The sequence below is a fragment of the Ciconia boyciana genome, chromosome 7, assembly GCF_034638445.1.
Source record: "Ciconia boyciana chromosome 7, ASM3463844v1, whole genome shotgun sequence".
Classification (NCBI taxonomy): domain Eukaryota; kingdom Metazoa; phylum Chordata; class Aves; order Ciconiiformes; family Ciconiidae; genus Ciconia; species Ciconia boyciana.
In genome coordinates this window covers 30,237,082-30,308,329 of record NC_132940.1, presented here as the reverse complement: position 1 = coordinate 30,308,329, position 71,248 = coordinate 30,237,082, and the positions used below count along the sequence as shown (strand labels likewise).

Genomic DNA, 71,248 nt, shown 5'->3' with positions numbered 1-71,248 from the left:
GACTTCAGTCTAGTATACTGATAGTCAGGAGTGGCTACTGAAACTTGGTGTTTAACTGAAAGAACTGTAGTGTCCATCACCTCCCTGCTACACAGATGGGTGTTAGCTGGCTGAGAGCAGTTCCTTGACACCTGCGAGAATGGCTTTGGACATCTCTGCTTTTAAGGTTTTTCTCCTTCCTCAGGCTGGGCTGAGCTGAGCTGACTAATGTCCTGTGCTGTGCCTGAGGTAAGAGGTTGCATGAACTGTTCCCCATCAAATCTGGGCCATGTGGGAGATAAGGACCTCCAGGGATGCACCATCCTTCCTCCTTCCTTGCACTGAACATGTCTTTTCCCAGAGAAAACAAGGGAGATGGTCACATCCGATCTCTTTGTTCTGCTGCTCAGCATTAGCAGGGACTGGGTGCAGATGACTTGTCAAAGAAGCATATGATAGGGAGCTCATGGCCCTGCTTTCTGCTCTCCGAGGCCCAGTAAGGTCTGTAACATCCCTAGGCTGTCCGTCGCCTGTAGCTTCTCTCTTGCAGAAGCAGTACTTAGCAAAACTCCTCTAATAGCTTTTATCGTCTTAACCCAATTTCCTTCAAAACTGCCATATGCTGTGAGCTTTGGGAGGGATTAAGAACATGAGAAGGCTGCTCTTTTAAATCCCATGGAAAGGAGATGATGTGGCATTTTGAGTGCCTCCAGGCAAGGAATAGAGGAATCTCATCACTTCTGTTTTGGGGCAGGAAAAAACTTATGCCCTTACCAAACTTAAGACTGCCTCCTTCCACAAGCATTTTTCCTAATCAGAGGAAATGTGAGGGAAGCCTCACTTGCTGTTTTGTTGTCATATTGGGTGATGCTCTGAGATACTTCTAAAACTTGTGAAGAAATGAATGAGACCACATAGAGGATGATGAACTCCAAAGAACCAGATGCTGCAGAGATGGAGTTGAGCCTCCTGCTGAGTAACCACTTCCCTCCATATCATCGAGATCTATCCCAGCTGTTAGGGAGACTTTTGCAGGGTAGTGAGCCAGCCAGGTGCTGTCTTCTGAATCTCTGTTGTGGCATGTGATGGGAGGTAATACTTAATTTGGGACTTAAAACACCTGATACCAGGGATGGCTCTTCAGATTGGACAAGATAAGACAGATTTCAGATGTGGGGTCAGAGACAACCTCCTGGCAGCCACACTGGGAAGTTGGTGATCCTGGAGTTAGGCCTGGAGGGTCTACATGCGATAGGCTCAACCTTTTCAGGATTTGTAGAGTAGTGCTGAAATCCTCTCAGGGAGTGGGGCACCCTTTCCAGATGGCTCAGTGCTAATGTGTGCTGGTCCTCAGTCCAGATCAGCTCGTGCGGCTCTGGTGCCTGCCACCTGGAGTTAAGTCCTGGCTGGATCAGGATAGGGAGCAGTGCCCTGTGGCCAGAATGCCTCCATCGAGGTGAGAAAGAAGAGTCTGTCTCTAGCTATGGGTAGACTTCACACAATGAGGCTGAAATACCCAAAAGTGGGCATTTCTTACGTATGTGTAGAGGGTCTGTGCACACTGCATAAACAGATGAAAACTGGAAGTCTGTTTTCATCTGGAACACCTGATCTTTGGTCCTGTGGGGTTTTTTTTGTAGCCCTGTGCAGGGGGTGTTGCATCACAGCACTAGGGTAATGAATGAGATGGACCCTTTCTCCTGCTTTGGAGGGCTACAATATGAGTTTATTCTGCATTAGAGAGTGCCTGAGATGCTTTGTCGCAAACTGTGGTTGAAGGACAAAGTGCAGTGATGGAAACAGTTCTGAGAAGCAGGATCCAGAGGTCAATTAGTGAATGAGCAGGGATAAGAAAATGGAGGTTGAAAAAGAGTCAAAGATATTTACAGCTTGCATGGCCTTCCCTCTCCTGGTACTTTATTTTTAATGGCTTACTGCTTTTACCTCTCTGTTTAATGAATATGTTGCTGAGTTATTGGAAGCGCAAACTGCATCCAAAAGCAGGACACTCAGGGTTTATTATATTCATATAACTCAAAAACAGCCAAATTGATTTTTTTTTTCTCCTTCTCCACCTCATCTTTAAATCTTGCAGCGGGTTTAGTGGTAGTGACAGGTGTGAGACTGACAGCACTGGAGATGGAGAAGCTGTGTTTAGGTAATGACTCTAGCTGTGGGTGGGGAGAGCACCCTTTCCTCCTTGCCTGATGCTTGCTTTGCCTCTGATCCACCTCTCCTTGTGGCTTGGGGCAGATGTAATCCTTGGCTGCCTGCTTGATATTCTGGTCTCCGCTGCTGCTGGCATGACTTTGAGAAGCTGGGCCTGTCTCTTTCCATCCAGTTACCAACATGGCTTCATGCCAGTGTGATCACCTGCTCTTGTATGACTGGAGAGTGGAAGTAGTAGACATCCTCAGTCATCATGGCACAGAGTGTGAACATGCAGCTCTGCAAAGGCTGTTGGACCTGTAGTCAATCAGGAGCTTACATAAAGTTGATAAGGGGGATTCAGACTGAAATGTGGAATGTCTAATCACAAATTACCGTCCTTGGGAGTAAAGCACATCCTGAAGAAACATGTAAGCTAATTAAGATGTTTTGGGAACAATCTGAAACTACTAGTAGAAGTGTGATAAGCACCCTCATGGGAACTATCCTCATTATAATACTAAAAGTCACACCCCTTGAGCTGGAGACCCTGGCCCAAGCAGAGACCCCTCACCTTTGAGCATGTGCAGAATATTAAAGTAGCACTGTAGCTTTAAGTTGAAATAAGAGGAATGTAGACCAATAGAGAACTGCTTTGTGTAATTTCTTATGCATATGCATAACTAGACTGTATAAATACTGTACGTGCATCACTGAACTTTGTGATAGCTTTGTGGAGCTACTACCTAGCACCCATCTCTGCGCAGACATGATATACCCTGTGTGTATATTGGTGTCTTGCAGACTGGGTAAACCACCTCACACTTTTGGGATAACAGACCTAGAGCCCCTAGGGTGGCTTCAGCTCCCCTTGCTGTGGGAGAGGAGTAGCTTGTGGGAAGAAACATATGATACAGTTGCTCTGGGTGGTCTTTCTATCTAAGCATCTCTGGGCGTCTCCACTGATTGTCAGGCTCGGTCCAGGTAGTACTTTCTGTGAAGTGGCAGAGGGGATATATTTGGTGGCTTCTGCCCTCTTTAAGGCAGCTTGCATAGACTTGTAGTCTACCTGCCCTCTCTTGGGGGTATTCCCCTTGCTAGCACAGAAGTAGACACGGCAGCAAAGTGTAGGGCAGTTCTTGGAGCCATGCTAGCTGCCAGACCCTGGGACTTTGTCCTGCAGCTACCCCACCTGTCTGATGGGAGTGTAACACCAGTGGGCTTCAGAAGCACCCCTGCCCTGTCCTCCCAGGATGGAGAAGGGGCAGAGGAGAAAACTGGGGGGGGTAGGGAGATCTCTGTTTCCGGAGAGAAACAGAGGACCCCACCCTCAGTACGAAACAGCAAGAGGTTTTCATCTCAGCCCTGGTTAATGTGGGCATTTTGATCTACAATTGTTGACTGCAGAAAGAGCCTCCCTGATAAAGGGGGAAGGGATGTCCTGGGGGAGAGGGTCGCTGAATATGCATGGCCCCGGGTCTCTTTGTTTAGCTGATATCTGACTATATTTATTCTTCCAGATTACACATTCTGACTGCGGAACAAAGGGCTGGCAGGAGCTGCTCTCTTGTGCTTAATAATTTGAGTGAATTTACATTTCAATGCAGCCCTGTGCTACTTCCCACCCCCCATGGAAAGAGCAGAATTTCCCTGTTGCGGGGAGGGGTAAAAGAAACTCCCACCCCAGTGGCCAGGCTGGGAGATTTATTGATATTCCTCTCTGAATTTATTCCTCGCGAATCCTGTATGTGTGTGCCCACCCGCCCGATGCGGAGATGTTTTCTTCCCTGCCACCCTATTCCATGACTTGCTCAGATAACACTGTTTGCCCCACCTCCCTGCTGAGCAGTGTGATTCATTGTCAAGTAATTAACCATCAGCTGTACAGAAAGTGCCTGGCTAGGCAGAGGTGTGAAAACACATCTACACCTAATGGGAACGGGACAGAAGATTTCTAGTTTGAGTGACACACAGGGAGCTGCAAAGTGACAAAAAGGCAGAGTTAGCCGTTGCCAAAACTCCCCAAACATGCTCTGGTTTCTATGTCATGTCCTTTTCACTCTACTTTGGGGCCTGAAAGTGCAAAAAATAATTTGCTGAGTCAGAGTCACAGGGGGTCTAGAGGTGGCAGTTTCTCACCTGTCTGTCTGACCAGGCTTGGATCCCTGCCTGTAGCGAATGGTTTGAGCATGGGGCTTGTCTCTTGTTTGAGATTAATTTTCACTGTTCTGCATCCCCAAGCTTATCTACTAGTACGGTTTTGTGTCCCTGCATAGGATCCTGGGCCTTGTGTGCACAAGTGTCCTCCTGTGTTAGCTGCCACCCAGCTGTTACTGAGCCACAGTCCTGCAGTTTAATGTTAGGACAGCTGCATACTTTGTCTCTTGCCCATCTGATGATAACCTCACAAGGACAGGGACTTTGTATGCTGATAACACCAGCATGCTACACTGCATTTGAGGGTCTACTACTGCTCTGCACTTAGTCCATTACAACAAACATTTGATTATAGGAACAGATCCTTATTGCTATTTCAGAGGACATCTCTGCTTATCTTGAGCCCCTTAGGAGACAGGTTGTTGAGCCCTGAGCACAGGACTTTGCTGGGTGGTGGGGTCTGTGTGTTTGAGGTGTGGATCAAGTAATGCCTTTCTCCTATTTGCTCCTCTCTAGTCCTACACTGTCTCACACGGTGCAAAATGAGACGGACCCTCACTGCTCTTGAGACTGAAAAAGCAGAACACGATGGAAGGAGCAGCTTCAGACACACCTGAGTCCAGCAGCAGCGTCTTCCAGAAGATTGTTAATCTGCACTGGCTCTTTGGGCAGCCAGAGGACAGCTACTTTTGTCTTGACTGCTTTTCTTGCCATCTTTTTCCTTCTTTTTGAGTCTGTATGAAGACCTGTGCGTGGGAGATGCAAGTTCTTGAGCTGAACTGCAGAGTGTTTCCATGTGCAAGGGAAGCCTACTTCTAGCTAGCTCCAAATGTGTGACCAGTGGCCTTTAACACATTCAGTTCAGGCCTTCATTCCACCCTGAACTGCAGAAGAACTTGGAAATGGGTTTTATAGCCAGGTTTCACTATTTTGCTGTATGTTGGTATGTGTCAAGCTCTGTGGATGTGCTTCCCTATGCTGCTCAGAGCAACAGAGCTGAATTCTTGGCTCTGCAGAAAGCAGTGCAATGATCCTAACTTAACCAGTGCTTACAAAGTAAGAGCCTGTGCATGTGTGATGCTGCTGCTCTTACTACTACCCTTTCTAGATGTAGTTGTTCTACATTACAGAATGCAGGATATAATGCCCAAGGAACATGGGCAAAACCAGGACCTTGTGCTGTGTCCCGCTCAAGCACAACAGAGGGAATTTCCTGCCCTTGCAGAGCTTCAGTCTAAAGGGTAAAACAGTGGGTGGCTGTCAGAAATTCTGTCTGAAATACCTGCTGGAACAGGTAACTTTATACATTTATGCATTAAAATAAATTAAAATACATTCATTTTTTTCATTTGTTTTGCATTGTATACACGCATAAATGTGGAAACATACATATGTATGTTCTGTATCACACACATATATGCAACCTGTAATATACATGAACACAATGCAGCATTAAATCAGGGGTTTTCACTTCTCTTAATTACCTAATTATATTGATTTTTATATTCTGTACATCTTGGTTTTATCTGAACTTTACAGAAGGTGTAAGCAATACACATCTTGTCACATCCCATTTTCACACTAGCGCTGTTGCTGTATGAACCATTGCTAGAAATAAAACACGACTAGAATAGTCAGCCATCTGTCTGGAAAGCACATGCGGTCCCAGATGGCAGTTTCTCTCCTGCTTGCTGGTGGCAAAGTCCTCTGTCTAAGGAACACAGCAGAACCATGTAACAATTCAGCAGGGATATGTATAATGTGCAGCCCTCCCCCAGGCTGGGGCCAAGGGCCCTCCACCAACGGAAGAGGAGGGAAACTTTGAGCAGCAAGTCCATCCCTAAGGGGGGCAGGTGTTCACCTGCTGAGCAGCGCGATCAGCATCCAGAGCTAGCTAGCTCCAGAGCTAGCTAGCTCCACAGCAAGCCCTTCTGCCGCCCAGCTTTGTATGAATGAGGTTCCCCATCCTGTCTGTCTCTAAGAGTGACTATTCCTTTCAAGGGTGCGGTGGGGAGCAGACAGAAGAGAGTCAGCAGGACCTTGGCAGGTGAAGCTGGAGTGAGATGAAAGCCTATGAGGTGTCCTCTCTGGCACTGCAGGACTGTTCATAGGAGAAACAAGTCTGTATCTGCGGGAGAGCTGGGTGCTTGGTTTGCAGACAGCTTGGCCACCAAGAACTGACACTTGCCCACCTCAAAGGCCCCCAAACCACCGTCACAACCTCTCTCCCTCAACCAAGGAGTTGCTCGGTATTGTTCAGAGCAATTGCAGTGTGGCATCACTGCCCACCCTTAGTTGGTGCTGCTTGTGAAAAGACAGCATGGGAATGTCTTTCCTGCCAGCAGAGGTGAATGGGTGATGAAGGACCTTTAGTTAGTAAATCATAGTCATTTCTGCTGGACTCAGCCTCCAAGGGTTGCTTTCAGTGATGAAAATGAGCAGAAAAAGCCCAAGAATGTGAAAATCACCAAAGTTTGGGAGTGACTCAGTGAGAATGCATCTTCACCATCCTTTGAACTCTTTGCCCCTTCATGCAGTTTCGAATCTGGCCTGCGGGAGGGATAAAGGATAATAGAACAGGTTTGTACAGAACTGAGGAATATGGAAGAAATCATCACAAAAAGAATGACAGCACTCCATGCCTTTGGGAAAGGCACCCAAAGCCATCAGCCTCTTGGCTGTGGCTTTCACTCCTGCCTTCAAAGAGCTGAATAGTGATCCTGTGAAACAATGCTGAATTTCCTTATCTCCTGATCATTTTGCCTTGCAAAAACCTCTCCTTTATGGGTTCCAGTTTTCTGGAATGTCCTTCAAGCCTGTCTCCATTCCTAGAAAAGTATTTTCACCATCTACTGACTTTTTAACTTCATGACACCTGTCTCCATCTGCTGCTTTTCCGCTGGGAGACTCATGGATGCGGTGTTGTACTGCAGAGGTCGGCACGAGTCCCTTTGTACAGGGGAAGGTTGCTGTGTGGGCTCTGTGAAACCTTCAGGAGATGGCAAAGTTTTGCTTCAAAACCTGTCCTATGCTGGAGCGTTCTCTGTCTGGAGGTCAACCAGCTGTTTGCTCTCAGTGCTGAGCAAGGGCTGGTAAGGAGTCCTGCCACCGCAGCGGTACAGCAATGATGGTGTGTGCGGGGGGTGTAACGAGCGGTCCTCTAACGAGTGGTGTGGTCCTCCGTTGCAGTGCTTCCCTCCGCAGGGCCTTTGTGGGAGCACCAGAGATGCCCCCCTCTTGCAGCCACAGAAGACTGCAGCCGGAGCTGCCAGTTCCCAGCCATCCTCTTTGTACTCACACGGCCAGGAGGGAAGGCAGAGCATGTCAGGAAAAGGTCCTGCTGAGACTGGGCAAAGGGTCAGATTGTTTTGGAGGCAGGAGAAAAACAACTGCTCCTTCCTTGCTCTCGGAAACGATTTTGCCCAGCTTTTGCAAAACGGAATTAGAAAGCCTTGCTGAGCATTGGGAGCTGGCAGAAGACATCACCCAGCCAATTCATCATAACGGGAGCCTGGTATCTTATAAGTAGGTAATAAATGCGCTAAGTGTCCACCTTTAACTTGCCTGCGTGCCTCCCCACAGAGGCAGACCCTGGGCTGCAGCTGCTGACGAGGAGACGTCACCCTGCCTGATAAGCAGATGATGTCGGGCCTGCTGGAGTGATAGCTGTCTGGATTTTCTCTCCCGGCCACGGGCATGGCAGGGGAGAGCACAAGCTCTGCAGGGCAAGGTGTGGGGTGGGGGAAGCAGGTTAGGGCATGAAAGCCTCATCTTCTGTAAATCAGTCCTCGAGGCAGTGGGGCCTGTCTGATTTCTATAAGTCACGGAGCAGGTTGTGATAGGGAACGCGTAGGGTTTCACTTTGTTGTAAAAAAACTTCGCATCTTTGGTTAAGGTGCTAAAATTGTGATCTTTCCAGTTTTGTTTTAAGCGCATGAGGTGATGGACAAAGGACAACTAGAGAGGGGGATGCTTAGGAAGTACAAGATGTTGAGTAGAGAAGCATAGGGTGATGCTCCCCCTGCTCTGAGAAGACAGCTGTGGGGCACATTATGGTACCAGGAGGACTTGGGCCTAGGTGTGGGGCCAGAGAAGCTCAAGGGAAGAGTCTTCGTCCCAAGGAATTGCCCACCCCACCTCCCCTGCTGTGCCTCAGTGGGTGGCTGTTCTTGCTGGGGATGTGGGTGGAGGGAAGTGATCCTGGAGGTGACAAGTCCAGAGGAACAGGTCCTCCTCTAACTTCAGGGAAACCCAGGTCCCAGGTGGCAATCAATGGGCACGCATGGACCCCCAAGGGCCTTTATTGGCATTAGGCAGCAGGGACTGGGCCACCAAAGCAGTCTCTCCAGTGGGACTGGGACCACCCCTGGCTGGAAGAGAATGTAGGAAGGGCAGGAAACAAGGACCCCTTTCCATCCTCAAAGTGGGAAGGACCTGCCAGGACATAAGCTCTGGGACCACCACCTGTGGTTAACAGCTTCCTGCGCTGTCAATCTTGTGTCCTTGCTGGGGCTCTTCCCAGGGCACCCACCGGCACGTGGGGGATGCTGCTCTCCCTGGTCTCTGCTGGCTCCCGCCTGTCCAGGCTCCAGGCAGCCACTGGCAAGGAGGTCGTTATCGCAGGGCCGCGCTCAGCAAAGCAGGAAAGCCCGTCCCTATTTGTCACCGAGCGTCGGGGCCTTGGAGGTGAATCAGATGCACTGTATTAATAGATCTAATCATCGCAAGCCTTGGTCGTGCCGTATGTAGCAATCTGTTTCCTGGATGACAGCGTGCTCGCTGCTAGCAGGAGGGAGAGACGGAGGAAGAAGCATCGCCTGTCCGCAGCTCTGTGGGGCAGGACCTTGAAGGTGGCTGAATGGAGTTTCTTTTCACATGTTGGGTGGGTGACATCCTGGTCTCGTCCTCGTTGATGGCAAATCTGCCGACAGGAGCAGATCACAGCCAGGGAGACGGTTTTTGGAGAACTTCCCATGCTTTCAGGACAGGGGTTTCTCTTTTTCTTGGGGATCCTTGAAAAAGAGGTCTGCTTCTCCTTTTAGCTTGCTGGCAGCCCCTTATTTTGCATTTGTCTTCCTTGCTAGCACTGGTGGTTGGTGCCACTGCTGGCTGGTGTTTCAGACCAGGCTGAGATCAATAGGGGAGCACTTGCTAGCATCATATTAATTGAGTCTTATGCTGAGAGCCCTTGCGCTATTGATTGTAACAGTAACTTCAGCTGGTATTTGGGAAGCACTTACTTGAAGTCTAAAAAATGAGAAGAAAGCAGAACGCTGGGTGATTGGATTGACTTCATTTCCAGCGGATTACACTGTAATAATTGCGTATGTCCAGTCTGCTTTCATTACTTGTCCCTCTAATAAAAGTACCAGGAATGCTTTCAAATTTCAATATGCAGGATTACAGAGCTTGCTTGGAGCAAGCACCAGAGTACACTGGACAGGAGCAATATGAGAGACTTTATCTTAATAACCGGCAGAAGATACCCGCTCACCCTGCTGTCTGCCCCATTCACATCCTTTTCTTTGCTTTCCTTCCTCTAAAAAAAGGAAACAAAAATGCCAATTACTGACTGAGAACATGAATTTTTCATTGACCTCCTGTAATTCCCCACAAAGCTGAGGAGCCTGTAAGGTAATGAAATGAGATTTCTTCAAAGAACAAATGAATGAGATGACTGCCTGAACTGAAAGCCTGGTGAGATGAGGGCATCATCAAGGGACTGTCTTTGGGGTGAGGGAAGGACAGAGATGCTCTGGGGCCAGCAGAGATAAGAAGGGGGTGGCTGGAGGCTCATCACACATCTTTGCACATCTTTGCTTTTCCTCTGAGCCCAGGGGTAGCCCTCTCTCTAAGCAACTGCTGAGACTATGGGATGGTGTGGGATTCGCTGAGGGGTTGGGGCAACCTTAGCATGAGTGTGCAGGGCTGTTGGTTTGTTTGAGGTTTGGTGGGGTTTTTTTGGTTGGTTGGTTGTTTTTTTTTTTCCCCTGACACACAGCCTTCCACTATCGCTCTTGTCGTGGGGCAAAGTATCCCGAGTGCACCCAGACTGAGGGTGCTTTGGCTGTCAAATGTCTTTGCTTGTTTTGCAGAGCTCTTTGCAGAGGGGCCCTGCTTGCTCGTGGCTGCAAGCTTGCTGGGGTCTTGCCACCATGCTGGGGCTTTCTAGGACTTTTGTTGCTTTTAATATGCTGCTTTGAAATAACTGAGCAAAACTGGCTCTCAAACTAATTTATTATTTTTTATAAAGGCTCCCCCCCACTTATTTTTAAAGATGCTGTCAAATTGCACTTCTTAAGATTCATGGTGGATCTCCTCTGCCTGACTCTATTACCCAATTTAAATACACAACAGCAAGAGGGGTTGAATGCCACTATGTTAACACAGTGCCAGAGACCTCTGTGAGGTTGTTTGTTAAAAGCAAATTGTACCTGTTAAGGGGCTGGGAAGGGGAGCACAGCTGCTGTTAACTGCTTTACCAAATTGACTCTGACTCATTCGTTTCAAATGAAAATTGAAATGCTCTTGACTTCTTCTTTTTCTTCTTTTTTTCATCCTTCCAGTGGCAAATTTGCTTTACTTAACGCTAAGTGGGGATCATTTCTTGTGATTACTGAAAAATGCATCATAACTTTTGATTACGGTGCTATTAAGGATGCAGAATGGCAATTGCTGCTGCTTGCAGAGAGGGAGAGAGAGGAAACGCTGCTGGAAGAGCTGGTGTAACCCTTTGCTATGCTGAGCACTGTGGAGAAGGTGTAACTGCTGTCGGTCTGGGGCCGCAGGCTGGTGGGGCAGGACCTACAGGTCAAATTCAGGCTGGGTGGAAGCGAGCATGAACGCTGCTGACCCCAGAGGGGTGAAGTGAAGGCTGGAGCCTCACTGAACTGCCATGGCTTCCCAGAAGTTGGCCTTTTGCAGGGGCTGATGATGGAAACACCTTGGGAAGTCGGGCTGTTGTTTGGAGGAAGGGAACATTTTGGGGGATGGAGAGGGAATGTCCCTAGCAGCAGGACAAAGGACACACATTCCAGGATTGTAGAGACCCCTCAGTGGGATGGAGGTTTCTGGCAGGGGGATCCTGTTTTTTACAGTGGGGGAATGGGAAGAATGGTGCAGACAGCCTGGGCGATGCAGCAGGGGAGGGACTGCGGAGTGCCCAAGGACATTTCCTCCCATGCTGGGGAAACTGAGGCAGGGAAAAGAAGGTGGGGGCATGAACTGCTTTACATTGCATTGTGTTTTTCATGCAGGGATGTCTTCTGTTTAGGGAGCACCTGCTGTGCCATAGGGAACCTTTGCCCTCCCATCTATGTGAAGATCCCCAGGGTCTGAGTGGAGCACAGGGAGATGATGGAGTATCTGAAATGCTGTGTGTTGGAACTGGTCAGCCCTGCTTCTGGGGTGGCTGGGCTGCAGAGCAGCAGCAAAGGCTTGACCTCAAGATAAGTGCCAGAGAAGCTGATGAGCATACTGGAGGTAATACACTTGGATGGGGAAAACACTCCGGGCCACTGCGAAGAGCCCTTTCCTGGCTTAGGAAAGCTGTAAGCAATGTTTTACTCCTGCTGCTCAGCATGGAGGGCTATAAACAGAGCATGCATGGACTGGTGTAAACCTGTGTTTGTCCAATGTTGCACAGGATTTGGGCAGTTATCTGACTTGGGAGTTGAAGAAAGGAGGGGAGGTACTGATTTTGCACTGTCAGCCTACAGACACCTCATCAGAGGGGCCACTAGCAGTGAGGCAGGGAGTTTTGGTGGCCTATTGCTTAGATACTTGTTCTTTTGTGGCCCCTTCCCAAGGGGTCTTGCTTATTATTTTTACTGCCCCTTTTGTAGCTCTCCCAGGGCACCACCTTCCCTCTGTGACTGCTTTAGCCCTGTTTTTGCATTGGGAACTACGTTTCCCAGAGTTCCTACTCTTAAAGGACTGAAGCGCTGTCACAGGCAGTGCTGAGCTGCCTCTGAGACATAACAAGAAATGTTGGAAGTGAGGCTGCACTTAATTAAATAATAAGAGCAGAAGAGCAGCCAGAGCAGACACTTGCAACAGGTTTGGAAGATGAGGCTCTCCTAAGAATAAGGGAAGGAACCCTTTCTTTCTCCTGCAGTCGTTGTTGCTCCAGGGAACACTGTGGCCAGCTGCAAACAGCTGGTTCTGCCTCATGCCTTGGAACAGCAGAGTTGTTAGTGGGAGTGAAAGCACAGGCTGAGTTACCGAGGCTGTGTTTGTAAGTGAGCACCGTGAGGCTCTAGGTATACTCAGGAAGAGGTTTCTGCCGTACTTGCCTGTAAGCCTCCTAAAAGCAGCAGTGCTTTGCTAATACTGCAAGGCTGGAAAAGTTAAAGATGTATCAAGGACAGGAATGTGTGGAATGATCAGATGCAGAGATCAATCTGCAGAGCTACAAAGGAAGAAATGTAACAGCTCCTAGTATTGATGAGACAGCCCATGCCCTCCATGGAGAATTGCGATTTCTGCTTTGTTTTCTTCCTCTCTGTGCACCAAACTGAGATAGATAGCAGAACAGACTTGGCTGGTCTATCCAGTGAAATCTGGTTACAGGAAGGGGCTTGCTTAGAAAGTATTGGCAGCTGTGTTAATTGGATTTCTTGGCTATAAAGCTCTTGGGAGATCACACCTTTACTAGCTCACCACCGAGCCCCCAGTTGGAGGGGACCTAAAGCAGTTCTTGCAGCCCACCCACCTGCCATCTCGAACACAGATAAGTAGGGGTTGGCTTTGTCCTGGGAGAATGGGGACCCTCATGCCAGAGCTGTGGCTTGGCAATACATTGCAGGTCAGCTAGTCTCAGCATTCCCCAAAGTATATACATGCATACATACTTACCGATATGCATATATATGTATATATGTGTGTGTATATAAAATACATATATATATTTTTTTGCTGGCAGCTGAGATAAAAGGGATATAATGAAAATGTAAACGAAAAACTTTACACCAGGCATGGCCTGACAGAGGGAAGATTGATATCCCATGATGCTTTGTCTTGATGAGACAATGAAAAATAACCACCACGGCAGCTGTGTCAATATCAGACTTGGTAATGCACCACTAGCTGTGGGTTTTTATTTAATCCGCTTTGCTTTAAGATGATAACGGTTGTTACTTTTCAATGTCTGTCTGTCAGCACCCTGGCATTGCAATATTCCTCCGCAGCTTTGCGAGCGGGTTTCATTTATTTTAAAATACCATTTCACACACTGCTGACTTTTAACAGTGTTCCATGTGAGTTTGGGAGATTGAATAGTGACAGAAACAACACTTTTTATGAGAATACAGAATATTAAAAATGGGGCACAATATACAGATGGCAGTTTTCACTACAGCTTGTTTTTTTTTCCCCCCAACCTGCTTCTGCTACTCAGCTTCCCACTGAATGCATTTGTAGTAACACCATAAATGTCACTTTCGCTGACTGCCTTTTGGCATTTTATTTAAATGGGAATTCGGCTCTTGCTGCTGCCACCACTGCACTGAGCTCGTGTTTTGTAGGAGTGCCACTGTGCATGGTCCTCTTGCATCCAGGGCATTTTCAATCAGCTCGGATCTGGGGGCTGCCAAAACAGCAACCTCAGCTGTGGCAGTGTGATGGTGTGTGGATCCGTGTGTACACACCTGTGTATCTCTGGGAGGACTGGGAAGGTCACTGAAAGCCATCCAAGAGTGGTTTCTACTTGGTGAAATACTTTTCTTTCTGCTTGGCTTCTCTAAGACTCTCATCTTGCCAGCAAAATGCAAAATAATTTGCTGCTGTGATGGCACCAAGAGGCAGATCATAGCTGAAGTTAGTAACTCTTGGTTTTAACTCCTGGGGCTCTTTTGGCTGCTTTCTGCCTAAAATCTGGCTGTTTGCTGTAGCTCAGTTGCTGTGGTGTTGAAGAAGCCCTGTCCCCTCTAGGTTTCCTGGGGCAAATAGCAGTAAAGGCTTGCTAGAAGGTGAGACAGTCACATGACAAATCCCTCTGTGGTCCTGGCTGGTGCTCCTGTAACCATGTAGATCTCAAAGGCTTGGTGTATGAACTGTGACTGGTGACAGTCCTTGGCAGTCCTGATCTGTCTCCTCTCACAGGGCTGGAGCCAGCTGCTGGTCTGCACGTGCTTTCCTGGGGGACCATATAGATTGGAAAGCAACAGGGAAGGGGGTAAACTGAGGACTTGTCTTGATTTTGTCCTCCAAAACATTTGTGTCTCAGGGTGGCTGGAGATGACCAGTGACCTCCTGAAGCATCCCTCCTCAGTGGGAACAGACAAGTGTTTTTGTGGTTTTTACCCCATCGTGGCCACTGAGGGAAGAGAGTGTGAGCCACTGCTGGTGTCCTGGACACTGGCTCACCTTGCTGACCTGAGACAGCTCTGCTCCCTTCCTTTCCTGCACGCTAGCTTTTTGGGCTGTGATTCCGTAAACGCAGGAGGACTCTACACCCAGCACTGTACATATCCTCTATCGGGGCACAGTTCCTTCAGCGTGGGGAGGAAAAGCTGGTGCAAGCCTTATCCTTGTATTTCTTGTCCTTGTTCCCGCTGCCAACAGCCTTATTGATACTCTCTGTGATAACTCACTGTCCTCTCTAAACACAGCTGCGGGAGGAATGGGTTGCACTCCTGTTTTCATCTTCTAATTCTACAAGACACCAAAGTGTTTTTGAAGTCATGTAGTTGCCTGGTTCCCCCTGTTCTTTGCATACCTTTGGAAATGTCTAAGCCTCTGGTCTGGAACGGTTTGGCTGAGTTGTAGGGGATGATTGTGGCAGAGCCAGGAATCCTGCAGCCTGATGGACAGAAAAATGTTTTTGTTTGAAAATTGAAATATTTATTTTGCTTAATATGGGAAAGAAGTTTATGTAAAAAAAATGTTTTGGGTCTTTATTTGTCATTTTAAGGAGATGGCTGGTTGCAGGGAAGTATTTCTTTGTTTCCTACCCATGTACCCTGTAGAGGTCCTTGACGTCACCAAATGCTTCATAAAGTTGTTTTAGTATTTTGGAAAATGATAGATGTAGGATTATTACTTTCATGTCTGTAAAATGCTTTTATTTTAATCTTTGAGCTGAAGGTTCATTGTACAGGTATACAAGGACATTATATAAAATATAATGACCTGAAACAATATTGTTCCATCCTCCCTGTAATATTTTTGCTGTTACAGATTCTGTTACTGCAGGACTAAGTGCACCTGCATACCTTGAGAACTTCTGGGAGGCTGGAAATTTGTCCTTTTCTATTCCACTGGGACAAAGCTGCTATTTCTGGCTTTGTAGGTTGCAATGGCATCAGACTCACAAGTGGTGATATTTTAATGTACATAAAGCTGTTTTCCAGTGCAGGCTGAATCTTCTCCCCTCTCAGCCCCAAGGGAGTGCGTAGCAGGGGGTGGGAGGAGCAGGATGAGCCATTACTGAACAGGTTGACTTTTTAAAGAAAATGTGAGCTGTTTGAAAATGCTCCTACATGTGCAATGTTCCAGGCAATCCTGGGAGATGGATGAGCAGTGAGAGTGCAGGTGAGGCAGGCAGAGGCACAGGAGAAAATGTTGCTTTCGTGTCTCTGTCCCAACAGGAATAATTTCCACATAAATAGCACCTATCTGTTATTTAACACTTAAATCATCAAAGTGTCCATCAGCACGGGGCTCTTTTGTGCTGGGTGCTCCACAAATATAAAAGTATGCGCATGGGGAAGCATGGAGATGGTTTATGGCTCCTGTTTTAGGGCAAGGAGATGGTGCAGGTGACCTCTTCAGAGCACTTACACCCCATTACCTATTCATCATCTATTATAACTCTTCCTTGTTGCACAAAGTTTATCCTATATTTCATCAGGTAGGAGCCTGGTATGCACAAATATCTGATTTGTATGGTTTGGCTTCCTAGAGTTAACGTAGAGAAGCTAAACTTTCCTCCTGGTGACTAGGTAAAAATCACTCAACTACACTTGTGTACGTGTTGGCATTGTGTAAGTCAATAGTAATGCTCTATTTGCATGATCCATCAGAAGAAAAAGTGTACCTTTAGCCTGATCCTTTCTGGGTTCTTGGACATGAGGCAAGATGGATAATAGGGAAAACAGTCTTCATTATAAGACTGATGCCAGCTCTGCATGTTTTCGCCCTACTCTAGCATTCCCTAAACATGTCGCTTTCCTGTTTCCCAGAGCCACAGTGTTTGCATAGTGCAAATGGTTGCCAGTGCTAATTTAGTGGTTCCCCAGCCTTACCTGGCATGGCTGTGCCTGGGGATATCGCTGAACTCCAGCATGCCATGCGGAGTGTATGACTTGCTCCTCAGAGCTCAGCAAAGCAGCTCCTTGAACAAGCAGGATGGATTAATTAATCTGAGATAAAGAAAGGAGGTTCCTTAACACCCCCCTCCCTCTAAACATTTGTTTTCTGTGGGGCTGGGCAGTGACACTTAGTGTGAAACAAATGGGGAATTGCGCTGGGTAAGGGCATGTTGTTAGGGCTGGGTGAATTATAGTGATGAGGGAATCATGGGTCACATCTGTGTCTCAACTGTGCACCTAAGGAATGCGTCTTTCTAGTGACGGATGGCATGCCTCATATGCCCTGAAAACCTGTCTCAGCTCCCAGTGTGGCATTTTTTGAGCATTGGGGAAGCAGGAGGAGCACCGGACAACGGGATTTTCTAGGACCAAGTGGAAGGGATGCTAAGGCGTCTCCCAGTTTGAGTTCTCTCCATTGGTAGGTGCAGCTTACCTGTGTGAGGTGGTTATAAGGGCTTCCCTGTATCTTGCAGATGAACACGGTTTTGCTGTGTTTTGCTTGTCATGCAAAGTCCTATTTCATCTCTGAGGATGCTCGTTCTCCTTGGAGGAGCCAGGGCAAGTAGCAGAGGAGGTGTCCCTTTGCATTATTTCTTCAACAGCAGGCAGGTTTTTTAGCACAGAACTACTGGTGTTAGGGTGGAAAGTTGGGATTTCTGAAACTCAGGCTCAGCATGCCTTTCTGCATGAACTGCTGGGTTTGTGGGTACAGGATAACCCTGACAGGCTTCGTTAGGCACTTCTGGCACCTATCTGACAAACATCATGCCTCACGCAGCGTTCTGGCTGCCTGGATACTTCTGCTTATCCATTCCAGCCCCTTTGGCATATAGAGTCCCATGAGTTCTTATTTTCCACAAATATAGTCCAAGACCATTTAGAGGTCCCAACCCATGTAGTGACAGTGTCTGCCTGGGCGGCAGCAGCAGGTATAGCTAGCAAGCTCTGCACAGAAGAGCCAGCTGCCTTCCTGTCATGCAGGTATGCAGCTGCACTGATGGACTCCAGCTTTTGGGGGGCAATCAGGGGGCATTTCAACTTTCTGTGGTGTTTCTCTTCTCTTTCCAGCAGAATCTGTTCAGGTGCACACACTGAGTCAATTCACCGTTGCTTCCAAGGATTTAGGTTTGTGTCTCCACTAGGTGGGAGGAAGGACTCACTTTCAAACTTAGGGTTCATAACGTTAGCATAATACTCTTGTGTTGCTGGTGGCTGGCTCTCTGTGTGCCTGTGTTCATTGTGTCCAAGGCAGATGGGCATTGTGGCTTCTCTATTGCACCACCTAACCAAGTGGACTCATTTTGTTCTTTTTCCACGGTTGGAAATAGCTAATGCCTGCTGCTGATCTGCTGTGTGCTACATGGCATGGCACAGCTGGCTGGTCTGCAAGTCTATCCATATGCCCTGTTGAGACATGTTCTTGCTGTCTCTTGGAGAAGAAGACTTTATCCAAGTACCAGCAGCATTGGAGTATGGAGAACATCAGAAGGAAGTGAGTAGGTCCCAATTGTGTTTGTGTTGATACCATGGTCTGCTGTATTGGCCTTGGTCTCTACTGTGTGACACGGATGCTGAGTCTTCTCAGAGTGATAGTAATCTCTGCTTTTTTTTTTTGAAGATGATGATGAAACTCCTGCTGGCTGAGGTGGATGCAGAGTTAGGCTCTCAGGGCAGTAGACTTGGATGTAAGTGGCCTCCACTAAGTTGGGTGGTGAGGTAGTCTGGGGAGGCAGAGTGGTATGTGGAAGAATGTCCTGTGTGATTACTCAGAGCTGCAGGGGCTAGGAGGTCAGTTCAGTATGCACATAGGATTGGATCTAGGATGGGATGTGATTCTTCCCAGACCACAAGCTGGGACCTGTTCTGGAATTTCTGGGGCAGGAGGTGGCAATTTCATTCCAGGTCTGGTGCTGCAATTGCTGATTTTCCATCTCTCCTTCACTTATGCCCCCTAATTTTACTTGGGCTATGTAGACTATAGGTGCCAAGCCTTGTACAAGGGTGGGAGAGTTGTGAGGAGAGCACTGAGTGAATTGTGGGTGGTCAGTGGGTTGGACAGGTGGGATTAACCCTACTCCTGCAGTTTCCATGCATTGTGTTTGCCAGGTGAAAGAACAGTAGGTAACTGTGCAACAGATCCCCAGCCCTGAAGGGCTGGCAGATCACCTGCACTGTGGTCCCTCCACCACATCCCATCCCTCCAACATCCCATAGCAAACTTCACATTGACTGTCACGACTATAATGTGTGAACAAAGACAACCTGCAAGGGTCCTGAGCTGTATGCAGGGCTTACTAGCTCTCTGTGCAGAGCATTGAAGACCATTGGGAGCTTCCAGCACTTCTATCTTCTGTTGCAATACCGTTGTTGTTATGGGTAGCAATATCGGTACCTGGTAACTCTTTAGTGGCAGTTGCTGTTTCAGAGGCTGTTAAGCTTGCAGATGAACAGTTCTTTGTCTAAGTTAGCGCCTAATCTTTCACATGACAATATCTTTACAGCTATACCCATCTGGAGTCTGAGTCAAAATCAGGTTCACTTTCTGTTAAAACTGCAGATTTGGAGAATTACACTATGTCAGCAGGGGATGGGGGAGAGATTTTTGGTAAGATGATGAAGGAGATGTGGATACAAAATGGCAGCATTAAATCTTTGTGAGGGGATCTTGGGAAGGATAATGTCTTGCTACATAAAAAAAAAAAACCAACCAAAACCAACAAAACAGAGATAATGGACATTTATGTGAAAGCAAATGATATATGATTTTTGAGCATGCTGGAATTTTCCCTGGGTAATGGACTACTTGTTCAGATGTCATCTTTTAAGTTCATTAGCTTTGTTCCACCCTCCACTTGGTATTTTAATATATATTCTAAACCACTACTTGCATTATATTTCTATCCCTGTGTTTCAAAATATTGCCTAGGACAGCTTTAGTTACCCTTGTATTATCTCTTGCTTGAGATCTGAGTATTAATATGATTTGGAGGATGAAATGCAGGTTCACATATTTTCCATGCTGCTCACTGTAGAGCTAGGAAATTACTAACTTGACACCTTCCGTTTGTCTCTAAGTTTTCAGTTGTGTGATGCTCCCTGCCAAACGGGGGTGAGTTATAGACAGGAACTGTTGGGGTTTTAATCTTTGATGCTGCATGCTGTAGGCAGAGTTTTCAAAGGGCTCCAATCCTGTATTTCTGATGAGAGTTTTACTGTTCAAGTAGGGTTGTGCTGGAGAAATATACCTCCCCCCGGCTGTCCTTAGACCTCTAAGTCTCTCTTTCTTTTCAAATATTCTTTTTTCCTCTTTCTTTCTCTCTCTCATGCCCCATGATCCTCCAATTGCACCCCCTCCCACTCCCCAAAACAGCCTGCTGGAAACCACAGCAATGCTCCTGGAAGGAAATGTCTGTGTGCAAGGAAATGCTCCGTGCACAAAACTGTGGGGATGCATTGATGGGATGGCACGGGAAGGGCATTAAAGCAGTGGAAGATTGCAAACAGTTCCTGAGTGTGAATAATTCCTCCTCCCCTTTGTGGTTTCTTTTTCTAGCTTGATTATGTTCAGATTACTTAAAAAAAAAAAAAGGTATATCTCCCAAAATACTAGGTTTTATACTCCACTTGATCTCTTCATCACTCATGAATCCTGTTTTTTCCTCATTGTGTTTTTTGTTGTCTATTTTAATTTCTATTAACATGAAGAATTTCTGAATGGTATAGCAAGGTCTGTTCTTTTTTTCTTACATGCCTCTATTTGTATTGGAAGACAACTTGTAAAATGTGGTGCAAAAATACCCTCATATTTTCCAGTTACACTATATCTGTCTTTCGCTGTGGTGACCCTCTGACCAAATAATATCCTCAGCCACTTAGATATCCTCATTATAACCATTAGGTTAAGTGCTGAGGACAAAATGTATATACTGTACCTTAACTTTCTAATCACAATGGAGAGTTTAGATTGGTACTCTCTTTTTTTTTTTTAACGACAAGCAATTCAGTTTCTTGGATGAGGTAGTTAATTGGTTCTTTATTGTCTATTGCCTTGGCAAAGCTTTTTTTTACTTTTAGTTTGTGAAAACCTCTTATCCTCTACGTTTAGTGCTGTACTTTTTTTTGTAGAGAAAATGTGAAAAAAGTCTACAAAATGCATGCTTTTTTGTGGGGATTTTGATCTAAAAATCATTTTTTCAGTGCAATGAAAAATCCCAATGAAGCAAGCATGTGTAAACTAATCAAACTCCAGCTGAGCTCTGAGTCATGACTCTAAGTCCTAAGGTGAGGAGAGGGGCCATTGGGGGTTATGTGGGGGAGTGAAATTTAAGGAAAAATCCATTTGAGACTTCCTATTTGTTTGCCTGCTGGTTTCAAGGACTTCACAGCCACAGAGGTTAGAAACTTATAATTATCCTTTAGCACAATTATTATGATTCTCATGTGATGGCTTGCCACCAGCAGCTGAAACTTGGAAAAAAGCTCCTAAAATATTATATGACAAGGAAATAATGAGGATTTGGGAATATTGCTTTAGATACCTGAACCTTTATCTCTTTGCAAGTACTGGGGAACTGCTGTTTCACGGATTTGACCTGGGGTGCCAGGTGAGTAAGAGGGCTGAGATGTTTGTATGCATGGAATAACTGCAAAGCAAGCTGTTTCATACTAAAATATGAACTAGAGTCACACTGTGTACTTAGATGTGGGGTATGGTGTGTTGGTTGTCTAAGAAAAATCTTGTAAGCAGGGGAACCCACAGTCAGATCGGCTGAACATGATCTAATATTCCTGCAGAGCTGGGGAACTGAAGGCAGGCATGGACATACCAGTTAGTGAGCGTGATCCCAGTTTAATGCCTGAACGTCAACCTTGTAACTGGAGGTCGCCAAAAATCCCTCTGATTTTCTTTGGGTGGAGGAGGAGGGTTTCAAGTGTTGAAGTGCTCGTTTGATTGAGAAGGTGACGCTGGGGACACTGGTTTGTTATGGACCGCCAAGGGCAGGAAATGCTGGGGCTGCACTTTCACCTTTCAGAGTCGAGGTTGTTTTCATTTCTAATCAAATTGAGGCCGTCCTGGTCTACTCCAGGCTGTGGGCTCCAGCCTTGAGAAACTTATTCCTTGTGGGTCACTAATTTCAGGGAGGAGGGAGGCCTGGCATCTCTCTCCTGGGAGATATGGTGGAAAGGTCATGCACAAAACAGGGAGAAATATATTTGTTTCTCCTGCCATGTAGTCATTTGGTGTGTAAGCACTCCTGTGCTCATTTAGCATGAGTGTTTAGTGATGGTGAATCTAGCCCTTGGAAGTCTGTTCCTGTATTAACTTTTTGGAAAAAGTTGCATATGGGTTTGGGTTCCTGCAAACACAGAAGCCATGGTGAAAATATGGTGAGTTCTCAAAGAAATTAATTCAAGCCCTGAAAGGACTTAGTTTAAGAGTCTTAGCTAAGAGTCTTAGTATTGATGATACTTAGTATTTAAGATACTTAGCTAAGAGTCTAAATATTGATGCTGGGGATGTAATGAGTCCTCGTAACTCAATGAGTTTGCCTTAGGACTTGTTGATAAAGTTGCATTAGAATAAAGTGATGACAGAATTGGTGTAAGATGGGGAAGATCACTGCATGGTGTTATTTTACAGAGAAATAGTGTAGGATGAAGTGTATTGTAAAGCATCAGCATCCTGGGGCAGGTTTCAAGGAGGACAGCATGTTGAGGGGAGCAGGCAGGGGAAGAAACCTGGGAGGGGGCCGAAAGCGTTAGCAGAAGGAGCCTGCCTGGGTGGGCTGCCTGCGGGAGTGGAGCTGCCTGATCATCCTTGTGCCCTGGGCTGGCCCTAACATGCAGGGGAGCCTGATGTCCTCCCATACTGCTGGAGAGGTGTCCCCATAGCTGTGGGCAGGTCTGAGCCTCACAAGGGAGCAGCTATGATATGCAGCCTTCCAGCCTGACTGCTTGCTATGTGGTCTCTGCAGGAACTTCTCTTTGCATATGTAAGCCCGGTTTGGAGAAGCTGGTTTGCAGTCATTCTTAGCCCCCCAGGGAGCGATGAACACTTATGTTAGCTGTGCTTACAGCATGTTATTCCTTAGCTCTGCACTTACACAGCACCGCTAAGCACCTGCTAATGCTCTGGAGGATTTCTAACCATGCATAGCTTGATTAAATACAAACTGAGCCAGATATGCAAGGAAAATCCACATGCCTGTAGCTAGATGTGGGTGACCGTAAGTGGGTGTTTTGTATCCAAGCAAGCTCCTGGTGATAATGTCACATTTGGTACCTGTGATTGTCATTGTTGGAAGTGGGTAGGGCAAATGCTCCCTCCAGGCATTAAAAATTTCCTTGCTGCTTTACAGAGATTAAACAAAAGCAAGGGATGTGTTTCCTGATCACAGGCAAGTCCCTCTGATTTACAGCCATGTGGGCAAGAGAAGAGCCACTTACACTTGGAGAGCAATTTATAGAAGGAGCACAACAGCAATGAAACAGCTTTGGACTCTGCAAGGTGCTGACAAAATGCCTTCCTTGCACTCTGTTCCCACTGGGATCTGCTCCCATAGCTACTGTGTAAGTTGTTTGAAAATCCTACTGGCTTTGTTGAGGCTTAGGATGAAGTATATGCAAAAGGCTGGTGGCCCAAGGCTGATAGGGAAAGGGGATGTTTCACTGGAAATGCCCAGATGCTGGGTTCAGCCAGGCCCTGGGCTCTGCTGAGATGGCAGGTACTGGTGAGACTGGGCTGGGGATGTTCCTCCCTGGGAAGAGGCCATCTGAACTGCATGCGAGGACCAAGGTGAGAGAAGAGCGTCGTTCTAAGTAAATTGTCAGCCGCCTTTCTGTGTGTCCTCCCCTCGCTCCCGCTTTCTCCTCACCGACATATCAGCGATGTTTATTAAGAGATGACAAGTCTATCAGGCCTCATAAGCAGCCTTTCACAAGGAGGAGATCTTATATCCAGAGAGCATCATCAATCTTGTCTCTGCTCTGCTCTTCTGAGCAGCTGATAGCAAACAAGGCTCCATCCTCTTCCCCCCTCCTTCCCACCCCTTCCCCTCTCCTCCCCTCCACCAACCCTCTGCAGCACAGCGGGAGCCAGAAAAAGAGATTTGATTTGCATAAAGTGTTTGTGGTAAAGAGAGGGAAGAAGCGGAGAGAAACCCAGCTTCTCTTGAAATGCAGTGCTGCTCTGGGAAGGCATCCCCCACTGCCTGGATTGGGGGTGGTCCAGGGATGCACAGTGAAATGTACCCTGATCTGCTGCGCAGGCAGCATGCAGCTGAAGGCTGGTTAATTCTGGGGGGATCAGCACTGAGCAGGGTCAGTGGATAGGTAGAAACTAGAAAATCCCCCTCCCTAGATGGAAAATCCCCTGATGCTGTACCAAGTGGGGGCAAGCTGTAGGAACAAGGCTGTGATCCAGCTGTGCCCTCATGAGCACATATCACTGCTGCCCAAGGAAGGGCCATGCAGACCTGCTGTGGCACACCTCTACAGCTCAGCAATCTCTGCTGAGAGCTGTGGCTGTTAACTGGGGGCATGGGCTGGTGGAAAAGGTATCCTGTGCAGGGCAAATGGGTAGAGCAGATGCGCTGGCCTTTAGTATGCAAGAGGAAGGGCCAAATCCAGGAAATAACATGCAAGCGGCCAGAAATCCCATCTCAGAGCAGGAATCATCACTTTTGTTTCTATTTTACAAAATTCATCCTGTCTCATAAATAACTTTTTTACATGTTCTCCACATTTGACACTTGTGGTGAGCTGATGTGTTGGAAAACCAAGATTACTTTTTCCTCCCTGACCAAATTAAGTTTCTAGTTCTTTTTTTCACCCTCCCTGTTTTTCACTTGGTTCTTTTTTTTTTTTTCTTTTTTAAATTCCCTTCCTCCCCTCCACCTTTAAAGACCCTGACTGTTTAGGACTAGATTTTGTGTGCAGATCCCGTCCTGAAAAGTAATGATATATTAAGAAAAGCGACCCAGTGCCTCTTTGCAATCCTCCTTCCATGGATCTGCTCATGCTGGAAATGCTTAAGTCTCTGGGGAGAAGACATGGATTTACTTTTGGGAGCTTGTTAGGTAGCATATCAGTGAGCTTATTCAACAAAAATTTTTATTCCCTGGTGCTTCCAAGAGTTTTGCAGTGGTGTTTATGGCAGAGAGAGGGAGCTGAGTGATCTGTTGGGGAGTGGGCTTTAGCCCGTGGCAGCTCTGAGCTGAGCCCTGTATGTCCTCAGCTCCTTGCTTCCCGTTCCAGGAGACAGCTACAAAATCATCTTTATCAAATACATATAATCCCACAACCAAGGATTTAGGCTATCAGGCTTGCAAGTGTGGGACAAATGTTGACACATTGTGGTTAAAAATGTTCCTAAAACTTGCATATCTGATGTGCTTTCTTTTTTAAACTAAAAACTGTAGACAGTGCCCCAGATATAATCAGGATGCACCTCACCAAGTTTTGCATAGACAGTTTCTGTCTGAAGATGTATCAGAAAAGCTGGCAATTTCAAAGAATTCCCATTAAAACTTTATGATGAGAAATTGAACACAAACCTCACAGAATATTCAAAGCATTAAAACTAACCCTGTGTGAAATTTCCCACCGATCCCTCTAGGAGGACATGTACTTCCAGAGGAGGAGGAGGCAGGAGTTTATGCTCCATTTTAAGACTCGTCAAGCACAGCCCTGACCAGGATGGCAGCAGAAGCTGCCTGTGTTAGCAGGTCCTCATGGGACATGCGGTGGAGAGAAATACGAGGCTTTCTCGGAGGCATGTGAAGTCTGATCTCGCTCCCTTGAGCTTGGTGGGAAATCTGTTAGTGCGCACAGCGCAGACTTGAGCGTGATGAGAGCTGGAGGGTGTGGGAGGACTGTGTGGCTTGGCGTTATGTACCTGTGCATTGGCACTTGGACCCCAAACTGCCAAGCTGATTTGGCTTGTATTGAAAAAATGGCCGAGATAAAGAATTGGGAAGAGGAGAGGAGACGGCAGAAAGTGGGTCTCAACTGAAAAAAGGCCTGTTAGACAGGAAATTATTTGCCAACTTACTTATTTAGGCATGAAGGGACAGCAGGAGTTGCACCAAGATCCATTTGACTCAGTCTGGTGTTCATGATGCACTCTGTGTTTTAGTGGAAGGTGGAGGAAATTGTAGAGCAGGTGGCTCTGGGGGTGACTTATTCCCATTCTTCTCTGTCTTTCAAAGGTCATTTGAAGCCCAAGGGTTTATGGCCCTTACAAAATTCTGCAGCATTATGATTAGGTGTCATTAAACTTGCTGCCTATAATATACCCTTTTGATGCATACACATTCCCCTCCTCTCCTCTTCCTCAGGAGCAGGGAGCTGAACAGCCCGACACATCTTTCCTCTGTCTCGCTCTGCCCTGTGCTCCCTGGATCTAAGGGCAGGCAGTGCCCACGCTGTGAGTCAAGGTTTGCTTGCTGTGCTAGGGAGACAACAACTGATGCTGCAGGTTTTTCTTTTTGTGAGGTCTGTATTTTCCCGAAGGAAGCTGCTAGTTAATAGTGGACCTTTTGGAGGTGAAGACGCTCATTTCTGGCTTCGTGGGAAGAGCTAGACTTGCTGCTGCCTTGTAGCATCATTTCACTGAGAGGTATGCTGTGTTCCCCGGCCAGTCGCTCCATTGTGGCTCAGCCTGGACCACCAGCCAGAAGGGCAGGTAGCACTGAGGGAAATTATGTATTGCAAGTTCTCCATTACAATTGCACCTCTGTTTTGGTATTCAAGTGGCTTCACGTGCTTCATTTCTCTTCCCCTGAAGTAAATGGGCACAGGGCTTTTCTTACACCAGTGCAGGACTTGGCCATTTATGTGTCTCTCCCTGCTCCTTTGCTATTCAGGACATTTATTTCCCTGGGCCAGGCCCTTGCTAGGAAGGGCTGGAACAGATCACCTTTTGCTGTCTGGGTCTGTAGTTCATGTCCAGCTGGCAGTTTCTCTGTCAAATGGGCTTGGTGGCTCAGCCCCCCTTCACGATCCATCACGAGGGTTTCACAACCTCCCTGTGCAGGCACGGCTGGGGAGATGGGCAGCAGCAGCTTGGGAAAATGGAGCTGGAATTACCTCCCTGTCCCCTGGGATTGGCAGGGTGGCAAAGGTTGCTGCCAGGAGAGGCTGTTAGAGAAGCACATGGAGGAGACCCCAGCTGGGGCTGATGGGTGGATAGAGACAGAGCTCAAATCACTGACCCTGCAAGTCCTTCGGCTGCAGACAGCTGGGGGGCTGCTGTGCGCTCGTGTTTCTGTTGCTACAATTGGAGGCCTGAGCTGCATGAGGGTCGTCACTGGAGACATGTTGAAGACACCCTGTGCAAAACTGGGAAAGGGCAAGGCTGGGCTGTGAGCGTGGTGGTGGGAAGTGGAGGGTGGGAGGGAAAGAGGTGCAATACGCTTTTTTTGATGTGTAGGCTGTGCGCAGGACACAAACAGGAATGCTGGTACAATGCTGAGGCCAGCACTGCAGGGCTTGGTCGTGCAAGTTGATCCAGCATCTGTCCTTACGGCAACAGAGGGCTCTGGCCAAGGGCTGAGCTGGGGACCTGCATGGGCAAGGAGGGCAGTTCCTCGAGCTGAAGCGATAACAGGTCAGTGTGGGCCAGATCCTGCCCCGAGGCTGGCGTATAATACACATGTCCTTGGGCAGAGGTTTGTCTCCCGGTTAAAAACCGTGCTTTATTAGTCCCAAGGCACAGGAGGGGCTGTGCCACGCCAGCCAAGTTGTCTTACCCTGCGGACCTTTCCATCTCCATGCTGCTGCAAGTTGCTTTTCTTGGCAGCTGCATGGCAAGAGGCTGTCCTGCGCTGTGGGAGGAGGCTCTCCAGGCTGCAGGGAGACCCTGCCCCACGTAGGCAAGGTCTGAGGAGCATGTGCAGCCACAGGGAGACCCTGAATTTTGTGGAGTGGCGGCTCTCTTGGGGCAAAATGTCTTTTTCCCTGGGAAGTACCACTGCTGCAGAAGTTGGTATGGCTTCTAAAGCTGTTCCCCAGCTACTATGTAGAATCTTACAGTTTTTGTCTTGCTGCCGTTAATGAGGAAGGGGTGAGTTTGCTCCATCACTTTGTTAGCTCTAAAACACACATTGACTCGGGAGAAAGCCCCTTCCTGTATTAGAAATGCCACAGCCATGAGCAAGCCAACTTCATGGCTGGCTTTTGCTCAGTCTTTGAAGTTTGAGCACAACGTTGGGGCTCCAGCTTCAAACACCAGCGTGGCTGCGGTTCTGCTATGGCTGATGGACCCCGCAGCCATTAATGAGCTTGCGGGAGCTCTCCTCTATCCTCCGAAATGCTGTGACTCACATCTGACCACGGAGAGGAGCAGCTGCAGCCTCCAGGAGAGCCCATAATGAGGCCAGGATCTCCAGCACGGGGCCTGCTTTCTGTCAGCCCTTGGAGGAGACTGTGGGTAATTACCTCTCCTGTCTGCTCTTCTCGGCTGCCGGCTTCGCTTCAGGTTCAAATGCTCGCTGACAGGGAGAAGGGTTTTCAGATACATAATTTAAAATTCTGATGGCATGTTGTCAGGTCAACATGCTGCAACATGAGAAGAGATTTTACATCATAAGGACTCCAGTGTCACTCTTGGCTACGCTGCTCGCCTGGCACATTTCTACCTGTTTGAAGGGTACATGGTGGGTGGATTTCTGGCTGCCTTTGGGTTTCCCTGCGGTGGGGTTATAGCTGTGCATTGTCTCTTCTCACCAGACCTTTTGGTCTGTGGTTGCCTCCTCATTCTGGTCTCATGTTGGGGATCATGCAGAATGCTTGAGTGTATTGTTCTGTATTGGGCTGGATGAGCTGAAAATGGCAGGGGCATCTTGGAAGGAAGAAGGTTGAGAGGAAAGAAATCCAAGCTAGAGATCACTATAAATTGCTGTAACCTTTCCTTTACCTGATGTTGCGGGGAAAACCTTTTATAAGGGTTCAATACGATGTTTTATCAGGGTTGGGTTTCTTTGTGCACAACCTTGGCTTAGAGTTAAATCTGTGCTTTAATTGGCCTCTGTCTACAGCCTGTGCTTCCAGAGTTGGGTAATGTACCCTTCGTTGTGCAAAGTAGCATCAAGCGTGAAGGGCATTACCTGGTCATCAGAGAGAAGGATCCTGGTGGTAATCTCTTCACCTGCATTTGGTAGGACTGGGGAAGGACACTTTGCCTTGTAAACTGCGTCTTGCTCTCCTCAAGGCAGCTCGATTGCCTGGATGTTTTGCACTGCCTTGCTGGAAAACAAGCCTAATTAAATAGCAAGGTCTGGCCTTGTTGTGAACTGAGAAGTTTTTCCTGTTCTGTATTGATGGACCAGGGACCTTTCTTTGGGATAGCTGTGTCTCCTGTCCTTTCTTCTGGCCTGGAAGGGAGCAGTTCCTGGCTGTCCCAGTGTGACATGAGCTAAGCAGACCTTGGTAAAGGAATGGCACAGATCTTCTGCAGAAAAGGAAGAGCCCTGGTGTAAACAGATGCAGAAGTGGCTGAAACAGATGAATATTTTAAGCTGGGGGAGTAGGGTGGGTCTCTGCTGCCCATGAGCCAAGTGCAAGTGGGAGACAAAGGGAGGATGTGGTGGGGAAAGGAGAGTGCCAGCCTTTGCATGCCTGAGTGCAAAGGTTCAGCTTCTGTCTCGGTGTTTTACCTTGCCTGGTGCCAGTCACCCTCCCTGCCTCTGCATGGCGTGCTGGGCATGCACTGCAGCGTCTGTGTTCAGCTGCCTGTCTGTGACTCGGGGCATCTGGATGAAAGTCGGGGTGAACACACGTACGCCAGACATGCCTGCACTGGAGCCAGGGTGGCAAGGCAGGCAGTGCTGCAGGCAGAACTGTCTCCAACAGTAAGATCGCTGCACTGTCCTGGATTTGGGGCCATGGTTAGGAATGGGAGCAGGGTAGTGTCTCTGGAGTGAAGTGATGCTGAAACCTGATATGGAGGGGCATCACAGCTATAAATTAAACGACTGGGATTTGGGGGCTGGCGTTTGGGTTTGTTAGGATTTTTTTTTTTCCCCCTTCTCACTTTTCTCTAGGACTGCTATCCTTTCAGCCAGGAGGTGGCTCTGGAGCACGCTGTGGAGCTGGGCACAGCTCAGCGTGCAGTAGCCAAAGCGACAGGGAGAATCTGCGGCCGTCACCAGTTCGCAATGAAAGGCAGATGGCCTTTCTTCTAGCTTCCAGACAGGATGCATGCGTGTCCTCTGACACACATATGAAGAGGCAGCTTCAATGTATTTCCAAATGCTTCTGACACTGTGCTCTGATGCAATGTTTAGGAAGTGGGGAACATGCTTCTGGTGCTGGTAACATAAGCTTGGCTCAGACTGTCCTTTGGGAGTGGAGATGACTGCAAACACAGCATCATACCAGATGTAGGCTGTTCTCAAGAGCTTCAGACCTGCAGAGAAAGTTGTTGTGAGAGGCAACCATTCTGAGCTATGGAAAAGAGGAGCCGTCTTTGTGCTTGCCACAGACCCCAGGGAAGATGTAGGACATGAGGGGCAAAGCAGGGAAAGCCTTGACAGAAGAAACACAGAGGAGCATAACCACTATCTAGGAAGATAGCATCCCAGGCTTTGGAGTCTGTGCGAAAACTTATACCTGGGACAGACAGGGCTGCCAAGTCTAAATGACTTGCTCTCTGTCATCCTTGGGCAGCACTATGCAGAGGAACACCTGACAAATGGAAAACTCCGTGTCTTAGTCCTCCTGTGTGAGGAGAACAAAATCACAGTAGCCCAGGGCTCTCCTCATGGTTGAAGCTTCGGGATGCCCTGGAAGCAGGGAGTCCCTGCTCTTCTGTTAGTACTGTGGTATGGCTCCTAGTGGTCTCCTCTATGCTGAAGACTGTTGCCTGGGGAGAAAGTGGCAAAACAAATCCACAAAACCCACCAGACACACACCTCGATACATGCCTCCAGATGTGCCACCCTTGGGTGTGCTTCTGCAAGAAATTTAGAGGAGTTAGCCCTGGAATTCTAATTTACTCTGCACTTCGATCCTCCGTAGGAGCTCAGAGAGGAGCTGGAGTGACCTTTGACTGAGAAAATTGGAATTCACATTTTGAGGAGCAAGAGGGATTGTGAAAGTCAAGCAGGCCAGAGCTCCTCAAAGGACATTTGAGGTGGCTTTAGAGAAGAAACAGGCCTGGAGCTCACCTGGGCCAGAGCAGAGATGTGTTCACTTCAGTTTGTTTCATGGAAGCACCACCTGAGCTCTGTTTGGAAGAAGAACCAGAGAACCTGGTGCTGGTGCAACCAGTTTCCCTCATCCCATGGGGAGAGAGGGCTATTAGGTGAGAAGCTCTGTCCCATGACAAATAGGATGAAGGATGTTGTGGGGGACATGGAAAGGCCAGAAGGAAGCATGGCAGCTTGAGACGGAGGTGTGCTGGCAAGAGCTGAGCTTTCAAGGATTTTGAAGTCTCCCCTTCTGAAGCCTTTTGATTCCAGTGACCTACAAATGTCAAGGCAAATCTTGGTACTTCCTTACACAGGAAGCAAAATCTCCCAACCTTGTGATCAGGAGATGGGAGGCTTTAAGGACATGTCCCTGACACTCACTTGGCATGGTTGGCTGTCCCATCGCCCCAGGGTCTGGCCATCCATGTTTCCCTAAGTGTGGCAGTTCATGGCTCCCAGCATGCTGCGGCCTCGGCTTACGTGTGAGATGCTGTTGGTGCTTTGTGTGTGTGCTCTGAAGACCTTGTCTCCTCTGACAACAGTGCCTGGTCAGGACAGTGCCTTGGGGGAGCCGCCTTTGCTGGCAGAACAGTTGCCTGTTCAGATGGGGACAAGTTGCGCTCAGCATAGCTGTCAGCTGGTGTGGGGAACCCCGTGGTGTGGCATCAGTGTCCTTATTCCCAGCTGCAATGTTAGGCTGCTGCAATTAGTGGCTGATTTGTGTGTGTGCCCTGGTCATGGGAATGGCCAGAAGTCATTGGGTCTGTGTTAGGTGGCTGTGTCATCAACAAAGCACAATGTGATCCCTCAGGCAAGATGTACTCAAACAAGAGTTTGCCTGGACTTCTGCAGGCTGAAGAGACAACGTGTAGCAAGCAGAGGAGCGCAGAGCACACTCGCTTAAACCACACTCTTATGGAAATGCATAAATGTAGTGCTGTTACTGAAGGGGACCCTTGCACGCTGGGTCAGGGCTTGTCATACTGCATGCAGAGAGCATCCTGCCCAGGAGAAAGTCTGACAAAACTTTGTCTCTTTATCTCCAGTGGCCCAGCTGTGCTGTTGGCGGTGCAGGCCAGACATTTGGTCCCCTTTCCAATGTCTGGGATTAATGGGGAGCCTTGCACTGACTTTGTGGGCTTCGAGATAAGTTCAAAATGATTTGCCTGTTGACCTGCAGAAGTCTGTGGCAGGACCAAGCACTGCAGCTGAACCTCAGCTTTCTCTGCTGATTGCCCATCTGCAGCCAGTCTAGTTTGGCTGGGGGCCAGGGCCTGCAAATGGGCCCTGCTGTGAGATACTGATTGTTTGCTCTTCCTATCCTATTTACAGAGGCAAAAGTTGAAGGAAGAGTAAGGGCTTTAATTCAGCTCTAGAGTCTCTGCTGTCTACTGGCGTGTGCTGCCAGTGCTGTGTAGAGTGGAGAAGGAAGATTGTTTCAGCACCACTGGTCCTAGTCTTCAGTCTAGGAGAAGACTTCGGAGGACAGACCCCAACCCCAGGCCCTCACTTGCTAAATGAGTTGAATCTAGAATTATAGCTGTTTTGTTTTATATTGAGGTCTATTACGTGAGACTTACCTCTGCGGTCTGAGATAAGTTGCAGGGATTGAACTGAAAAATCCAAACTTGTTGCCATATTTCAAAATGTGCAGTGAAGCCTGCCTGATTTCTCCTTGTCTATGACTTCTTTCAGAGCTAGAGAGAGAGAGAAGAGATTCCCCAGGCTCCATGTGAGGTGCAACTGTAATTCAGTCTGGGTTGCTGGACACAGAGTCCGTTGTGGGCTGTTGGAGGAATATGTGCTCTGCTAGGGTTAAATGCTTACATGAAATCAATAGAAGTTTTATTGCCACCACGTGATTTCAGCTGGAACTCTGCCACCCGTAATAGAAGCTGTGTTAGGTCTCCGTCCTCCAACTACAGGGCAGATATATTAGTCTAGACAACTGAAAAATAGTGGTATATTGGGAGGCTGCATTTTCATTATGTAAATGGAGCTCTACAGGAGGATTAATTGATTATTTAGTTACTGTGGATCTGTCTTGGATGTCCTGGCAAGATGAGAGAAACTGATGGAAGCTCTCCAGTGATGCTATATGGTAGTACAAAGGAGTCCTTGAGAATCCCCTGCTCCCCTCCAGACAATGCACAGCATGGACATGTTGCACATCACTCTCCCTACAAGGGGACTTGCCTCCCAGAATGGTGTAGGTGTCTTCATGCTTTATGACTGGTGACTACACCCTGGTACAGGCAACAAAGACTTGCAAGGGATAGCCAGAAACAACCTATTTCAGCCTACAGACGTGCTGTTTGGAGGGACTCACCTGTTGACTAGGTCTTGCTGATGGCAGCTGGAGACCATCCAGAGAGCTCATGAGGAAATGCATTGCTGCAAGTGCTGGGAGTTATGTGAGATAAATCTACTTCTGGAGATTCGCTCCTACCTGAAAAGCAAGTGTAAATGTATTGTCTTCGCCTCAGCCCAGCAGGTGAACGATACAGAAACAGAGGGGCAATAATTTGGAAAGATCAGCTGGGGGAAGGAGGGCACCATGATGTGGACAGGCCTGAAGATGTATTTCATGGGCAGCCTGAGAGCTCTTAAGAGGAGTTCTAGTGGACAATGTGACAGTCCAGGTGAATGTAGTACCATTTAGGCATCAAGGTCAGTGTCCACAGCTGATTATTTTGGACCAGGAATCAGCTGCTAATAGGAACAGCTACTGAGTGAATGGTGGTGCTGTTCTGCTCCTCTTTCTACGTTGTACGCATCTGTACATGTACGCATCTGTACATGGTATTTTGAGGCAAAGAAAAGGGTAACTTTCCTGTATGCATGCTGAGGTCTCCACTGCTGTCTGCATCAGGCAGGGTATCCAGGTGTGGGGACAGCTCTGGAGCAGCTCTGCTCTCTCTCTGTAACCCTGGAGGGTACAGTCTTTTTGTAGGTAAGCAAGCAGGGCTACCACATCTTTATAACTAGATATGTCCCTTCTGGGCAGGATAACACATTATAGCATAGAGAGTATTTTCTGAATCGGAAATACCTGTAGTGCCCTCCACAGTGGTGGGAAACAGATCTGCACAGTCTGTTGGACTTGGGTTGCTGGAGGAAGAAAGGACAGCTGTGGTGAGATGGATGCACTCACTTTCTGCTGTCCTGCTGCATGGGATATAATTGCTTTATCATTCTCTGTTCTTCCAAAACCATTTAGATACTGCCGCCCAGATCAAATTTTGTGAAGAACATTTTAAAACAAATCTTAGCCTTTGGCCTGAAATTCATCACCTGTGGAAAGTTTTACAAACCGTCCTGACATTTGGAGACTGGGTGTGGAGAAACTGTGATATTGGACAAATGGGAATTTAGGTCCTGTTTCTTATGGGTAAGTGCAGATACTGGAACTGAGGGCAATGTATCCCCAGATTTGGGTGGGAAACAACTCTTTGGGAGTTGAAAAGGTTCTAGTGTTGAAAGTACAGTGTTTTCAGGAAGAGGCCTGCTTATGCTGATGAAAGAGGAAAACTTGCCTCTATTTCCATGCCTGTAAAATGAGAAAAAAAATCAGCTATCTCATTAAATGTAACACACTCTTCCAGAAAGTTTGTAGAGCGTCTTGCAGTCCTGCTGTGAACAGGGCAAGAAACTTTCTGGAGACCAAAGTAAGGACCACAAGTGATGAGATTCTCATTTTTCTATGAGAATAAACTATGGTCAACTACTCCCTTCTCATGGGCGACAGAATTGCACTAGACTACTATCATAATAGATGTAAGATGGCTTTTTACAAGCATGTCCTGATGTTGTGAAGCTAGCAGAGGAGACTAATTGTTAGAGTAGCAGGTCTTTAGGTCAAGGCTTCCACTGAAGTCAGAATTTATATAATTTATTTAATTTCTATTTGCTAATGCTTTGTTCAGCATTGGCTATGTAACGGCAGTTTAGCAGATGCCCTGTGTTGCTGGCATGTCTTGTGCATCACTAGGTGTCTTTGCTTTGGTTTTTTTTTTTTTTGAAGTCACCAAGCACTGGCAATTTAAGTGCAGTGCAAAACTTTGCAGACATGAGTCTTGTTTGCAAGACAGAGATGCATTTCCACATCCTGTCTCATGGATTCCCGAACAAAGATGTTTACAGGAAAAAAAAAGCTCTAATGCTATACTAGGAGGGGGGAAGCGTAATGTATTCTTCAAATGTTTGTATGTCAGCAAAATGCCTGCAAACCATTCAATAGATTAATCCTGTAGCTGGCCTAAAAGGAATGGATTTCTAGCCATAACTGAGATTGGGAAAAATTGATTTCCATGTTCTTGTTGACTGAGTAAGATAAAAACAACTGCCTTGGCACTCATTACCAGGCCAGGAATTCAGATCTCTGCCACCGAACTTTAGAGTCAGGTTAAATACTAGAACCAGCCCAGCCCAAGGACTGATGAAAAGGGACTTTTCAGGAAACAAATCTTAAACCTTTCCTGTGGTGGAAATGGGACTTGCAGCAGAGCACAGCTAATAAAATACCTGGTGGCTTTGTATAGATGTATGGCTCGATGCTTTGGTCTTTCAGCCAGAACTGTGAAGGCACTTCTGGTAATCAAAAATGTGAGAATGGGGAGAGGACCTTGGCTAATCTTTCTACATCAGAGAGCTGCTGCTAGAGGTGATGCATGCCTTGCCACCTGGAGCCTGGCTATTAATTTGAGCTCTTGAACAATGTCTTAAACTCTTTGGGATAACTACTGCTCTTTGGCACTCAATGGTCCATCACGTCTGGATTTGGAAGTGGCTGGTCTGTGTTACTGGTGAAAGTGCTAGAGTGCATACCATCCAGTGGGCTTCTCTGAAGTTGTTTCCTCTAGCTCTTGATACACAAATTTCATTTCAAAAGGCAGTTCAAAAGAAGAAATTGAAAATGTGTTCAGGTTTCAGGGAGGATGTTTGCTAGTTTTACTGTTAGCAGCTCTTGTCAAGGGGAATAATAAGCTTATGCCATGACTGGGTTAGAAATGCTCATAGTTTTCCCTGCCTCTGACAAAAGGCAGTGGAAAAGATGGGAGAAAATACTGTCTAGGACAGGAGCTGACATCTGCAGGTGGGACAGCTGTGACACTCTCTCTCCAGACCCATCCATGTTCCCCATGCATGAGGAGTTGCTAGCTGTGTTCGCCTGGTCTTTCCCAAGTTCTTCCAGGCTGGATGGGCTGCATCTTCATGCTGGGGTGGGATGTGGGCAGCCATGGTGCTTGGATGGCTCTGGCTCAGCAGGATGCAGCTGGTATCATCACATGAAAGAACTCCTGTACTCAGGAGAAGTGCAAACCCTGCAGTGTAAGAGATGCCACCTGAGAAACACTTTGCATCTTCTCTTTTGTTCACCACAAATGAGCAATGAACGGGATCTTTTCAGTTAAGCCTAGTATTCAGTGCATCAATTTTAATTAATCAGTCTCCAAACATGACCAGGGAGTAGGACAACATGTTTAGCTTGGCCTGATTCTTTTCCCCACTTCTGTCCTGTATTTAGCACAGTTGGAACAGTCTATAAAAATTAACCCAACCGTCTCTTCAAATGTTTGGAATCGAGGGAGATCTTCTATGCTTTGTTATTACACCATTTCAGGAGCCTTCCTTTCCCCATGGGGCTGGTTCCCCTTGGAGCACCCGTGTGCAGGAGGGAGAGGAGGTAAGCAATACAAACTCAGTTTGAGGTTCTGCAAATCCAAACAAATGTCTCTCAGATCCCCAGTCTCTTGTGTTGTGGATTAGGCCCATGTGAAATGGTAAATCCCTGTCCTAAAATTCCTCAGGCAAACTGGGAATCATGGCAGTTTTTTGCTGGCTGCAAACAGATCACTTGATAACTCTCAGTCTTATTGACATAACTCTAAAAATACGCTGCAAAGTGTAAATAATAAATGTGTAGTATCTGCACTGGAGCAAGTAAACACCGCCTGATGTTGTCTGATATTTCACTGGCAAGGTGTCCTCAGTGATGCTCCAGCAGAATAATTTTCCAAACGAGTGACTTGTGTGACAGGTGGATGTGCTGAGCTAATGCAGCCACGCACGGAGCTGGTTCTGGGAGAGGAGGTATGTGGGGCCGGTGTGGCTCTTTGCTGGAGCTTTGCGGCAGCAAGCAGATCACCGTGGGTCCCCTCCTGCCGGCTCTCAGCGGCTCGGCAGGGAGGTGCAAGAAAGTGCCTGGCAAGCTCGCCTTGGGCTTGCTGACATGGGTGTGTTGCTAAAAGCTTTTTTCCTGTGTGGGGTGGATATATCAGCTTCTGAGGCTGAATGACACACTGATTAATAATTCATACTGGCAGTATTGACTGTTGGGAGCTAATCTGAGAACACCTCAGTGAAAGCTGTTAGTACATTTGCCCTGGGTGAAGAAGCTGTATTTGTGCCCAGGTGCTGGGGTCATGCAGTAAAGACAGTCTCCTGATGGCAAGGTGGCTGCCGGTGTGCAGCCAAATCCTTTCCAGGCTGGCAATTATGGCAGCCAAGACTGTGCTCCTTCTTACCCAAAGCGTGCTCCCATTCTCCTGCTTTCTGGGGTGTCTCGAGGTGGCTGCAAACCCAGACTGTTAAAGACCAGCTTTTACCATAGTTCATAACTTGCAGATGGACTCTTGTGCTTGCTGTCCCAGAGATGCTGGGATTTCAAACCCAGATGGGGTTTGAAATCCTTCTGTGGCAGGATGGTCTCTGGGTCGACTCTGCAGTTGCTGCTCTGGCGCATCATTGTGTGTAGGCACAGTCTGTGATCTTCCCAGGGGGGCTGCAAGGCAGGAAAGCATACACGAGCTGAACTTTGCTGGCCAGTCTACCGAAGGACCCAGAGGGACCTTGGGAACTTGGCTAGCAGCGTGACCCTGGTGGAGTCACATCTGCCAAGAAGTGGATGTGACTTCCAGGAACTGGGAAACCACAGTTTTTACATAAATGTGGATTTTAAAGGAATGTGTGGCTTTGAATGCTCCTCTGATCCTGGATGGAGGGTGCCACCCTCATGCTGTATGTTGTACCTGGTTGGCAGAGGTCTTCCTTCCTTGACCATGTGGAGACAACAGAGACTCTGAAGTTCCCCTGGGGCTGACCACCCTAGAGCTGTACAATAACAGTCTGTGATGTCTGTGTTCATGTGTGGCAGACAGAGGAGACCAGTGATAGGTGTCCAGGAGTCCTAGGGAAACTACTCTTAGCTACAGCAGTCACAAAGCCCCACCAAGATGTGCCTTTCCTCTTCCCTTGTCCTAGTGCACAGTGCAATATTGCACTGACTTTTCCAAATAAGATGTAAAACTGAGCTGATGGGCTTTTGCAAGCAAAGCTCCTTTAACAAGAGCAGGGATGTTAACCTTGGATCCCTGCCCAAATTGAAATGGATATAATCTCTAAATGGCTCATACCAAAATGAAATCCACTTAAAAGGGAATGTTTGTTCCTCTCTTTTCTGCAGTGTTGATGTGTTGAGCACAGAGGGGACAGCAAGTTGTGGGTGGGTAAATTTTGTGTTGAATGTGGTAGGGACCAAACCAGCCCTCTCTCCTTTCTGGATGGATATTGTTCTGTCTTCAAGAAGATTTGACAAAAATGAGCTGGAATCAAGCAAAAAAAACCCCAAACCCCAGAACAGACCAGATTCTGATTGAAGTCTCTGTTTTGATGGACTCTGGATTATTCCTGAGCTTCATGGGAATACCTTATGCTCAGCGCTTTCTGAGGTGCCACAGTCCCTGGGCCAGGGTTGTGCTGTCATCCAGCTCTGTGTGATGGAGAGTGCTCCAGGCTGGAGTAAGACTCCAGAGCACTTGGCTCAGAGATGGTGTTCTGCTGTCCACCCTGGTCTGGGGGAAAGCAGCTGGGATCCTGGGGGCTGTGGTTAAAAGGAGCGCTGGGGACTACTCACCATGAGTAAAGGCTGTGCACCAGGAGCCTGGGAAAGGGCAGTGCCTCGTGCAACTGATGGGTTTTACTGCCTGCCCACATGCCAGGATCAGGTTGCTCCATCACCCCAGGAGGTGTCTGCTCCATCACACCCAGGGAGAGCAGGATGACGGGGCTGAGCAGCACTGGGGAGAGGACTACGGAATGAGCAGAAAGATGAGGTCTCACTGCCATAGTCACACTCAGACCTTGATGGGCCCAGAAAACTTCATGCTGAGAGGCAGGAGGAGTCAGGACAACAGGCATTTCAACGCCACAGTGCAGCAGGAATAGGGTAGTGAACACAGCATTGTGCTAGGTAACACAGCTGTGTATAAATGCGTAATAAGATTGAATAAACTGGGTGTCTGAAATAGCAGTGCAAGCACTTGCTCAGAGGACTAAGTGTGCTTCATGCTAGGACATGTGCTGTAGCAATGCAGGATCTCAGTGTGCCTTGGTCATCCAGCAGGACCGGACCAAGTTCTGGGAAGATGCTTGCAGCTTCAGCTTCACCAAACACTTGCTCTGGATAATGCAAATGTTGCTTTGGAGATGCTGAGAGGTTTTTTCTCTCCCCCCCCTTAAAAAGAGCATATGTTCTCACTACTAACAAGCAGGTTTGCGAAGAGTCTATTTTTAAGATGATTACAGGGTATCAGTAGCTGTTCCAGTGTCAACTGTCGGTTTTGTTTCCTTGTCGGCAGTAAACTGTTGGCAGGTTTGTGCACCAGAGGTTTACTCCTTCCCGGCTGTAATTGCACAGCACAGAAATTATCACTTGCTCTGTGCATGTCTCTGCTGGTTTCTCTCTCTGAGCCTGCTGTTCACAAGCAGCTCCTCCAAGCGCTTTCTACCCAGTGAAGAGCCATGTCGTGGCATCTCCTGCTGGCAAAAGGCAAGGCCTGGGTAGATCTAAACAGCAGAGATAAGACTAAATATAGCATTATAATACATGTGTACTTGATATCGGTGCATCCCGCTTTGTTGCACAGAGAAGCAGCCCAGAACCCAGTTCTCCCAATAAGCTAAATGCAGAGTCTCGTTTTTGCAGGCAGTTTTCCCTGTGTGTTACATAAAATTATACCTACAACCCCAGCTGGGATCTTCAGGGTGTTGAGCATAGGTGATCTGGTGGCTGGGTCTCCGGAGAGCTGGTGCTCTTCAGCTTGTGCATATGTCTGGCACGTAGCTCAGTCTTTCTGCACCTTGGATCCCCATTTGACTGGCAGGCACAACAGCATGGCCAATCTCCACCAGGCTTTTTTCCACATGGCTACAGAGAATTTGAAGTCCTCTGATGCTCTTGGGAAAGACGATGTGAAGTCCTTCTGCTACAGCAAAAGCTGTGTTTGCTAGAGGGCACTGGAGTGTTAACTCACGCCATCCCTTTGTCCTGCCACCACACTGCTAAACCAGAGGTGACTTATGGGGGAGGAAGCAAATAGGATCCTCTATTGAGAATTAAGGAAATCACATTGTAAACGGTTGCATCCTTTTATTTTTTAAGAGTCTAAATAAAGCCATGATTTCTGACTGCAGTTCTGCACACAGAGGTGACAAGGGAGTGCAGTGGGAAGTGTCAGCTAATGGGAGGAGGGCTCGGAAGTCCCTTTCCTTACCCCGCAGGTCATGTCCGGTAGGAAACAGCTGCTTGAAGTATACTTGTTCCTTTTCCTTTGACATGGTGGGTGGCTGGCATCGCAACGATGCCTGGGTGTGAAGTCTGCTCCCTGTCCTTCGGTGCAAGTCCTTGGCACACCTCTGGGTTCAGACTCAGCCTTCTCCCCCACCCTGAAAGTTTCCAAGTGCCACCAAACCGATGGGAGAGAAACTATTGTTGTGTTTCCCAGGCTGACACCTCCTGCTGAGCAGCCTTCCCTGCAGGAACGGCAGTCCTCTCGCGTTACTCTGGGGACACGACGCCTTGGTGCTGATGGGACCAGACAGGATCCGTCACTGTGCTGATGTGTCTCCTCCACAAAAAATCCTAAATGACACTAGTGTCTTGAGAGACGAGGAACAAAGAACAAACAAACAAAAATATCTGTTCATTTTGCTCCCCTCTGGTCATCTGTCATCCAAATCTGGAGTGGGGACTGTGGGCTTCGCTTATGGAGGAGTGCTTGGGTTTGGGGGTTCTGCTGGGGATATGAAATGGGTTAGCTTTTTTCACGTGAGACCAACAAGCCTTGCAGGCCAGAACACTGCTTCTGCTGGACTATGTTTATGGACTATCTGTTCCTGGTTTTAGCTTGTTTCTAGAGTACAGGATCCTCTGACTGGTACCATAACCAGTCCCTTGCAAAGAGGGGATGGGGTAGGGCTCAGCATTGCTTATGCTACAGCATAGGGCCACAGAAGAATAGGCATCGGAAGGACCTTGCCAAGGTCGTGTGAGTCTGTCTCCCTGCCCCAAGGTAAGATCAACTCTACCTATGTCTTTTCTGGACTAACCTGTTTTTAAAGACCCTTGGGGATAGAGGTTGCTCAACCTCTTCCAGGGCTTCTAACGAGAATAATATAACAAGCATAGAAAGTGTGTTGGGTTTTTTCTTTCCCCTCGTCTGACCTAATCTTCCTTGCCTCAATTTTTAGCCTGTTGTGTATATTCTGTCGTGGATGTGGCTGAAAAAACCTTTCCCTTCTCATTTCTGGCAGGATGTTTGAAACCTGCTCTTGGATCAATGAGGACCAACTGGGATGGCTGTGCTCCTGCGCAACGCATGTGAGAGATGTGTCACCTCTGGGCTCGCTCTCTCCAAATGGTCCATTTTTCTATCAAAACAAGGTGGCCAAAAGCGGACTTATGATATAAATCAGCCCTTTATGGTGGGAAGCTGAGATACTCTTGCTTGAACAAGACGGGATGGGGAACCTTGCCCAGCTGAGGATGCTGACATTAAACCTTTGAGGCATTGTGGCCTTAGCTCTTGAGAACAGTGTCTCTAGTTTGACTGAGCAAGGAGATTTCTCCCAGATGTGTTTTCTCGTTTTAAATTGGCTGGCAGGGTTTCCCCCTCCCTTTACATAGACAGCTGCTATTTTCTAGCTTCAGTAGTGAAGGTACTTTAAAGTTGGGTGGGTTAGTGCTTGTGAAACACTCTAGGCTGTTCAGTTTCATAGGATTTAAGATGGACTTACTGTTTGTGTCCTGCATGTGCTAGGAAAATTCTTTGCTTTGCCTGGAGGCCATTTCACACTTAAATTGTTGGCTTGACTCTCCCTTTATATGAGTTGTTCAAGTTGAGAGTTGTGTATTCTATAACAACCTCTTCTTGTCTGTGATAGCAATATTTTGGGACCTGCCCTGATTGCAGTTTTGAGTGGCACCATTTCGAAGTGTACTGGAGCTACCTGTTTTGGAGAGAATGGAGGAGAGATGGCCAAGGCAACTTGAAGAGCGTTGCTGTGGGAAATGGCAGTGCATCTAACTGAGGTAAGGAAACTACCAAGAACAGGACAGCCAGCCTAGAAACATACAAATTATGTAAGGATAGCTGGACTAAAACCTTGCAAAATAAAGTCTTTCTGGCCTTGTAGGTTATCCTCAGGCAAATGTTTTTCTGTGGACCTCACAGAAGTTGTGAAGAACGGGCTGAGCAAAACAAAACACAACTTCCATTAACCTGAGAAAATAAAACATCCAGTTACTTAAAAATGCCCCAGTCTGAGTAGCTGAAGTCCTAGAAAACATCCTTAAAAATAAATAACCTGTAGCTTTGACTAATTACACAATAAGGCCATCACCTTCCCTTCCACAGGCAGATGAAGCAGGTTGGAAACTAAGGGTACTGGTGTGGTGACAGCAGAGCTTGTGATGAAAGCGCTTGTCCCTGTCTTGTCCCTGAGCAGCCCCAGTTAAGAAAGAAATACATCTGCAGGCACCAAGTCTCCTGCCTGCTACTGGGACTGCTCGCTGGTGATGACATCTCAAATATGTTTTAATAACTAGCGGCTGTTAATAAGCACTAGCTACTTCACCAGCTTAGATGCATCTCTTCAAATTTAAACAGGATTAGATAAGGTGGGGAGATTATTAAATACCCAAATGAACATTAAGCAGATATATTGGAGGCTTAACAACTCTGCAGCAGATTGTTAAATTGCTCTAAATATTTCCCTACTAGTCTGGGGGTATTTAATTAAAACAACCCCTCTAGTCCTCTGTAATGTGCCTAGCAGGCCTACAAGCCCTGCACAGGGCGGGACCCTAATTGGCAGCGTTACTGTAAAGCTGAGTTGTGCTCGAGGACAATTAAAAAAACAACAGCCCCCCCTCCCCATCCCACCCCACAAACCACCCCAAGCCCCTCTAATTAGTGTGAGAAATGACGACAAAACAACTCCGAGTGTCTCCAGTGACAGGTGCACAAATAACAAGGCTGATGAAAGATTTTGCAATTAAGATTGTGCTATGAAGATTAATGGGATATTTTCATAAACTGATGTAAGATTGCCTATAACCCAGTCGCCTCCACGTAGCTCCATCTCCTTCTTACCAGCCCTTCCGTATCTCTTATTCCTCAGATTTCCCTCTCCCCATATTTTCCAGGTTTGTGTGGGTTTTTGTCCCTAGCACTTTTTTCAGGTTTCTGACGTTTCCCAGCATTTTCCTTTTCTTGCTCAGGCTAGTGTTGTCTAAATCTTAGGTTTCTTCTCCATTTAAACTTCCTGGGTGGGGGTGGAAGTGGGGGTGTCCACATGGGATGTCTATGCAGCATTACTCCATTGCAGGCTGTATTTGCAGAGCACAGGGCAGTGGATGACTTGCAGGTATTGCCAAGGTAGCTCAGCTCTGGTGCTGCTCATGGTGTTGCTGCATTGCACAAGAGGGACTAGGGTATGCCAAATTGTCTTTCTAGCCTGGTTTTCCAAGATGGTGACGTTTCTACCATTGTGCTCAGCAGATACTTCACCTTCCCATTTCTTTTTTTTTTTTTTTTTTTTTTGAGCTGTTTGACTAGTTTCCCTGGTGGTGATGGATCATGATCTCAGAGGGATTAAGCTCCTGCTAGTCACATGGAAATGCATGGCTGGGTAGCAAAGGGAGACTGTTAACACCCTACTGGGGAAGGGCATACGGTGTATGATCGACCTTTATTAATGCCCTGAGGATCCAGCTGCAAAGCACATGTCTGGCTTTAGAGCCACGTGTGCCCGTGGCTTTCTGAGGCCCATGGGTCACATTGCCTGTGCCTCTTCCCAGCAATGTCTCCCTTGAGCGTGCCAGCGATCCTATTAACCCAGATTAAATGTGATATGACCACTGCTTGATAGGAAGCATTAAACTGGTGGAGAAGTAAACCGAGAGCTGCACCAGACACCCCTTCCCACGCACTCTTCAAAGAGGGAGGGAGATTTGCACCTATCGCCCAAACCCACTCCTTTCCCAGAGATGTTTGCCTGTTGCTGCTGTTACTGCTACTTCATTACTCCTAATTGCCTGTTACTCGCGGTACCTCCAAGGCAGGCTAGTACACAGGGAGTTTACATTTTTAATCTTGTGAAAGCAGTGACTGGACACACAGCCTCTGGTCCTGGTTTTCTTCCTCTCTCAATTGCTGCCATACACCAGGTTTGATGTCTGGCTTTCCAGTCTGTCCGTGCTTACTGGCTGTCCCCTGCCCTTGATTTTCCTTCCTGACCTTGTCCTCAGCCCCACCAGTGGCTTTTTGCTGTGACTTTCCTGTGAGACCTCAGAGGGCTTTGTTAGGACAGTGGGTCAAGGCACTGGGGTGGGACATTAGGGACATTAGTCCTGCCTGGCTGAAGTGGGCTATTTCTTGCTGCTTACTTTTTCTATTGCCATGTGTCTGTCTAATGATGTGTTAGAAGAGACACCTGCCCAAACTTGCATCCCTGCTTCCCCCAGGACCCTCTCACCAGCCACGGGCCCCAAGGCTGCCCTGGACCCACAGAGCTGGGGATGTATAATCCCATGTGCAGGGATTTTGGAATAGTTATACCTGGGGCCCCAAAACCGGTACAACCACTCCCACACTGTACTGGTTGTTAACTCTGCTGGGGAAGTGTGTAAACAAGACCTCAGTCAGTTGCTGTTTGCCTCCTGATTCAGAGGCTCTCCTCTGTGTTTCCCCATGCCTCTATCCCTAGCAAAAGGCACTGTAAATTCTCATTTCCCACAGTTTGTGAACTGGGTTAGCGCAGGGCCAGCTGCTTGTTTCAGCCACTTTTCTGTGCAGAGGGATGCTGTGCACTCCAAGCTCTGATATGCTTTCTATAAGGTCCATGTGAAAAATCTGGTCCAGCAAAAAGGCAGGAGTATTCCAGTCTCTTACAGAAGAGGCACTAATTGCTGGTGACACAGAAATGTAGTTTTTCCTGAGCATGGTATCTGTCTGACAATATTCTACTCACCAAAGCAAACAAGCAGAAATTAGGTCTTTCTGTCTCTTGTCCATGAGCCTTTTTGACTTGATATCTCGTTGTGTCTGCTCTCCTTTTAATTGCTCAGCTGTTGTCCTATTAGTGTCAACGCTTGGCGCAATGCAGGGGTTATAGCTGAAATGCTCTGGCTGGTGTTATGCGGGGTGTCAGCATGGATAAATACAGTGGTTCTTCCTCTTCTCACAAATCTCCTTTCCCATCCCCTCATCACCATCAAGATGCTGAAAAAAGTCAGCAAAAAGTTATTGCAGCTGGAGACTTCCAGTGTAGGTAGCCTTCCCTCCCCGGTCCTTGGTTTGCTGGTCCTTGCAACCCTCCTCAGTGTGTTCCCAACGCGACAAGCTCTTTGGGGCTCGATGTAATCATTGCTGGGTGAGCTCCACAGCTGAGGTTGTGTGGGAAACCAGATATGCTGAGCACTGAGGCTGGCTGCAGTGAAATGATACTCCTCAGTTTGGGATAATCAGGGTCTTCTAGAGTTGGAAAATGCTCTGAAAACTTTCAGATCAGAGGTGCTGCTGTGGCCCTGTCTCTCACTGGGTGTGCAGATCTCCAGGACTTCTGAAGGTACAACCTGTCAGCCATCGCAGCCTCGCCCCTTAGTCTTGTGCGTTAGCCTCATCTCAAGTGTCTGGCAGCAAGCCGGCTGGCCGGCTGCCTGCCTGTGAGCTTTTTTCCCCTCTAGCTGTCCTGGTGGTTGCACTGATCCTTGGTTCCAGCAAGTTAAGCTTTTGGGGAAAGTCTCCACCTTGTTAGCTTCTTGCCTGGGCTACTAATAACCCCCAAGAGGCTAATGCTTCACAGTGATCCAGAGCAGCCAGGTAGCCTGCCTTTTCCTCTCTGCTATCGGTTTCCTGGTGATGGTGGGTATGTAGGGCAAAGATAGGAAGACATCGGAGTTCAGAGCTACTTTAGGGGCTGAGCTGTCCGAGCAGACTGCAGCAGCAAGGGATAAGGGAGCAGAACATGCAGCATATGAGATTGTCCCTGGAAAACTGCTCTTGCCAAAGGCTGCACAAAAATGCTTTCCTGCTCCCTGGAAAAAGCACAGATGATGCCAAACCGAGCCTGCCAAGGAGCAAGTCCCATTGTCCTAGTCACCTGTGGTTCCGCTGTGACCTCTGTCACTGTCTCCCTCTTTGCCCTGTAGAGCTCAAAGTAATGCGTAGTTGAGCCTCCCTGCTCCGAAGGGAGGTGGGGACTATCCAAATGGATGTGCCCTGACCCGAATGGCCCCCACAATTAATGCCAAACAGGCCTGAGCAGAGACGGGGGCCCAATGTGGTAAGAGGTGTCAGGAGATGCAGCACAGAGCCTCAGGGACCCCTTTGCTCAGTCCCCAGCTTGGATGAGTCAGAGGTCCTGAGGAGCAAGCAGGATGTGGCCCTGCCATTAAAGATGCTTTGAAACAAACACACACGTGGGCAGGAAGGGAATTTGTGTTGCAGGGCAGATTTAATTCCTGGTATTTTATAACCTGAGTGCCTGACTTTTACAGATGTGGTTTTACTATCCCCTCCCATCTTAATAGCTATTTTATAAATATTATTATGAAGAAGTCTTGGTGGTAATGCTAAAGGGAAGCTGGGCTTTATTTTATCTGAATAGTGCTTGCTTCTAGCTTGGGATAAGGGCTGTAAAGCTGCAGAACGAAGCGGAGCTGGAACAAAAGGAAATCTATTCATTAAGTTAAATCGTAGTAATTTTAGCATGACCCAAGAGGAGCCTGGTGAATCTAACCCTCTATTTTCTCACATCCTTCCTAGCAAGTGCCTTTCTTTCTAGCTGAGGTTTGAGAGCTGACTCACTTCTAGACTAGAGTGAAATCTAGGGTGGAAATATTTTTTTCCTTAAGATTAGTCAATGCTGTTGCAACAATTGCAGCGGAAAGAGAAATGATTGTCATTGTCGATTTTGATGTGTAAAAGCTGAATTTAAGTTGTCCACTTAGCAGTTTCCTAGTTATTGGATTTATTTTTTTAGTATGCTTAGTCACAGATCTCTCTAGTTGCTGCCACCCACCCAGGGTAGGAATCATGGCTGAGACCTTGATTGCTTGATCCCTCATGATTTTAATTACTCTTCCCCCCCCCCAGGGACATGCCCTTTGTTTTTGTAGGACTCTGCATTTTGTGGTGGGGGTGAGAGGCCAAACCGAGACCTAGGGGAAGAGAGGTGCAAATGACTGTTCGGGGGAGATTGAAAGGGACCTGCTATTGCTAAGGCAGGTGAGGAGTCCTGGCCTCCCGTGGTGTGACCAGGCTTACTAAAAGACCCTGGACCTTTCCACCACCATGGGCCAAAGCCAGAGCTCAACATCCCTTGGCAGGTTTTTATTGTTGAAGGTTGGTTTTTTTTGCAAAAGCAGCTACAGTTGTAGCAATGAATGGACAGAGGAACATCTCAGAGGGAGAAGACGGGTATCTCTGAGGGGCAGAGGACTACAGTAGGGGGAGACACAGGAGGTCACAGGTCTTTCTGCTTTCTGCCTGCTTTCTGCGTCTCAGTTTCCCAGTCTGTAAAATGGGGGCAAGGAGGTTGATAACTTACATAAGAGCTACTGGCATGCAGTATTTTGTAAAGGCTCCGAAAAAAACCTTCTGGATGGCAAAACACAATGGGAGCACAGACAGCCTCATCACTCAGACAGCAAACTCCTACATGTGAAAACGTGAGCTGGGAGTTTGACGTATCTGCTACCCAAATGCTAGCAGGTGATGAGCAGATGGGGCTGCTGGGCGCTTGTCTGAGGTCTGCCTGAGCAGAAGGTGGAGGGGGAGTGGGGATCTGAGCGCCTGGGCTTTTTTTTGTGTGTTGTCAATAGCTGACACGTGGTTCTCACCAAAGATGTAAAAATAGAAGCTGTTGGCTTGCGTGGGGCTGTGGCACGGCACTGCTTTATCTGGGAGTTTGGATGTCACGCTCTCCCGGTTATTTATAGGTGGCAGGCAAACCTTGGGAGAAGGACAAGAGGAACAAAACGTGGGGAAACGTTTCACGTGGTGATTTTGGGCCATGGTGTTTCCTGCTGGGCTGCGGGGACTGGGAGCCCTGAGTCTTCTCCTAATGGTGCCTCTGTCAATCCTGCAAGGACTGACATGGGGAGGGTGGTCTGTCTTCAGAGGGGTTCTTTCTGATCCATGTGCGTGACCTGCCTTGGAGATGATGTGGATTTAAACACACGGGGGAAGAAATGGGGTTGGATTGAAGGAGTTTATGAAGAGGTCTGCAAAGGACAGAGCCAGCTAAATGGATGTGTTGTGTTTTGGTAGTGTGGGTCTGCTTTTCTGGTGTGTAAACCAGCAGAGCAGTATATGTAGTAGAGGGTTATGTCTTGCTGCAGTCTGGAGTCCTTTATCTGACAGCCTCTTGCTGTACCCTGTGTGGTCCCAGTCGTCTTGTGCTATGCAACCTCCCATACTTCTATTCTTCTTGAAATCCCAACTATATGCCCAATGCAGCCGTCATGATGGAAGGGAATTGGGTATTAAAAGCCTCGACACACAGCCCTGAAATCTGGTTCCTGCCACGGATTCCTCTCCTGAGGCTTTGGAGCTCTGCGTGTGTCTGTGCTTTTGTCCCTCTGCCCCAGCGCAACCTCAGGAGAAGCTGGCTGAGGCCGCGCGGGCAGGGTGGCTGGGCTGTTGGATGCATGGGAGCACGGGGCCAGACAGACAAGAGCCAGCGTTGTGGAGGGAACCAGGGTGTGCAAGCTCTGCTCATGGATCTGTGAGCTTGCTGAGAGGTGCAGATGGATGGGGGGATTGGTGACCGCTGTGAGCTCGGCCACTGGCTTGTTGCTTCACCCTGCTCGGCTCCTCTGACACAGGAGAAACCAAGACAAGAGGGTGAGCCTGAGACTCCAGACACCTTCCTGCCTGGAAACCTGGAGAAACCCTCTGTGCTTCCCTGGGAAGGCATCCAGCCCTTCCCTGCCCATCTAGGGCTGGGAAAAAAAAATAGGATCCCCTCCGGACTTCCCAGTGGGATTGTCCCCCTGCCTCCCCTTCCCCACAGCAGCAAGCCGTGGCAGTTCGTGAGCCACTGAGAAATAGACACCCGTGGGTCCCCGGTGCTGGTGTTAACGTGACGGGGAGAGAGGCCAGCACACCTGATGGTGGCTCGGAATAGGAGGCAAATGATTACAGCTGAAGAGGTCGTATACTGTTGTAATCCCGAAAAGAAACATTATGATTCATCATTCCTGATGTAATGTCATCTGTTTAATAAAGCTGTAATTCACTCTGTGCTCATTTTTAATGGGGCTATTTAAGTAATGGCGTTGGGTTTTCTCTTTCCCAACCTCCCCCCACTCCCATACTAAGTAGGGTTTGGACTGAGCACTTGAAAAGAGCTATTGGAGATGAAGACTTTTTTTATATTTACAATATCTTTCAGGCTGTAGCTGAATGGGGTATTATTTATGTCAAATCACTACTTACCCTGAAATATGGGGAGAAGGAAAGCCAACAGCTGGATATGGTAATGAGTAAATAAACCATGTGTCTCTTTAATGATAGGGACATGAATTTGTGCCACATGGGGAAACGGCCGGTGATGAGATGTCTTTGACTGGGGCTGACCACAGAGCAAGGGCACCCCAAAATTTATGTTGCTGGAGGGATCCCTTGGCAGCTTGCTGGGAAGAACGATGGTCTGATGGTTTGGGGTTGGCTTCACTGCCTGTTCTCTGGGGGTGTTGTCCACGTGCAGACACAGCAGCGTTTGCTACCTCTGGGTTGGTGGCACAGTGTGATTCTTCCCATGAAAACCTGGATCTGGAAGCTGTGGTTTCTGTGGATGTCTTAGAAACTCAGGGCTCTTAAAAGAAAAATCCAGAAGGGTCATTTTGGGAAGAAGTGGTGGGAATGGGAGTGTCTGTGTCCCCAGTCCAGAGGGAGAAGGTGTAATTGTTTTTATGGTCTGTTTGTTTTTTTCCAGGGTTATTTTCTGTGCGTGGAGAGCAGCATGTCTGGGGATGTAAATTTTGAATGCAGGTGTTTGACCACCTACAAGTGACATCAGGTGCCTGTGTCTTTGCTAGTGCAGAGTGGCAGGAGTGTTTCTGTCTCTGGGGATGTGCTACAAGGGCAAATCCAGTGAGTGGGTGACTGATGCAAACAGTTAAAGGAGAGGGGAGATGCTGAAGGGAATTACCTGAAGACAGCAGACGGCTGAAGACTGTTGAAGTAGGTACGCCAAGGTTGAACTTCTTTGTGCATTCAGTCTCCTGTGCATGGGAAAAAGAGGTATTTTCCTTTTGTGGCAAATCAGGGTTTGTGTGAAGTTGGTGTAGGGTAAAGCTTGGGACTACAGCCCTTGTACCGCAGTTAAGTTTCGTACACCTGGACATATGCAGAGCTGTGGGAGTTCTCGTGGCTGAGCATCCCTCTGTGCTGTGTGGTGTACGGACACAGGACAGAAGGTCCCTGTCTGAAAGAACTGATGCACCACTGGGTGAACATTGATATGTAGCCAAGTGGGCCCATTTCTCTTGAAGTCAGTTGTATGCCTGGCTCTCAGTGCCTGTAAGAAAAATAAGAACTGCCAAATTGGATGGATCATTTCTGATATAGTAAACTCCTCTTGACAGTGGCCAAAAGCAGATGCTTTGGGAGTGTATGAGAGCTGGGCATTTATGGACAGATCCTTCCCACTATATCTACCTGGCTTTCGGCAGCCCTTGATGTAGGGACTGCCCAAAATAAAGGAGTCTCTTAATGTCAAAAGAGAGTTGGCTTTCTGCATGAGAATTATTTAACCTTTTGAAATTCATTCATATGTGTTCACTGTGCGTACGCTTTATTGAAAAACCAAGTCATCCCTGCCCTCTACTATAGTCCTTCTGAAAGAGAACCAGAACTGTAACTTGTTACAGCTCCTTCTAAGGTGCTTTGATTTGGTTTGAAAGGGCCATTAAAAATATTGCACCTTGCCACCCATAGATTGCTTAGTTGGGACCCACACTTGAAGGCCTAAAGGGTTTTATTTCAGAATGTGCTGTTTTGTCCAGATTTTTTGCCTAATTCAGAAAGTGAGGTCACTGGTTTTAAGAAGCCACAGATTAAAATAAAAATAACCTCAAGACCTATAGAGGTTTTGTGGCTAGCTGCACTTTGTATTTTTCCCTAGACTTTTTAGATAAACAACAGGGAGTTTCCAACTATCTCTCCTGTTATCATATCAGGAGCAAGAAAGGAAAAAAATAAGGAAACTTGAGAAAAAAAACCATAAGCACCTTAAAATACCCCATGCTGAAAGCAGTTTCTACTTTTGTCCCATCCGGTGGTAATTTATCACGGTGGAATTAGGCGGATGCGGGAGCCAGCCCTCTGCTCTTTGGAGGAGCCAGGAAAGACAGAGGGCTGGGAAGGTGGGTCCTGTCTGGAGGAGAACGCTGGTACGTGTTATGGGGGTTGTCAGGCTTCCTGCAGGGTCCTGCACCGCATCTTACAGGCTGGGTCTCCCATGTGTCTCCTGCTGGAGTTGCATCCTGGTTGGACCATGGGATTTGATGCTGCATGGACCTGAAAGGAAGGTCAATAGATGTCGTGTGAGGACACTCGGACTCTCGCCCAGCCTGTGGAGGTGAGAGGATGTCTGGTGATGAAATGGTTAGTGAGGTATCATGCGCCATGGTGGAGGACATGGCATTTGGGACAGGTCCTGGCTTTAATATCCCTTTCCTTCCCTTCCTTCCTCATGCTGGTCCTCACCTACAGAATGGGGGTGATGGTTTTCATCTGCCTTTTAAAGGGTTTTAGATCTGATGTGCTCGATAGCTGAGACTTTGGTAGGGGGATTGTTGCCAATTTCCCTGTAGAAGTTCAGAATGCTCTCTGCTCTTGGTACAACTCAGTGTAGCTTGATCTGAACACCTGCGTTCATGTCAAATGCCACCTAATTCCACCCATGGTCTTGGGTTGGGCTCAGTGGAGCAGAGGGCTGGTCTTTGTTACTCCAGCCCTGTATAAGCAGCTGCTAAGGCTGAATACCTTTTGTGCAGTGAGAGGAAATTGTTTCTGCCTGCCTTTTATGTCTGTACTATCTCCTGAAGAGCCCTCACTGCAAGCTACCAGGGCTGTGCTCACATGGCTTAGAGCAGGAACTGAAACCAGCATGTCTCTCCTAAAACAAATACCAAAAATCACATCTAATGAATGCTGTTGAGAATGTGAAATTTGTGGGTAAATCATAATGTTTTCCATGGGGTCAGCAGAGAAGGATAAACCTGCCACTTACAGACGTTCAAGGCAATAAAAAGGGCCCATAAAGAAAAGCCCCTTGCTGCCAGGCAAAGTGCAGAATTGCTCCATGCCTGGGGCCTCCTGCTTTCCTGAGAGGTAGGGAAGGGGTTAAGTCTGGAGCCGGCCGCTCAGCTTGCTCTGTATTATGTCCAGGTGGCATGACGTGTGAACAGACGAAAGATAAAAATCGCAGCGGATAAAATCACAGAGGAAATGGCTCTGTCTGAGCCTGGATCACGACGCCTTGCGCTGACCCCACAACCTGAGCTCCATCAGTCAAGTTGTCCTTCCCTTGACTTCTCACCCCATGCTCTGCTGCTGCTGCTGCTACTCCATAAAAGAGGAGGGTGGTGGGAGGAGGGGAGAGGCGGCTCAGCCCAATGACTAAGAGAGTCTGAGGACATGGGTCAAGTTCTTTCTGCTGGAGTCTGGAAGGGAAAGCTGAGTACTCTACCAGACCCTGTTATAAAATGATCTTCCCCATAAAAGGACCGAACAAGTAACCGAGTAACCAGGAGGCGAGTGTGGTCCTCATCTTGCCTTGGCTGAGGATGGGGCTGGTGGAGCAGAGCCAGGCTGCCCCAGCTGTCAGAGACCCTCACTGCTCGGCAGGGAGAGCAGTAGCAATGTTAGGACCTGGGGCTTTGCTTTTGAAGCCGTAAGATCTGCGACTCGCCTGTCAGTTGGTCCCTTTCCATCCACCCCAGCCAGCTCAGCAGCTGTGTTAGCTCTGCTGCTTGGAGGCAAGGGAAAGAGACCAAACTATCGTGTGTAAGGATGTTGCTGCTGCACCCTTGGTGCCTGGTCAGCTTTGAGAGAGAAAGTCTTTGAGGGCTTTGATCAACTCTGTGGGCATCTCTGGGGGGAATGAAACTCCTCAGTCTCCTTGTTCATCTAAGACAGGTGGCATCGGTGACAGAAATAAAGTGTGCCACTGTCCCAGAGCCAGACAGCCACAGCTGTGGGGAGAGGCACTCTCCAAGCTGGATTGAGCCTTGCTCTCAAAGGAGCCATGTTCACTGCAACGGCTGGAGGATGCTGGAATTTGCTCCCTGTGTCTGATCCAAAAGAGCCTAATTTTGGGGAAGGCCTTCTGGGCATGCTGCATAAGACATCTGTTTTACAGGGTGTTTAGGATGGGGCTCAGATCAGGCTTCCCAGAACTGGGAGAGGCTGGGAAGAGGTTCCCAGTGGTAGCTGGCTGAGTTCTCCTGCTGTAATTATCTTTCGCAGCCCTGGGATTTGAGTGTGTTACCAATGATACTGTGCTAGAGCAATAAGAAGTGGAAGGGAGTTTTTAGTTGATTAGACTCTAAACTGCTCCATGCATTTTAAAAAAACAAAATAAAATAAGTGCTTTGCCCTCTCCTCTGGTATAAAGATGCAGGGGACCACAGCTCTGGTGACTTGTGGCTTCATATCTGTATGGAAACTTGTATTTTCACTTCAGCTTTAACTAGCTTCCTGTGTATTTTGGTTTAGTTTAACTCGACCTGGTTTATTTGGAATTTATGCACCAGAATAACCAAGCTGGTTTAGAGCTGGCACCCCCTGAGCTGCAGGTGGGCTTAATTTTTAGAGATGCATGCAGAGGTACTACTACTGTCTCCAACTTATTGGGAAAAGAGCTATGGCAGTAATGTGCTTGGGCATCAGTAGATGCAGGTGCTGAGGGGCCTTCAGTCAAATGGGGAGTGTGATTTAGTTTGGGTTAAGCATCTGCTGAATTAGTCACCCAGTCTGTGTGTATATGAGGCCTGTGGGCACTGAAGGAGCTAATGCTCTGAAATCAGTATATGCCTTGCTAATCCATCCCAGGGCTGGGTGCACATACGGTGGTGCCTGGGGCTCATGGTGGAAGGTGAAGGCTTATAAAGCCCTCTCCTTCCTGGACCATTGCTCCGCTGAGGCTTGTGAGGATGGTTGGCTGTTGCCTATTTTATCATTGCCTGCTCTGAAGTATGTACAGTGACAGTAACAGGGTGAGCACCTACAGACTGAGACATGACCTGGGAAAAGGAGGATGCATGTGTCCATTAAAAACTGATTTAGAGCTTAATGAGCATCACGCCTCTGCCTCTCCTTGCTATAAGGAAGGTCAGGGTATAGCGACTAGACCCTATCTGGGAGCAAAGGTGTGTCTCGTTTGAAAGCAATGTATTGTGGCCTTTGACAGCACATGTAGCAAGAGCAAGTGGGCTCAGAAAACACAAGCAGTGGTTGAGAAGACTGAGGACTTCTTCCCTGTCCTGACTGAGAAGGGAAGGGGTAACCCCGGAGCACACACTCTGGCAAAGATGTGGGGAAGGTCCACAGAAATGGACATGACTTTTTGGGGCAGGGAGAGGTGCTTGTCTGTGAGCAAAGCCACCTCACACGTGGAGGATGGGGCAGCTGCATTTCGTGTTCCCAGTGGGCTCTGCAGATTGTCTCCTGCTCAGCGAGCAGACAGGGAAGCCCATCTGCACACGTCTCTGCTCCTGGAGAGGCTGGAGAGCATCACCACTTCTCCTCAGGGAAGGCAGCTCTGTGGCACGACCTCCCACCTGGGGAAACGAGATCAGCAAATGACTCCTAAGTAGCGTGTCCATCACTGTCAAATTGACCATGGATGTCAAGTGTGAATCGGCTGTCCCCGCAGCGCGGCCGGAGCCAGCCCCTTAGCTGGCTGAGTCAAGCTGCGCTGACTCCCTGTGATAGCATTTTAATGTGAGGGATGACAGAGGCCTCCAAGTTAATGTCTGCGGAGAGGTGACAGTTTTGAATGTCAGCCAAAGTGGAAGGCCTGCCTGGAATTTTGCGGAGAGTGAAGAGGATGGGCATGAAATTAGCACAGGCAACCGCGTCTGCCAGCAGCCTCACAGCACTGATGCCTGGTGCTCCTGAGAGCCGGCCACCTGAGTGGACCTTCTCGCTTGGACCTCGGAGGGTGACCCGCATTGTCTCCCAGTGTGGCTCTTCCCAGGAGTGTCTCCAAGGACTGGAGGAGGAACTCAAGCCTGGAGCTTGCCATGTCCCTCTTGGGAGGACTGCTGGGACGTGGAAGTGGCGATAGAAATGCCACACTGGCAATAGGAGTTTGAGATAAGATCAGAGCCGAGCTGGTGTCTGCCTGCTGTTATTAAGAATAATCGGCATATGTATTTTAGATGAGGCATGGCTCTCAGGAGCTTGGCTGGCTGCCTGAACGGGCCCATGGAGTCCCGCGAGGAAGGCACTCCCAGTGATTAAAATCTGATGGCAAAGAGTATCCGAGTAATTCCTAAACAGCTTGTCCATGAGAGGGAGTGAAAAACTCCTTGGTGCTCATTGTGCAGATGACGAAATAGCCAGTACAAATCAGCCCAGCCCAAACGAATGGGTATTCCTGTCCCCCATCCTGATCTTGGGCCAGGCAGCTTGCTTTGCTGTGCCTCAGTTTCCCTCCCCTCCATGGGAGAAAAGCCTGGGTTTCTTTACGGAGAAATGTTGGGGAAAATAAATGGCTTCAGGGTTGCAAAGGGCCTGAAGACTGCAGGTGGGAGGCATTCCTGAAAGGAGACGAAGGCAATGACAAGATACTGAACGCAGCCAAGAGCTAGGCTGGATTTATTAAAGAAAAAATGAGGGAGATGTCGGTGGTCAGCTTGATAAATCGTCTCCCCCTCAAAGCTGTATTTCTGTGTTATTGTTTGCCTGTGCTGGGATCTTGACAAACTCTCCTTGGGCTCAGGGGCTAATTGCTGAGTTCACAAAGTTGCAGAAGATCTTCTGCGCTGTTGTCTGAGCTGGGACTGGGCTGAACTGGTTGCAGACCAGCCGTCAGGAAACCAGTAATGGGTCTCTTTGGTAATGCAATACAGGGTACAATATTCCTTTTTAATCCAGTAGAGCCCAAACCCCTTCAAAGGGTAATTCTATTAACTGGTAACCTTCAAAACAGGGAGAAGATCATATTTCTGTTTGGGTTCCTTATGAGATATTGTCTTTAATGTGCAAAAGGATTTTCAGAAAGCCGGTGTTGAGTGGCCAGGAAGATTAGGGAGCAAGATACTCTGCCTCTCCTACCTGCAAAGTGCATTTATGTCCCTGCTGCAAAAGCACAGGGAGGAGGAAAAAGGTTGGTTGGTTTAATTTCAATCTTTGTTCCAGTGAGGCCATGACTTGGGGACTCTTGTGTCCTATTGTGGCCCTGTATGCACACACTTTGACTTGAATATTTGGGAAGTCACAACTTTGATACAAGAGAGCTTTGTGAGAGAGATTCCCTCACTCCCAAAGCAGGATTTTGACTAGGAGCTGTTTAAATAAAAATGTCTTGCTATTTGCAGGTAGATAAAGCAGTGTAAGGAATGACAGAAGCTATTGTATGAATGCGGTTGGCTTGTGAGGAAGAGGATTGCAGCTGTAGTTATGGGCAAATCCCTTCAGAAAATGTCTCCTGGGTGTTGGGAGGTCCTTGAGACTCCAGAAGCCACTAACCCAATCCCTGTGTTGCTGGGACAGCACCACAAACTGGGCTGAGATAGTGTTAGCAGAAGTAGTGAATTGTGGTTGCTCTTCTTGCCAGGGATTCACCTCTAGCTGCCCACGAGCATGTGGAAGTGGAGATGATGAAGGTTTTGGCTACCTCTTGCTTGAACATAGAGTCCCACTTTGCCATTGCATTGAGACCTGCAGGGTGGCAGTAGGCTACAAAACACCAGGAATGTTATGCAAAAAACCCACCGGAACTCCTCACAGATATGTCAAATTTCCATTACATTGCAAAAAAACTTCCAAAGGAAAATAAAAAACCAATTGTGGACCATCTAGTTCTCAGCATCTCAGAAGTTCAAGCTGGTGTTGGGTATTTTTCTGAACATGGAGAGCCAGGCTGATTTTAACTGGATATTGAAATAAAATGGTATTTGCGCTGAGAAAATCCTGCTTAAAATAAGGGAAGGAAAGTCTAAAGTGAATTTAAAATTTATTATTTTAAGTTTAATGCTGTCTTTAGATGACTGGGCCACTGACTGCAGAAATCCCGGGCTTTGTTTAGCTATTTTTCTTGGCAGCACTTCGACCTCTAGGTCTCTCCTGGTCTTGACCTTATCTCTTTTCCAGTGAGACAGCCTTGGAGGAATGCTGCAATTTGCAGGCTCTTAATCCCAGTACATCAAATGCCAGTCTTGTATATGCTGAAGTACTGACCCCTGTTGTCCCAGCCAGTGCTTGTCTGCACTGCTCCTCTGTGGCTTCAAGTCTCTTTCTTTGATAATGTTAAAGGACACCAGTAAGCTTGTCTCTCCCTGGGGGGATGTGGTGTTGGACCCTCTCCTCTGGACCCAGTACCTAGGCAGCTCTTGCTGGCCCAGTCTCACTCAGTGGTGGCATGGGAGGGATCTCGCAGGGAGGCTCTGGCTCCAGTGCAGCCCACTGAGGTCCAGCAGGAGGGTGCCTGTCATCAGCTTGTGGTTTTTGGAGGAGGAGAACTTTCCCACTGTCCCCATTGCCATGTGGAGTACCCATTTTCCTTCCCAACAGTTCATTTTGAACCCAAGCTGGAGTCTGTTAGCTCCCAAAGTATGGGTGGAGGGACTGTGGGAGAAGACCTACATGGATTAAACTCCCACTTGCTGCCATCCCTGCCTCCTCTGCCAAAAGCTGGGACCTGAGAGTGTTCCTTCTCCTCAAAGTCGGGCTAGGAGCTAACGCAGAGGAGAGATGTGTGCGGTCGTTTATCCTTCTCAACGACAGATGGGATCCGACAGCTTCTTCCCTTATGCAGTCACAGACTCCACAGCTTGCATCTTTCCCCTTTTCTGCCAGGAATAACTTTAGGGGGGGGCTTTAAAAAACGTTTCATTAATGCTTCTGGAAATGTTGTTTTGTGTGTGAATTGCAGGAACTATTTACAGTAACTTCTTAAATGAACCTTGAAAAACGGGAATAATTTTGCTGTGTGCAAATTTCACAGCCTTTTACTGTTCTGATTTTTTTTTTTTTTGACAGCTTCTACATTTTAAAGTTATGGCCCCAGGCCTAAGAAACCCAGTGTCTTTTTGGGCCAGGTGAATTATGAATCAGCCTTGAACTCCCTTCATAGCGCTAAGTATTAATGGGTCCATATTGCAGAGGGTTGTGACTTAACCAGTGGGTTGAGCAGAGAGCAAAGAGGGGACTCCAAGTGTTTAAGGCAGGGCACTATATTCTTTCCCTGCTAGACAGATGGGAGACAGTGAGGCCCATGGACCTTGGAGAAATTAATGGGGCCCTCTGAAAAAACATCCTGCTTGGAAATGAAATGTTAGCTGCACAGCCGTGCGCTCTGTGTGGCTGCCTTTATTTTTATTGGCCCTTCATCCGTTAAAGTTGTCACCTCCTGCCGTCATCCCAACTTTCTGCGTTGGGAGAAGGTTTGGTGGCAGAGCCCTTCCACGAAGCACGGAGATACTTGCCAGTTATGCTGTCTGCATCTTGTTTTAATGGGGGTTATTAACCAATTATCAGCGTAACTGAAGATACTTGCTGAAATTTTAATTAAAACTGATTATGTGAGGTGTGCTTTTTCTTGGATGGGGAGCTTCCATGTACAATAAGGTGGAAGACTGCTTGCTGAGGAGCAAAGAGCATAGGCTCTGGGGGCAGGCAGCTGGCTTGGATGTGTAAGTGAAACGGTGGGTAGCTGTCAACGGTGGCCAGCGGCCCTCAGTTTGCAGGACCTCTTGCTATAGCTGGTGTTTTCCATGGAGTTAGGATGGGACTAATAGAGCTGCAAGCTCTGATCTGGTTCTGGCTGGTGCTTGACTTGATGTCCCCACATGAGATCTGGGGGTGTCATGTCTGACCCCCTGGCAGCCAGAGGGGCTGCAGCTGAGCCAGTCTGGGCCACATCTGCAGGGTTTATTGACTTGGGCAAGAGAAGCAGAATCTCCTTTGTCCTGCAACTTGCTGGACTTGGACTTCTGATAGCCAAGAATATAGTGAGGAGTCAGGATGGATCCTGCTGCAAGGCTGCATTTGGCTGGATGGAGCCACGTATTTTGTTTAAAGGTTTGGTTAGCAGATTTAGCACTTCTGAAAGATGATGCTTTGAAAGGAGTCCTGTGCAGGCACCTCTCTTTAGATGCTCAAATACAAGCATGGCAAAGAAAAGCATGCCTCTCTTTCCCCAGCAGAAGGGAGGGCTGCTCCATGGACATGAGCGCATGTGACCACCAGTTGTGTTGGCCTCTGTTCTTGTAGGAAGCAAAATACTACGCTGATAACTCTCTGTTCATCCTGCTAAGTGCTTTTGCCTGCTAAAGAGAGGCATGACAATGTAGCAGATGTCTGATATTATTTTCTCCTAAGCCCCTCTTAAATATTTTGGGCTGGTCAGTTTTGTTGATCTTTCCTAACTTATGTGAGTTACCTGCAGATCCTGGGTTTCTGGAGAAAGATGTGTTGGATAATGTTGCAGCCCCTCTTGTCCCCAGCATCCTGAGGCTCTTTCCTGCCTCCCAAACCAACCCTGCTGGCTTCAGGTTTTGACTTGCATTATTTATTGCTCTCTTCTTTACAGCAGCCCCTCTGGTAAAGCCAAACCTTGTCTTGTTGAGCTTGGCTCCTTGGCAAGTCTGAATTTTACAAATTTGTCCAGGTTCAGAAGAAAAACAACCGTTTGAGGGTTTACAATTGAATTGAAAGCCAAAAGGAAACACAGCATGTCATTTTGGATAATTAATAGATTTTTTCATAGAACAATAGCACTGATATTTTTGTTAATATTTAGTAATAAGCGCTGTCACTGAAATGCTGCTTTTGAAATATAATTTTAATTTAATTTGAAGCAAAGGGCATTTCAAGATGAGGAAAGCTGAACTGCTAGGCTCAGAAATATTGCAGCTAGACATTTTGATTTTGCAGAATTAAAACATTTTGGTGTGAAAAGCCTTCAACATGAAGGAGTCAGGAGTGATTTGAGAAGTATTTTGATGTTACCCAATCTGCATTTCTCCCTGGTTATATAGATAGTATGTGTTTATGGTAGTGGAACATTTTCTACCTGCTTCCACAGTAAATGAGGAGGTAGCACAGTCCTTTGGTGAAAAGCCTTAGAATTTAAATAGACAAACTGGCAAGTTATTTCATCTCTGGATACTTTTACCTGCCAGCAAAAGAGTAATTTTTCACTTACCCAGCTCAGTCTTTGGCCAAGCCAAGAACTGAAGCTGGGTCTTCTGAGTCCTTGTCCTGTGTCCCACGACAAGATCCCTGTCTTTTCTCTTTGTTTGCAGTTTGTGATTAATCGCCCAAGTCTCCTGATATTATTTCTGTTCTGCTCCCTGACTGTATGATTTGAAACTTTATAAACAGGCCATAGCAAATGCATGTGACATACAAAAATATGGGTATTCGTCAAAGTAGCACAGCTGTTCCTGAAACAATGGTGCTAAGGAAGCCCATTCATACTAATTACAGCAGCACAAAGAATTGTGTCGCTAAATTTGCTGGCAGGTCCAAAAAATGTTTTGGCTTGACCTGAAACAGTCCCTTTTGGGGAAGAAGTTTTTGGCAAGTTGAAACATTTTAGTTTCACTCTAGAAGCAGCATTTTGTTTTGAAGCTAGGGATTTGCTTTAAGTAGAAATTAAGAATTAGAAGATGGAAACATTTCTTTTTAAGTTGAAGTGGAGTTTTTTTATTTTTAAGGAAAAAAAGTCTTTCCCTTACCACTAACAGTTTGATAAAACTGAATAAGTGGGTGACCTGTTTTAATAGGGCTGGAATGGTATTTTTGGCAGCCCCTTCTCCCAAGTCTGAACTCTTCAGCTGCTGAAGGATTGCCTGACCCTTCTGCAAGTGCCCAGGAAAAACACCCCACCTGGGGCTTTGAAGCTTGAGGTCCGGGTGACCTGTTGCTGCTCTGCTTTGCTTCCAGCCTGATGTGCTGAGCAGGTAACCCTGGTGAAGCCTGGGAGCTACCCGTGTGGTGCTGCTGCTGGTGGGAGAGAACGGGGGAAATTCCTTTCCTAAATGTTGCTGTGCCCAAAAAGAACAAGGTGTAATTACAGTCCGCGTACTGATATTTCCATGCACTCCTCTGATGGCACTCCAACCACACAATAATATTTTTCTTTCTGAAAATAGCATGCTGATTTAGTAAAATCCTTTAATGCTTAGAAAGTCTGGAAATGCATAATTAAGGTATCCAGCCAATTCCCCCTTTTGCCTTGTAATTATTGTTTGTTCATTATCACCCCGAATGACTTCCGCCGCCCACTCAAGCTTAACTTTGCCCCACAAATCTGTCAAAATAGAGACACATATCAACATTGCAAATTGCTATTGCGACAGAGGGAACAAACTTCCTTTTTCTCTCAGATGAATCAATTTTCAACATAATTTCACAATCGTGCAGTAGGTAGAATTATTTCCTGCTGCACAATCTCTGCCTGCTTTTCTCTTCAAAATCTTACCTGCTTAAACCTCCAAGTTGATCATTGTGTCTCAGGTACCTAAACCAGCCCCAAAGAACTGTTGCAATTCATAACATCCAACATCATATCAGTAAAGACTGTTCCCAAAGCTGCGTGGGAGCTGGGGCAGTAAAAGGATAGCAGCCTTACTCCAGATGCCTGAATTTAGGTGGAAAAGTAAAATGTTTCCAGCCCACAGTGACTTTGCTTTCACCAGGAGCTGCTTTGTTTATGCAATATGGGGCTCACTGTAGTCCATGTGAATTGATGGGAAAACTGCATTTCACGTTGTTTCAGTCCCTGCTTTTATTACGCAGCCATTTGGATGACATATGGAAATCAACGTTATATTTAGGCATGTTCCTCTATGTCCATGAAGACAGTTACAAAACTATTTTTAACTCTAATACTTGTACTAATCCTCCTAAAACTCATCAAGGGGCACTAACTCTTCTCCGGCAGCAGAGGAAAACTCAGTCTGGTCTTTAGGGGGACATTTCTGGATAGGAAGATATTTGCCAGAATAACCTGTTCAGTTTGCTCTGGTTCTGCTCTTATCTCAAGTTGCTCTGCCCTTCTTGCCAGCATCCTGCTGATTCCTTTGGCTTGCGGTACCCACAACCTTGCTGTAGCAGGTCCCAGGACTTGGCAAATGCCTTGAGCTGCTCATGGCTCTGGCAAGCACCAGCAGATGTGTTGCAGATCTGTTCCAATGCACATCTGTGTGGGGCTGTCCCTGTAGCAGCCGTGTCAAAATCTGGGATGCTGCTGCTTGTGCATGCCCTGCACGTTGCTCCAGGTGTTTGTTTCCAGTTCCTGGGCTTGCACATAGCTACCCACTGCACAAAGGTCTCCTGAGAGCACATCAGCTAACCAGGAGCACCTCTTCTCTCTTTTAAGAAGAACTTTCTTACAAGCCTTTCTGGCACAGAGAAGCCATAAAGACTGGGTTAACAGCTGACATTGTGGATGGGCCATCCAAGTTGCCAATGGAGATGCAAAAGCACCATTGAAAGCTTCGAGATTGATTTCTTCAGGAGCTTTTGCAGAGGCCAGAGGCAGTGTGCCAAGATCTCCTGAGGTGGCTCCTGTCTGGGGTATTACTGCAGATTCCTGTTCATGAAACCCTCGTTCTAACCCACTGGAGTATTTTGCATGCTGTGGGATGTCTGCAGAAGGATCTGTACCGTGCTTCAGGCACGGCCTTCCCCGAGGGCCAGCATGTCACAATAATGTAATTTCCCAGCTTGATCCAGCTGGTGGGCGGGTAGGGAAGGAGCTCTCTGCTCCCCGTGCAGCTCTGTTCAGCAAGAGCCTTTCTGCTGGGATGCCAACCCTGCTCAGGCTCAGGTAATCCAGGGGAAGGGCCTCTATTTTTGGCATTTTTTCTGTAGTTTTTTGTTGTTTTTTTTTTTTTTTTCCCCTTGGCATCTTCTGCCACCCCACATCATCTCTCGGCCTCCCTTGGGAAGCTGCTCTACCTGTGATGGGATACAGTATGTTGGTTGTATGCTCAAAGCAGCCTCTGCCCCTCTAACTGAGCTGCAGCCCAGCCCTGGGGCGTACGGACCTACGTCCATCGTCCGTGGAGTCCTGGAGGGGAGCATGCCCCATGGGTCAGGCCAATTTCTCCAGGACAAAGGAACGAGATTGCTTCATCTCCTGGGTGAGGACACTTCCTTGGCAGCATGGACTCAGAGGCGTGCGTGCCTCATTCTGCAGCTGTGCTGTGGGCAGCTCTGCTGGCCAGCATGTGATGATTATTACCTTGCACTTCTGCACTGCAGTGTAGTGATGACTGCAATTTATCAGGCTATTCTGTGGTGGACTGGATTTGACCTGAACGCTAGAGTGTCTCGGTGCTTCCAACCAGCTCCACTCACGTGGTGCCCACGCCGGCTTTCCTGGAAGGCAGGCTGATCTGGCGGGAACTGCCTGACACATCGCCATCAATGCGTAATAACCTTTATTTAGAAAAAAAAAAAAGAAAAAAAGAAACAGAAAAAACAACCTTCTGCCCACGATCCCATGGTAACCCTAGCAATATGGGCATTATGTCCAGAGAGCTTTCCCCTCTGGACGGGGGGAGTTAATGGGTTTAGATTATTTGTGGTTATCTGGATTTCAGATTGACACCATAAATATTCAAACTCTGAACCTGGCTGGATGCAGCCGCTGTTGACTTTTGTATGACCTAGCTGGAAACTTTAAATCAGCTGTCGACTTGACTTTCAAGGGAGTGAAATGCTCCAAATCCACTAGATAGCATCTCCTTGGTGTTTTATTACCTCCTGAGAACCTCACTTTGGTAGGGACCCAACTCCAGCCTCCTTTCAGAAAGCGGAGCTTTGTCAGCCTTGCAAAGTCATTAAACCTGCCATGTGGGAATAGGGGTGTCCTACCTCGTGGCAACACACAGGGCTTATTATATAAAACGTACATGATTAATATACAAGCGAAATGAGTCCAGATGCAAGCCTAGCATCGTGTTATTAATAGGCTAACATAGATCTCTATCAATGGTGCTCTCTGTTCACTGGATCACACTGGATGCTGCATTTTGGGTGGGTGTTTTTTCTTTCTTTCTTTTTTTTTTTTTTTTAAGTGTTCCATTGCCTTTTGAGGCTTCTCTGCAGGTACTGAATACATTTTGCTCCCGATGTACAGTGTGCTGTTGTTCTGGTCAACAACCCGGGGCTGGTTTGAAAAGTGCTGAGTAAGTCAGAAGTGAAACACCGTGAGCAAGCCGTGAGGATGGTTAGGGCCAGTGGTGCCACACCAGCGACTGCAGATTGCTGCACTGGCGAAAGGCACTCTCTTGCCCAGTGCCTGAGAGCAGAGCAGCCCTCCAATGCCAGATTCATGATAGCAAGTGGTGTGTTGAGGGCCACTGTCAGCTTAATGAATGTCACAGCAGCCACAGCGTCAATAAAGGTTACGGCCTTTGCTGGAGAAAGAGACACAAACACCATTTAAGTAATTGCATGGTGGCTGTGGGGGGAGCAGCAATGACGTATCTAGCTGCTCGATGTCTGCATCCTCCTCTGAAGAGCTGGACAATGCTCTGAAAAGTCACAGAGCCAACTAAAAAAGTTGGGGCCAGATATTTTGCTGGAGTAGACCTGTTGAGAAGGGGACCTGCAGTGTGGCTGGAGTCAAGACCTCCAACCCTCCACAGCTCCATGGGAGATACTAGAGAGCTCTTTGCCTCTTCTTCCCTCAGTCACCTCGGCCCACCTTTCCAAAGATGTTGCTGAATTTGATTGCCCGGCTTTGAGACTGGTCTGGTTTTACAGCAGTGCAGGGCACTCAAATACTGACAGTCATGTGGCATGAAGGGGTCTCAGGTCCATGCTGAAGTAGCCCAAGGTAGGAGCTGTTTTTGAAAATGCAGGGGCTGGCAAGTCTGGGCTGACAGCTTTTAGACTAATTGGTTTGATGGTCTAGTCCTCTAATGTAATGTTTTATTAGGTCCAACAGATTTCTGTTCCAAATTCCCTGGGGAGCTCTCCAAAATAACTGTTCAATGAATAGCTTTTCCCTGCAGCTAAGTGAGAGAGGTGCTGGCAATAGAGAGATTTTGGCAAACCAGCCCGACAAAGACTTGGAAAGGCTCTTAGTCCAACCTTACAGATTATCTCACACCTCCTCTGCTTATCTGGCTGGTACTGAAAGTGAATCACAGGCAAATGTTTGGGTCTTCTAGTGGCCAGGGATGCCTGCTGTATGTCTTCATTTAATCTCCACCTCTGTTGTGAAGGTGCTTCTTCCTGCAGTTCCTGTTCTTGATGCATTGAGATTCCTCTCTGCAGAAGCCTTCAGAGATGTGTGCTCTCCTGGAGACCATGCATGGGGATTTGGGCGTCCCGGCATGGCCGTAGCTGTCCTCTCATGTCTCCAGCCCACATGGTTTCTTATCCTCCAGCGTGCAGGCAGCGTGTAGTGACGTCTTCCTCCAAGCTCACTCTTGGTTATGAAGATGTCTGGACTCTCTAATACACATTCCCATGCCTTGTGCTTTTAATATCGTGTATGAGTTGCTATCTGCCAACTAAGATTAATTGAATATGTAAAACAATAGTTGCTAAGAATTAATACAAGGCTTTGTAATACAAGATGACTTTTATTCTAGTTTGAATACTTCACACAGTGGCTATAAGTACATTAGTTTTATTGATCTATATTCATAGAATTATTTAAATGTACCCTCTGGTGCTGAGTGTCAGGGATTTTCCAATGCTTGCCTCTATGCATTTTTCATTAGAGGCTAGTGAAGGCAGATCCAAAGTTTGACTGCCCAGGCAAGATTAATTTCATCTTGACAGACAGCCACAGCCAAACACAAGCAGAGTATGTTTTGAGAGCTGACCACTAACTGTGGTCTCACACCACATACCCCGGAGTGGTTTCCCGGACTCCCTCCTTTGGTCTCTCCTGCACTGTTAGCGTTTCAGCACTGCCGGGGTATGCTGGCTACCAAACATCCTGGCTCCACCAAGGCTTTTCTTCTGCATTTTGTTTTAAAGAATGAAAATGGATCTGTTCCTATATATAGGAAACTCTTATATTAAAACACTGTCTGTACTGTGCATACTAAACCTGGCCTGATCTTTCAAGGTTGGATGTTTGGCAGGTGCCAACTGTCTGTAGCTGATACAATGTTTCTTCCATCCAAATGTGACTGGATTGTCTTTTATTTAATCCATTTTTTTTCCACTTTTGTCTAAAAATTCTCAATACATTTTCTTGCCCTTCTCTAGGGGGGAATTAAAAAAAAAGAGGAAAAAATGCCAGCAACTTCATTTCTAGTGAAAAACATTCTCAAGTTTTTCTTCTAGTGGTGTTTGATTGTAGTCACTGGCCAAAGGAAACTGAAGTTTTTTAGTTTACAGGGAGCTTCAGACAAAAAGAATTAAACTTCCCAGAGAAAAATGAAATGCGATGGTTTTTAGTGTTTAGAAGTGAGGAAAGTGGCTAGGCAAGAAATGCAGCTTTCTCACAGGTTTGTTTTGAGGTTGGGTGAGGGATGGGAGCTCTGATAAACCCCCTTTCCTGCACTAGGTTGCTTGTTAAAGTCATGGGGAGTCTCTGGTGTCTACTAAGAGGTTTAGCTCATGCTGCAGCCTTTTCTCGAGGGAGGACACTAAGAAGGTGTCTGTCCTTTAGCTGACAGCCCAGTGAAACTAAAACTGAGTTTTCTGTCTCTCCGCTAAATTGGGTTAAAATTAGCTGACAGGTTCCAAAGTGATTGGAACACACAAGCCTACAGTGTAATTGCATAAGCCACTTTCCTTGGGAACAGAGCTGAAAAGCATCAGTATATTTTACAGCACGCACTTACAACAATCATTTTGCATCTAGTTCAATGTTCATGGTACAGTCTGAAGATGAACTTCAGGAAGGCTGGAGGGGTACATAGCTGATGGGCCTCTTTGGGAGGACATACGCAGATGTGTGCGTGCTGCAGCAGAAAAGCCTTTGGGATTTGGGAGCCCTGCCCTGCAGAGATGCTCTTGTCAATCTTGCTGATGCGGCTGTGCCTGTTGTTACCTAAAGGCTCTTCTGAATCTGGCTTTTGTCCCTCTGTTGCATCCTTGGGGGTGGAGGAAGAAGTTGTCAGGGGATGCTGTTGCCTCTCTGCCATGTTGTCCTAGGGCCGCCGGTTCCCCACGGGAGGGTTATGTCTCCAGCTCGCATCCTTTCGGGATCAGAGAGTGGGGTCTCCTCTGGGCCTTACAGCAGGGAAGCGCTGCCTGGTTCCTTTGCCCTGACTCAGCCGAAGATGGCTGCAACACTGTCCCTGGAGGCTGCTCTGCCTCTGGGGTCGAGCAGAAGCATGGTTGCCCCTACCCTTGCTGTGTTAGGCAGCCCTCGGGTACGGCTGCTCACCCCAAGCATGTCCCATGCTCCAGAGCAGGCTCAGAGCCACATAAGGCTCTATACTGTGTAGGGAGATTGCCCCCAGTGGCTCCCCCCACTGCTCTATGGGGACTTGGAGGAGGATCTGTGGTTTTATTTTTTATTTATTTATTTTTTAATAAATGGAGGAGGTAGACTGGAAAGTGGCCCTGGCATCACCTGCTCTCCATCACTCAGCATCCTCCCCGCAGCAGGGCTGGAAGGTGGGTTGGGGCCGGGAGCGGGAGCTGGGCTGAGCATCGCTCTCCTGGTCCAGACCCCTGCCTTGGCCTTGTGTGGGGACAGCTGACCCGGGACCCTCTGTCCCAGCACTCAGACCCTGCCTTGCGCTCAGAGAAGGCAGCTTTGGTAGCGGGTTCGTGAACTTTGCTATGTTTGATAGCCACTAGAGGGGGGTCAGAGACTGCTGGCTTGGGCTGCATGCAGCCAGGCTGCCCAGGCTGGGGGTAGCACGGGCAGCCCAGGCGGGGGGCCTCGGGCTGAGCCCCGCGGTGGGCAGCCTGGCCTCTCCTCGCCCTGAGCATGTTTTCAGCATCTTTCCCAGCCTCAGTGGGAATTCCTTTGGGAAGGTCAGTGCTGCAAGCCAGGACGTGCTGTCTGCATCCACTCCACTTTCCTGCCATGGGAATGTGGACATGTGGGCAGGGAGCACTGGGTTAGCAGGGAGTCAAGCTGGGGAGTCCTTCTAGCCCACGGTGGATTTATCAGCTCAGGTCCAGTAACGCTTTGTCACTTGGGAGCCAACTGGTGTCTCCCAAAGACAGCTGTCTTGCTCGCACACAAGCCTGAACCCACCTGAGGCAGCTCTGTGCAAGACCCCATCAGGTCTCCTGGCTCTTGGGTGGAAATCCCCCCCTTCATGCCGTGCTACTGCACATCCTAGCAGGGAGCATGCCCTTTGGTTCATGCGAGGTGGCTGCAAAGTGACAGTGGGGGAAGGACTCTGCGTGTCCAGCCCAGGGTGCATGGCATCGGCTGTTGGCAGAGGGGAGGCACTGAGATTTGCCGAGGAACATCAGGCTGTTGGGATCGCTGGTCCTGGAGCAATTTCAGCTGGCCAGGAGCAAGTCTGTTTATTGTCTCTGAAACCAGGTATTCGAGGTGCTGAATTTCCTTTGCTAGCAAAGCCCAGAGCAGTATTTTGTGCCAAGACGAGGAGAGATTTTCAGAACACTTTTATAGCTCATTGTTTTCCCTCGTGGGCCCCTATATATGATTTTTCTAAAGGGGGAGGAAGTGCTGGGTTTTCCATTTCTAGGTGCTGCTCTCCAAACTCTGAGTGATATGAGCCGTAACACGTGCTAACTTCTCACAGATGCCTTGGCAAGACTCAGTGAACTTCTGAAGAGAGAGAAAAGGACAAAGAGAGTCTACGATTGCCCTTAGCAGAGCCTGGCACAGCATCGAGAGGGATTTTTCTTCCTAGGAGAAACACACCTCTGCTGCCATTGCATGGTGGATGTTCCTGGTGATTTTGGAGCAAGATTCAAAAGCAGGTATCTTGATGGCATCGAACCAATCTTCGGAGGTCCCCCACACTTGTTGCTGAGAGCACCCAGCCCCTAACACATCATGGGAATAGTCTGTTCTCTGTGTCACTGGGAAGTAATGGGAACTGCTTGCATTAATGGATGGGAAGGATTTGGCGTCCCCACCCCTCAGCCTCCCCACAGCTCTGGGATCATTTTAAGTGCAAGGCTGTGGATTATAAATTTTACAGGATTTATAATCAGGAAAACATCTGCTGGGTGCTCTTTCCAGTGGACAGGGCCAGCTGAAGGCTCCAGGACACGACGTGTAGGGGTTGCACCAATCGCCACCTGTCTGCTCCTATAATCAAGTTGATTTTTTATGATCTTGACATCAGCTTTCAAGATGCATGATCTATGTGTTTATTTAGCTGTCTTTCCTGGCGTCCCTTAGTTTTCAACTCCTGTAAATCCTCCCACAGTTGGATTTCTGCACTTTTCAGAGATTACGTTTCCTGACAGTACATTCCTCCTTCCCCCTCACTTCAGTGACAGCTCAGGCGAGGCTCCAGGGACCAAAGTGTTCAAACCTGGCTCTGGAAAGCTGAGCTCTGACACCGAATGGATCTAACTTTCCAGGGGCCAAGCAACCGGTACTAGTGTAAGCGGGAGAGGTGTCCCAAACATGCTGCTTTGAGGCTGGAGTCCCCCTCCAGGTTCAAATTCTGGTCCAGGGGCTGTGGCGTCCTTCAGGACTTGGCAGCTGGACCATGAGGAGTTCTCCACAAGGGTACCTGCTTAGGTCCTGTCTCCAGGCCAGGAAGGTGAGTGGAGTCGACATGGCCAGAACAGCAACTTTTTGTTAAAAAGTCCAAATTCTGGCTGCTGGGGAGTGAGATTTTTGCAGGTCTTTTTGTTCGGGTCCCAGTGGCCCTTGCTCACAGATGCTCTCATCTCAAAGGGAGTTAACCCATGCAAGGGCTTCTGGGGGATCCCAGCTCAAATGATTCCCAGAACGACCCCGTTATAAATGCCCTAATTTTTCACAAAACCATGTCTTCTTTTGTCCTCTTCTTTTGAGGAAGTACAGCTATTGCTGAACTCCACTGGCTTCCAGAGGGGTATAGATGGACAAATACTTGCATACTACTAGGAAAGAATATGCAGCAGCCTTTGCTTTTTGTGCTTTTTCCTACCAGCAAAGCAAGGACTGTTGAGAAGAGCTATAGCCAAGAAACCTATCAACTCTATGGGACACTTCCTACAATCTGTAGCCTCTGACTCCAGTGGCTGGGAGTACATCTCCATGGAACAGCTGTGCGAGTGGGAAGACTTAACGTGGGCTGATCTGGCTTTCCAGGTGGGGTTTGCAACCACTGTCCCTTTCCCAGCTGGTTTTAGCACCCTGTGCTTAGTCCTTGTCCACTTTTGCCCCCTCTGGCCTCTTTCTCATCCCCCTTCACAGGGCTCTTCTGCCTGGCCCTCACCCTTCCTGCTGCCTGCCCTGGTCCCTCCTTTCCCTGCTCCAATATGGAGAAGGAGAAGGGGAGACTTCCAAGATCCTGAGCCATCCTGGCTCTGCCCCATGTGGTGCCTATGCCCCTTGATCCCTGCCTCTCTCCCCAAACTTCCCAGCCACCAGTGACCCATGAATTAATTTATTTACAGCATTAATAGCTCTAGAAGAAGTTTCCTGCTTGACTGCATGCTGAGGCCTTCCCCATCTCTTGGAGAGTATCCCTGACTCCAGCAGGTACCATGCCTGATATTTTTCCAAAGCCAATGTGAACTTGTCGCTGGTACGAGTTCATATTTGAGGCCCTTGCACTTGTGCTTAGCTCAAATGGCATTCCCATCCCCTGCTAAAACTGCTTCTGAGCTCCTCTGCTGCCTGAAGCAGCACTCAGAGGTGTCCGGATAAAATGGATTTAAAACTTAGGTGTATGTCAGGACATAATTTTCCAGTTCTGTTACCAGGGCCCAGTGATACCCACTGTTTCACTTGCCTCGCAGTGAGGATGGTGCTGCCTCCCTCTCAGTGGTGCAATTTTAAGCGTCCAGG

The 71,248-nt window shown here is 47.7% G+C and overlaps 1 long non-coding RNA gene across 1 annotated transcript; it reads left to right on the top strand.

The window, feature by feature from the left end:
* The first annotated feature begins 51,622 nt into the window (after positions 1-51,622).
* Positions 51,623-70,936, top strand: LOC140654951 (uncharacterized). Its single transcript, XR_012043583.1, has 4 exons — positions 51,623-51,718; positions 69,033-69,213; positions 70,386-70,546; positions 70,855-70,936. It is a non-coding gene; the product is annotated as an uncharacterized lncRNA (long non-coding RNA).
* Positions 70,937-71,248: the final 312 nt, after the last annotated feature.